The 60,948-nt window shown below is 40.7% G+C and overlaps 1 protein-coding gene across 2 annotated transcripts; it reads right to left on the bottom strand.

Moving 5' to 3' along the window:
- Positions 1 to 311: 311 nt before the first annotated feature.
- On the bottom strand, positions 312 to 14,337 carry LOC117230211 (cuticle protein 7-like). 2 transcript variants are annotated; one of them, XM_033487371.1, is made up of 4 exons: positions 13,592 to 14,337; positions 12,962 to 13,205; positions 11,197 to 11,307; positions 312 to 986 (listed from the first exon to the last, which is right to left on the bottom strand). In XM_033487371.1, the coding sequence occupies exons 1-4, from the start codon at positions 13,601 to 13,603 to the stop codon at positions 925 to 927; spliced, it is 429 nt and encodes a 142-aa protein (XP_033343262.1). In that variant the 5' UTR covers positions 13,604 to 14,337; the 3' UTR covers positions 312 to 924. The 2 variants fall into 2 exon arrangements, with proteins under 2 accessions (XP_033343262.1, XP_033343263.1); XM_033487372.1 differs by lacking the exon at positions 312 to 986 and having other exon boundaries at positions 11,030 to 11,307.
- Between the last annotated feature and the right edge of the window lie 46,611 nt (positions 14,338 to 60,948).

Genomic DNA, 60,948 nt, shown 5'->3' with positions numbered 1-60,948 from the left:
GAGACTGAAAAAGCTTGTGCGTTCTAATACAGACGCTAGGAACACAATATTTCCACACTTCTGGTTTCAAAAACTCTGATTGTATTTACGCTGGTACGTGACTGTTTGTATATACGTGTAATGAAACTAGAAGAATACCGATAAAACGAACACGCCATACACAGGGTAAAACGAACACGATAAGGAAAACGTTTGCTAGTATTCCCTTGCGGATTATACAGACGCGCGAGTAAAAATTAAATTAAAACAATGGTGGGTCGTGCATAAAACGCGTTAATCTCTTCTTTCTCCTCCATTATCCTTAGTTTCTCTCTTTTCTAACTTGGTCGTTCAGTAAAGTATTATCGTACCTTCGATCGAAACCAGCTCCATCTCTTCGAAATATAATTGCTCATTCAATGATCATTCAGGGGTTCGCACGCCGATGATATACAATCGACTGTTCGTTTCATTTGGTTCGCTGGCATATAACGTTAAAACCTTCCCCTTGCCATATTGTAAATTACCTTTCTTTGCCGTGGGATGTTTCCGTTGTATTTAGCCGAATAAAAATAGCGTTTCCCATTTCAAAAGACAAAGGATAACGCGGTTCTTCCTTTCGTTTCTTTCCTTTTTCTCCTCTGCTTCTTACCTTGGTGAACGTATCTTCGCGCGTCGCATTAAGAACGATATCTATATTTTCTCCCTTTCCTATTCCATGCATATTCACTCAGGGACAAACTAGATTTTCTTGGCGCCGCGGAAGTTCCCGCGGCAAAACGGGACAAAACTTTTTTCCCTGATGAAAGAACGCTCATCGCCTTTATTACGCTCTGATGCAAGACCCGTGTACGCAGTCTCTCTCCCGTTGGATTCGAAACTTCCACACCTGCCCCGATCTGCCCCGTCGTCCGACTATTTCATCGGATTTTCTCCTCTTCCTATCTATACCGGTAATGAAGATTTCCTGCGATGTCTCTGGAGATGCAGTGGTTTCCTGAAGGATTCTACGATCACAAGCAAATACGTTGTTTCTCTGACAAGAGAGAAAAAAGAAATATCAGCTACGAAGAAAAAGGAGAGAGAGAGAGAGAGAGAAAGACAGCGATCGTTTCGCTTATCAATTTCATTTAATCCAACGTTTCCTTGCCGTTTGTTGCTTTCGATATATTACAAATTGTTTCACTGATCCCCACGAGAAGCCGCTTGTCCAGCGAACAGAGAAAATACTCGGGTTTTCCATTCCATAAAATTTGATAAAGTAAGACGTCGGTACCGAGACTCGAGGGAATTCGCCGTTACCGTGAATCGAAGGTGATACAAGTTAGTCGATAGCAGACTTGATCATATCGATGATATACCCGCTAGACAACCAAGAGACAGCTTCTAAAAGTCATAGTCACGCGACGAGTTCCACTCGTTTGTCTCGTTAATTTAATCGATGCGTTACAGCGATTATATTCACTGTGTTGTGTTCTGAAAGTTTAACAAAGTATGTGTTTACCTATCACATAGTCGATGTTTCATGACGGATTGCAAACCTCGCTTTCAGCTTTTACCTTCCCACGTCAAACTTTGATTTTTACCAGACGATTCGGTTTCATACCAGACGATACGTAAAGAGAGCAGGAAGGCGTGTATTGAAAAAAGAAGATCGTTTGAATTGACGAAAGTCAGTTTTCGCTTGCAATTCCATCACGAACGGAGCCCAAGTAAACTTGCAACTGGAGATCGTTGTGCATATTGCGAGTCAAACGCCCCTAGAATTCAACTGATGAAGGATCTCTGGTAAGCAGATATACATTAGGTAGTAAGCAGACAAGGTATGTATTCCGTTACCCTCGAATGTAATCGAAACACAGAGTAGTCTGTCGAAATTCAATATTGTGTGTGCTGTTAAACAATTTGTAACACGATTCCAAGAGTAATTGATCTCGCAGTCTCGCACATATTATAAGCCGTTTGAAAATTAATATTATCGTCTTGATAATACTTTTTTCAGATCTCGAGTAGAATTCAATCGACGCTATTCCACACCGGCATGACTGTAAGTTGAATCCATTCGAACTTGCCATTTCACAATTTTCGTCATACACGTCTGAGAAGCGTGAAATATCTTAGAGGTAGATGAAGGTCGGTTTCGTTCAAGAAACGATGGTTCGCAGTTTCATAAATTAACGAGTGCATGCGGATGACACGCTGTATCAAGTATATCAAAACTTTTCTACACTATCCTACTCTATATCTCTTACCAGCACAGGATCTGACTTAACGAAAATTATTACAGCGGTCAACCAAATTTCAAACGAACAAAAAAATCTATGCGGAAGGAAAGATTAAAAATGTAGAGAGAAAATGCTGGGAAAATGTTGAAGCGTTGTTGCAACCACGCGCAAGAGCGCGTAAGTAGCACTCTGAAGGGAAAGTAATTAGAACGAAGATGTATTAAATTTTCTACGTGGCGGAAAAACATTTAATTGCTATTTAAAATGCACGCGGTTTAGACATAATCTTTGATTTATGATTTGCAGTTGGCCGCGATGTACTTTAATATGCACCAAGCTTTTTTAGCCCGGCGAAAGAGAAATAGCGTTCATTCGACCCACATACACGCACGAATGACGGACCAAGTAACAAAAATGTATCGTAAGTGCGAGCGAAACGACGACAGAGTTAATGAAAGTAATGAATTTTTATTCTGAAAAAGGTGTTTGCTTCTTGGTTGAAGAAGATATATATATTTAATCTCGGAGTTCTGAATTTATCGTTCGACTGCAAGCATCGGTACGACTATTTCCGTATATTGTGGCCATAGATCAAACTTTTCGCTATGTTATCGTATTTATTTGCGTGAAATTCATTAGCCAGGATAATTAATGATTAATCGTAGGGTCGGAGCGATACGCGTGTAATTAGTTGAAGCTACTTCTAATCATTGAATCATCGATAGCTCGGTCTGTGCCGGGTATTAATTGCGTATTAGTTACGCTCGACATTTTATTAACGATGGAGAAATGATCCGGCCGATATCGCGAGAACGATCAAGTTGGAAGACAAATAATCGTTTAATAAGATTCGTGGAAGATCGATCGGAACGCAATTGAATAGAACTTTATTCGTTAGAAAGTAGAACGTGTCAGACGTGACGAGAGATACATACGTTTGCAGATTAAGCCGCGACAAGGATTGTCCGTACAAAGATTGATGAATTTCTCTGATCTTGACAGAGTTGAAAACGGAATGGTACGATGTCTGGAGTTTCGACAAGATTCACCTCCGTGACATTTCTCTTTGACCCTATGGATGGCCAGGATCTCGGGGTAGTTAGCTTCGGTTTCCATCGATGGGTATTCTTTTCTTTTCCATTGCAATCTCCGTGAGAAAATGAACGACCGGTATCTCTCGGTTCACCAGTCGAACGAGCAAACTTTTCCATTCCTTGGCGTTGATCCGCGATCATTGAGCTACGGGAGACCTCTCAGACGCAGGATATTAAAAGTAGATTAAGATCTCAAACTTCCGATTCTAGATTCGATTCTCTGCCACGGATGGTGCATTATCCGATCGTTATCGGGGTTGGACACCGTGCAAAAAGTCTTGCTGCAAATAAGTTCGGCACGATTGCCAAACGACCTATCAATATTGTAGGAACGAACTCGTCGATAGTTTCATCGTTTCATCGAATAGAAACGAACACGCGAAGAAGCAATTAAACGTTGTGACTCTATAATAACACGAAGTAACTAAAGGAAGAGACTTGATAACGATGTTTAAAATTCGATGTCCGTGAACGTAAATGACGGTCTGGCATCCGGCGATAAGAGAAAACTAAGGAAATACTTTTAAAGCGTTATAACGCGGAATCTGTTCACTGTGTTCGACTATATCTCTCTGTTTTTGGAACCCGATCGATGTCGTGCATAAAGCTTCTCATTTATACACAGCGACGCGCCGCCGCCAGCGCCGTTATTCCCGGGATAATTATACGCGTGAAATCAAATTAATAAGAGTAAAGATCCAAGTGGCACCATTAAAATTTTACGATTGGTCGGTGGAGTTTATAACGAAGGTTTTCATAATTACGGGATTTTTAAAAAGACGCATTTCGTGAGTCCTCGTTAAGCACTAGCCGGCGAACCCGTTTCGTTTCGGAAACTTTAATTCTCTGTTTACCTGTTCACGGCTTTTGCTCGCCCGCCGGTAAACAGCTTGGAACTTTTAATTGCCTTTCCGGAGGTTTTTGCTGGAAACGCAGCGAAAAAGTGAGAATTAAGCTGTTCTCGCGATCAAGATTTTTGATACTGGCCGTTATTGCGGGACGTGACCGTTTTAGCGTTTAGCGTTTAAATCATACCCTTCGACCATTTCTACGGTAAAGCATATCGAGTAGAAAATTGCGGTTCTCAAAGACGAAATTCGACAATTCACGGATACTCGAAAGAACGCAAGAAGATTATCCGAAAGTTGAAGGAGAATCGAAGATCGACTTTAAAATCTTGCCGGATTTTCTATGACGGAATTAGGGGAAGGATCAACGACTGTGTCGACGAATCGGGGCTCGTTCGCGGCAATTTGTTTCACTTTGCGGGCAGACTTGCACCCTTGGCTTGCTTCCGGCTTCCTTTCGATCCTCGTTTAATCTTCGCGATCGAACTTCGATCCTATCATTCGTTCCGCGTAGTCCCTTCGTACACCCGTTCCTTCGTTTTGCGTTTCTTTTATATCGCTACAGACTTTAGGTGCAACTTTGTCGGTTATCCGTCGGAAGGCGATGAAATTTCTTACATCGGGCTTCTTTCTCAGTACCATCAAGAGCAGAGATCAACTCCATTTCCGACTACGGAGCCGAAATAACGTTTCAAAAATTCTTTACTTTTCTTTTCAGAAGCTTACTTTTCCAGTAGATTTTACGCGTTATTTTCGATTATCGGAAGAATAACTGGTGCTTAAAGACGAGAGCATAGAATATCGGACCCATTCTTTAATCATAAAGAGGTGCCAAAAGTTCTGTCACAGCTTTCGATATATCTGAGAGATACAGCGACTTCGATCTATGCTGCAATGCCAATTTCGGGTAAAAACTATACAAACAGATGGAACATTTCTTATTTTATTCGGCCCTATGACGTGACCGTATAGAGGTGGTTTATGGTCGAACAATTCTTATGATCTACGAGTAATTTTCCAAAGTGGACTCCGTTCTTGGTTCCTTGGCGGCCGGCTCGTGCAAACGTTACCAGAAATATTGCAACGCGGGCAAACTTTCTGGCGAACCGACCGGCCCGAAAATCTTGAGTAAACAGCCACGCACGAACCTCTGCATGTGAACCGTATACCCCGTTCCAACTTGACCCGGTTTAAAATTATGTGAAAGCGTAATTTCGAAAGTAACACATGTATTTCCGTCGACCTGGTTCTCCGATTTAACCAAGAGTATCGAGTTATTCTTTCGGTAAGTGTGTTCCTTGGTTATTCTTGGCGCGCTATCGTCGAAACAAACTGCGACTAGATAACAATCAAGCGTAATTAATCAACTCCGTCTTTTTGGTTTATTCTTCTTGCCTTTTCTTAGTCCCGGGGCACCCCTGTTGAGCGTCAGGCGGACCACCGTGAGGTCTTAGTCCGTGAAGTCCGACACTACCCCGTCGCTTCCCAGAAGAGCGGCGGGATGTCCATGAGGATTTCCCCACGTATAAAAAAGAAAGAAAAAAAAGATAATAATTAAGCAATCCTAATCGAGTGCAATAACATGAAACGTATGCTGTGAAATTCTTTCTCGTTCTATTTGTGGAAACACAGTTGCACGAAGATTATCGCGAGCGGTGAATGTACTCGTGGAGACTAGACTTTCTCGCCGAAACATCAATGGACTGCTGTCAGCAGGGAAAAAACGTGTTTGACCGTGTAGCTGTAACATATTTATGGGGTACTTGGACAGCGGTGCACGCCAAGGCGACGGAAGAAGCATGACGCTGGAAGAAAATTAAACCCGCCAGCGAATCGGATCGATAAGTTGAAAATCGAGGTGCCCTGTGAATACCAGGGGAGCACGACAGAATCACAAGGATGCGGGTGTAGTCGCATTTGCAATCACTACACCGGAATCCAATTCCGTCTATTCGCGACGCTTTCGTTTCTCGTGGCTGTCGAAACGCTACAGAAGAAGCAGCCATCAATCGGCAAACGGCAAGTTACAGGGTTGAAGCCGACGCACGGATTCGGACGATGAGCTTTCGCTCCAGCCGAATCGATTTTCCGTCTGTTCCGCCATAATTTATTTAGAACTGACCCGTTCCTGTACTAAAGAGTAACCGACAATTAGCGGGAACGATATTTCGAGCTTCGCGCGCTGGATCTTGATATACTATATATATAGAATTCCTAGGAAATTCGATCCCACGCGATATCTCTAGTGGCGCTCGTTATCACGGGCCCTGTCCTGTCACGAGCAATTCGATCAATTCAACTTTCCCCGGCGCTCATTAAGCTCGCCACTTATCTTAATGACTTCTTCTTTCATCATTTCTATAATTATGACTGACGTATGAGAATGAAATACGAACGATTCGCAGGTATCGACGTACACACATTGCATACATCGAAACGTTTAATTAGACTTTACACAGCTGTATCGTAATTACAGTATGTCGATTAACTATAAATTCGATTTCATAATTTCATTGGAGATAATGGAATTTTGGCAATTATAATGGTTCTATCGTTTTTATTTTTACGACGTAGAAGTAACAGAAATCATGTAAACGGAGATGAATACGATACAGGAATAATGGAGTTGCCGAATGGTAGGGAATATTTTGCTACCTTGTCCGTACTTTTATCTCGTGTAATGTAATACCTTAGCCAACATTGGTCAACATTGTTAGATCATAAAAGCTTCGGGTCTTTGTGTTTGAATTTTAACTACCAGTGCTGTTGAAACGTCGAATGAAAGAACATCCATAAAACGTGTAAAACGTGTAAAAAACGTAGACGAAACAGAAATGAATATGCAACTATGCCGTCTGTTTCACGCAGGTGATGTTTCAAGCCATTTTTGAAATATGAAAATTTGTTCTGCTCACACGGAACTACGTAGGTTTAGAAGGACGATATTTATGTTCGCAAACGAAGCTTTTGTTTCGTTTCTTCGCACGACGCGAAGTTTTTAATGAAATGCTAAAATTAATCAGTTTCACGTAGCCAAGCACGGATTTAAGGACGATGCCCGACTTGAGCCTGTGATTGTCGGTTAATTAGCTCGGTAAAATCCTATTTTGTTTCCACCTAAAAAATGAAATAGACCGGACGTTTTTTCTTCGAGTTGTTAACTCTTCCATCCTCCTCCCTTTTCTTTCTCTTTCTGTACGTTATCTCTGTTGTTCCATTATTATTTTTATTTCGAGAAGTTTATACTCTTGCCATTTGTGTAGGATACCGTTCACAATAAGACGTTTAGAAATTTCAGATCAAACTTTCGTATGTGGGTTGTTGGTGGCGAAAAGTGAAGAAGATACAATTTAAAAAACTTCACAAAGCGGAAGCTGGAGGGGAAGTCGTACTTCCTTGGATCATTCAAAGCTATGCTGGTATTTGACGAGGGAAACGCGCGTCTAAACTTTACGGCGCGCTGTTTCGCACTGTTGTATGACGTTCCTATATATCTTTTTCTTCCTTATCTCCTTTCGTTGCACTTTATAAAACGCGACGTACATCGAAAATCTAAGATGGAAGAAACGGAATTAGTAAAGAAGTTAGGGTGAGATGAAGGGGAATTATGGACAACGAAGGGGCAGCTTACTTGTGTAAGATTCATAGTACGAACATACCGCGTGAAGCGAGAACAGTAAAGCGTTTCATTCCTTTACAAACAAATCTTCATTCCGCTGTTTCTCGGCCGTGCTCGAAAAACTAAAGAATCGCTAAATCAAGAGGGCTTTAAACTTGGAAGAAACCACGACACAATAACTTGGAATGAAGTTCGAATTTTACGGCGACTCGTATGAAAGAGAAGAACACAATACCTTGCCCTACGAATTATCTCGTAATTTAAATGAGAGAACGGTGTATTTCTGAATAAATTTGCCTAGCTGAATATTTTGATTTTAATTTTTCCTTTTGTTAGACGAAACAACGGGTAAAGCGCTACCGTCATCAGCCAGTTTTCAACGAAGATTCGAATCAGCCGGTGCAAAATATAAATTACGAATGTGTGCAATGAATTCCTAACATCCGTTTCTATGGTAATTTGTATTCCGCTTCTCAAGTGAATGCTCATCCGTATGTAAAAAGCAAGATTTACAGGTTACGCGAAGTATACGAGGGCATGTCGTGAAAGATCCTTGATCGGTTGCATCATTTTCTGATATCGAATGTTTCACTGCCTCTTGGGAAGCTCGAGGCGGCTGGTATCTTGACAAAAGAACAAGTGTTCTTTTCCTCCTTTTTTCCGAGAACATGTTGAGTTCGCTTCGACAAACTAGTGTAACTAAGTTTTAAGATAAAATTAAATTGAGAAAACTGTTTTTACACTACGATATTTGAATTGTACAAGCAAAGTGCTAAAATGTACAATTAAATAAAATTCGAACAAACACTGACGCCCATATCAGCTACGTTTCTGCCGAGGCAAAAGAAATTGATTTCTCTGATAACCAATTACAATGATTCGTAAGAGCGCAACATGCAAGGAATATTTATTCTATTCATTCTCTTCTGTTTTCCATCTCATTGGTTTTCTACTTCGTCCGAGAAAGTACACTGAAAATTGTTCGGTAACTTTGCTTTCCGGAATACCTTAACAAAGAAAATTCCGTGCACGAAGGAGCGATAAAACAAAGAACAGGGGAACAATGATAACTAATTTCAATAGACCGTCAAATACGGATGAACACTATTAATTACCGATAACAATTGTCCATTAATCTTGTCGGACGTTTATTGAAATCATAGGAATATTTCGACGCGATTCCAGCGAACAAATAGAGAAATTTCAATTAAAAATTGCCACAAAAATATTCCCGTCCTTTTAATCATAATTTATATTCTTTGCTTTCATAACGTGGATTCTTTGTGACGAGAAAACGAGACATTTGACGTAATTACAATATAACATCGGATAACGTTTAAGTCAGCATGAATAATTAATTCGACGAATCACTGTTTCACCACAATATCGTCACAACGCTATTATCTCATTGTTACTTTGTCGACGCGATTTATCATTAAATTAATATTATTCGTTTATTAGCTCGAGTGGTTTCATCCACGATTATTATATCCATGTTTCTTAATTTGCTGAATAACACGGATCGTACATTTTTTAGTTTGTTAATTCCTGACTTTCTCCATGCCGGTGTAAGATTATCCGTCCCCTTTAGTATTCTATAGTATAACCACGTTCGCGGGATATAATATCATTGTCTACCGAAAGAGGATGGGAGTTGCATCAACGAAACGCGTATGTTTGCGAGAAATACAGAGTATTCCTCAAACGTTTCGCCAATCCCCTACTAATTGCAACGGTAAGCTTTCTGTTAATTGCGCCAAAGAAATTGTTCAATGGCACAGCAGTTTTGGAGGTATATATCAATTTCTACCATCTTCCCTTTCATTAACGAAGATATAATTTAAGGATTCCGGAAGCCAACGTACACTGCAATTGCAATTGGAATCTTAAAGATTATAACAAAGTTGTTTGTTACTTTGAAACGAAGAACAAGAGTCGGGAACTAAAGTCAGAAGCACAATGAGCGTCGTAGTTGTTCGTAACTTTGTCTCTTCAAAGAACGGACGACATTGAATTTGCATGATCTTTTCTCCTCTTTATAATTAGAAGAAAATGTTTAACTATTTCGGAAACGTCCATTACATTTTTATCATCGTCTCTCATCATTAGAAGATCTAAATAGAGCAAAATACTTGTTAATAACAAGAAAATAATACGTTGATAATATTCTTACACTGCTTAATAGTAACCTTTTAGCGATACCTTTCATGTATCAGGAATATCACAGTGTAGTTACGTCGTAGATTGTTCCTTCGTCGATCGACCATTGCCAATTTATACAGAAACATTTTTATTGCTGTATTCTAGATCATTGTTGTTCCGCCTGATGGATTTACACAAAATGTAATCTAGTTAACGCTGTACGGGAAATGTTAAGTACGAGAACGCACACGACACACAGCAGCCGCGAAAACTATGAAAAACGCATGTTGCAGTCATCATAACCGGTTCTTTTACGAGGATATATAGCCGTCCTCTGTGTCGGAAAACATTGAATACAAAAATTGAGAGAACTCGTTCGATAGTAAGAGCTTCCGGCAATTCTTTTGCCGCGTATTTCATCCTAACGTGATGGACGGCACAATCGTTTTTCACGAACGAAATTAGTGCACCGCCAGTGACATCGTGTACGCAAACATATGCATGTAGTCGAAACACATTGTTGTCGAAAGGCATTGTGTTTAAACGCAATTAAGTGCGTTTCATTCAGCTGCTTGCGAATCGATTTGCTACATTTAACTTCGCGTGTCGCTAATGTGTGGTATTTCAAACTAAGTCAATCCGTTCTACGACTTTAACCGCAATTAGATGTTATTTTAGCTATTTTGTCCTTTCAGAAACACCATTCAGATTTCTACAAAAATATATTTTACACGAAGCTTATATGAAAAAAAAATAACGTTTTCTTTCAATTTTAAATTGGTTAAACGATCGTATATCGTAACGATGTAATGGTGTCTGAAGTCAAGAGACTCATTAATTTCCAAAAGCGTCCGATCGATTTGCACGCGAAACCATCGCAACAGATCGTTGTTTCTGGTAAGCCTAGATACGTAATCACAGGGGAGATCCATATGTCCGTGACGATCGGATTGTCAATCAGTAAACGTCACTTCCGTTAAAAACATCGGTCGCCGTGGAATCACAGTACCGTTCACTGGTTTCCACACACATCGGTTTTCGATTCGGCCTCCGAATTTCTGCGATCGGACCCTCCCGGTGCTAATTGGGGAAGTGATTTGGAACAAATTAAACTAGCAACTGTTTCGATTTACCTTTTTTTCTCTCTCTCTTTTTTAATCAGTGCAACAAAAAAAAAACGAAACAATCAACGTTGCATAACAACAACAATCGCAACGTAACAAGAAATCTTTGGTAATGAATGAAACAACGTTTCGTTTAATGGTGGTGTCCTACGTCATGGTCGTTACCGTTGCTGTTAAGAACGTGAGCGAAAAATCCATCCTTTCCAGCGCGATATTTCACCGTTCTAATATTTCCGCCGGGCTCTTTTATTGTGTATTCGCCGACTACTTCTTTGCCTGTAAAGCACCAGCAAAAAAATATGATTATCGGATGCAAACGAGTAGATATCATGTAGTGAGAGTCGATAAATAATTTTACGCTCAACCGCCGGCGGCCTGTTCTCTCTACTGCCAAAGCGAGTAAATGGAAAATTAGTTTTCGTTTGTTCTCGACTAAAAGTAGCTGAAGAATTAATTCTTTCAAGAAGGTTAATTACAATTTATGTAAACACAAGACACCAGCGAGAAGAAAAATCGATTTTCTCGAGGGAATGTGAATATTTTAATGCTCCTCGAGAACCATGGCAAGAAGTAACACGCTGAGTACGAGAGCATTATCGTTTTACTTAACAGTTATCACAGTTATCGAATATCTTCTGTTGCTGGAAGTACTTCGCCTCGACGCATTCGTTTCGTTGTATTGTCTTTAAATTTGCCTGTGAAACATTAAGGCGCATATCTAGAGTACAAAGATGTCAAACTCGCGCAGAGATACCATTCGTAGTTGAGGTATAGCTAGTTAGCGTATTAATATGGCAAAGTGAAAACGGAATAGGTTCGTTAGCAGTAACATCGTATCGCGGATTATTTTCAACGTAAATTTCCTTCTCTGCAAATAATTAATGAAGCCACGTGTGCTTCACGTCGCGATGAGGTCGGGAGCGTCAAACTCGCGATATTGATATTCTTCTTTGAACGTTCCAGCCGAGTGATCCTGAAAGCTCTCTGAATGAATCCTTACGTGGTACTGCAATCAAGTATGATTAAACTAAGAGACGTTGCCTTGAGAATCAAGATCCGTGATAAGTAATTACTTCTCCCGTATAATGTTACCATCTTGTTAACTCTATTAGAGGGCCGCGTTTACTTAATGACAGATTCGTAAACTATAGGAACTTTAAAGACATGTCGTACCAAGAAGATACGCTGAAAGAGGAAACTTGTCGCTTTCTTATGCGTATCGCGTGCGTATCGTTAAACAAATACTTCGATTTTCTACGTATCAGAATATATGTACGTTGGAAATATTCTCATCAATTTCTCGTTGCACCGAATTTAAAAATCACTCGAAGTCACTCGACGGTGTCTCTGCTCGGTACCTATTAAACTATCTGCTGGAAACAAGCTCCTCGACTTTTTGACATTCGAGGGTCATTAATGTAGGCCACCGTCTGGCTTTAATTAGGCCGATTACGTAGAAACGAAAGTGGAAGAAGTCGTGGATGTTAGAAAACTTGACAAACTCTCGAGTTCAAAAGAGTGTGCAAACGAAGACGACTTTCCAAAGCGTTCTATGAGCTCGGGACGCTTTTCGAATCGCAGTAAACTAATTAAAATACGCGACCTAAGGATTCTAGAATTTTCCATGGACGAACACCGGAGGGAAAACTTCAGCTTGGAAACAAAATGCGATGCTTCGAAACGTCTCTTTCGATATTTCCTTCGCGCGGTCAAAGATCGCGTTACCACTTTTATTTTTGCTTTTCTATTCGTTCTAGCGCTTGTTATACGTTCGTCGACTTGCCTCTCGCCGTTGCATCGCAATTTATCGCTGCGTAACAGGTATAACTTGATTATATTACTATTTTTTGCGTTCACCGTGCGTACAAGTCGCAAGTGTTCTTTCAACAGCGAAAGAGATTAATTTTCTTCCAGATTATGCTTGGCGTACCGTCTCTATGCTCCTTTTGGCCATGATAATCGCCAGTATGATGGTCCTCGACGCCGTATGAGAACTCGTAGTGCGGATGTGCCACGTAATCATGATCGTGGTGACCGTGCTTGTCTTTCCAAGTCACCTCTCGAGCATCGCCTATCACGGGTCCGTGGAAATGTTGAAAAGAGTGCGCGTGACCGCCAGCGTCGGCTTTCTCGTGAAATAAAACCAACAGCAGCAGAATTGCCGTTAAAGAAATCTGTTGGAAAACAATTAATTTTGCATCAGTTATATGCAAAAATATTTGTTTTTTCTCTTATTGAAAATCGAGTGAAGGTACTATACTGTTCATGTTCTATTTCAACAAAGCCTGGAAAAGGAATTATTTTGAAAATGCTCGGAAAGAACGAAACGTTCCCATATTGGAAAGAATTTCCAATTTACAAAGTGATTAACCAATGTCACGAGGAATCGATAGAAGTTTCGGTAGGCTAGGACAGGACAATTCTGTTAGCGTACCAGCGTCCCGACCTATAATTAAATGGTACGAAACGATTGATCGGTCGCGCCACTTCACAATTCTGGGTTTGCCTATCACGATTAGACAAAAAATGAAGAATGGTCAATCACGCGATGCACACTCACTTTAAAAGCCATATCACTGTCGAATGGTCGTGCTATATTTCGGTAAACAGATAGAATAGATCGAACGATCGATACGATTCCTCCGCGATCGTTCGAAAACTGAATAGGTCGGCCCGATGATATTGTTCCTTTTATAGGTCCACTTTAAAAGTTTCCCTCAGCTTAATTCTTCTTTGGATCCATGCCCGGAACTTTGTCGCTGCAGACGTTGCAAAACACAATTATTCAAGCGGGCCGTGGCCGCAAAAAGCGTCGCTCGATGCTCGCTCGAGCGCACATTAGCCAATCCGGTCGTACTAATGGAATTCGTTGGGAAAGAGTACGAAAAAATGAAACTCCGGCAAAAGGCATTTGTTTCTTCAATCAGGCGACACACGCGTATCGATCATGGCATCGCCTTCTCGTCATGCACGATAGATCCTACAGATTGCATTACGAATTTGCCTTACGACTTTCTTCGTGGAAATAGTTCTCTGCCGCGATCGCATGCTCCATTTCGGCTGAAACTCCATCTTACATCGAGATTGTATAGAAATGCGATTATATCGTAACTCAACGTCGCGCTGCGGAAACTGCTTCTCCATCGGTTCCGTGTGCTTTCGTATTATGCATCCTCTTAAATACGCGCACTAGCATGGCTCTGTTCGCGACACGTTTCAACGTAATCGTCAACATAGAACCACAAATCAAGTTCCGTTTACTACAGCAAAGATACAGGTAAATCTCTATTCTTAATGTATACCAGGATAAAGAAGCTTCGAGTTAATCAAGATTCTTCGTATGGCGAACTATCTGCGGAGTAAGTTCCAAGATACAGCTTCTACGAATCTCGAAGACTAACGTCGAAATTCACGAACAAAAAAGTTACCATTCTCACGTTCGACGGGTTATATCGTTATGTAAAAAACTCGCGGTCAATGCATTAGAGTTCGAAGAAATAACGTTCACAGGAAGCAGGGGAATTTTTTTATTTCCGTAAGCGATCCTTACGTTATTAACAAAAACTACAGAATTCTATCTGGTCTGTCGTGGAGTGAGACGATTCTCGTCGACGGAGAAACGGGACAGAGAGATGAGAAGAGGATGGATTTTGGCACACGATGTGCTGGAGCGGCGGAAGTGCTCGAAGAGGCGCTCGGCTTTTGAGTTATGACACTTTTTGAGCCGAAGAGTCGCGATGTGAATAGCGCATCCGAGTCCAGCGTAATATCATAGCTCGATCTCAGGGTTGGGCCAGCGATAAATCTGCCTTAAATAAGATTTGCCGACGACACTCTAGCGAAATAAAATGAACGAATCGACTCAAGAGGCAGCAACGGTTTACTTTGCTTCGATATCGCTTCGTCGACACGGTAATTTTCTTTCCCTTGATTATTATTTTTCAGTTTACAATTTAACAGAACTATCACGTTTAACAAGGTATCATACCCTTTGACCATATTCGACTATTTTCGATAATTGAGGAAATATTAAATTTTGAGGTAACTTTGATGGCAAGTTTCGACTCGAGCTACGCTACATAAGAAGGTTAATCACCCACTTTCGTTTAATTCGCCGGTATGTTGCAACTCGTAGAATTTTTTTTATTGGCGAAACACGATGCTTAGCTGTCAATTTCATTGGTTCGTATCTTATGCTACATATGACGCATACGTGCCTCTGAATTCCTACTACACGCGCAAACACGTGATGCTAGAATCGTATTCATATTTCAATCCCACGAGACGAGCTCTTGGAATACAGCTCCCTGCCTATGTTCTCAAACGAGAAATTGGCACAGCTAACACAATAAATCACAGCGTTCTATGCGCGATAGGTATATTTCCAAATACTCCTTACTTCCACCTTATTTATTTCCAGCTTCAACGATGCTCATGCGTATTGCGCGCAGGTTTTCTTTACTTATTTATCAGGGGAGAATTTTATTAAAGAATTTATCGAGATCAGAAGGCTCGATGACTTTCCCGACCCTCCACTTAAAACTTTTCATATATAGCCGATCTATTTTAATTAAACGAGGTCTATCTAAAGGCTCAATTTTCTTCAAGCGTGTACTCATCGATGGTTCTCGATCCCTATCTTCCACGGGAAAGTCAATATTAATTAATATTCGAAATCGATCGATCGCCAAACAATGTAAAAAGCTCCTGTCGTAAAGCAGTCCGTGATTCTCTGCCTCAACGTGAAGTCACGCGATCAGCACTGTGCTGGAAAGCGCAAGTACCTAACCATCTTCCAGATGCACGAACCCTTTGTCTTGTGAGCGCACCATGCCATGCAGTTGTACGGTAAAATGTGCACATCGTGAAGAAAGAGACGGAAACGAAACGAGGGAGAATCGAAAGTAGAAGCCTAGCAGTGTTGTATGCGAGCGGATGTTCTCTTCTATGTACAAGACCAATGATTATTACCAGGTAATATCGCGATACGAGAACAGATAGTAGTGAAGGAGGCTGAAAGCCGAGGGGTAAATCCCGAGATTAACGTCGTGGCTGTTGTCTACATAACGCGGTGGATACGCTCTTTCATCCCCAGTCGCATACATAAGAGTTGATCGTAACGAACCCTCCACGAGATGATGACTACGTTTCGAGTATCCTCGGAACAAATTCCAAGCAGATAGTTCTAGGTAGAGAAAGACGAATAGTTCTGTTTGCTCGCGAATTTCAAGGTGCACTAACCTCTTCGTCGTTCCTTTTCTTTCTTCGTTCCGTCGACGTTCTTGCCTCTGTTTCTTTTGGTTTCACGGGAAATCAGGAACGCGGCACCCTCACCGCCATCTCGCTTGCCAAGGCGTCGGCAACCTCTATTCGTTTATAGGTCACGATCTATTCCGTACCTTTGAGACGGACGCGGTATCCAGAATTCCTCCTTGACCTCCATCTGCGCTTTGAAATTCCAAAACAACGAAGATACCGTGCATCCCATCCTCCCGCTGCCTGCTACTGCTTCGACGACGTTCGATAAACCGGTCCTGACTTCTGATGCAACGATCATAGAATACTTTGATAGACCGCGTTTGCACGAATGCATCTGATTTCGGATGATTTTAGGGAAATCCGAAGGAACTTGTTTCTCAATATAATATTCATAGTTTCAGAAAATGATAGCAATACATTTTTCTTTTATCAATGTTATTAATTCTTCTGGAAAATCGAAGAACAAATCTCTTTCTGTCGAATAAACGATTAGGAAATTGAACGAAGAGAAACTGGCTGATACGAGAGAGTAAAAAGAATCGTGAAAGATTCCGCTAGTACTTTAGGTGTAATGGAACAAATTGGATGCGTTCCAGCGTTCCGTTCTCACGCGAATCTTTGCCGGTGAGTATGGTTCGGACATTTCGGTTTACACCTCTCACGGCGTCGGTTTCGCTAACGAGCCGAAGCATTTTCCGGGTCCTTGCTAATTTTCCAAGCGTTCCGATTACAGGCTGATAGCTGGCGCTTGGGTCACACTGGTGTCGCCGGGTTAATTGGTTTTCATGGCAACGCTGAAGTTACGAATACCCGGCTCGGATTATCGCGGGTTGTAAACAGTGGTCTCGCCACGATACGCCGCAGAAGGAGCCAGGAGTTCGGTTTTCGTTTTGGAAGAAACACTCGCGCTTGTACTTACTTTCATCGTTACCCTGTTTGCGCGGTTAGTACTTAATTGCTTCGAATTTATCTTTCGTAAGGCGAAGCGTTTTCCTCGAAGAAAACTAGAAAGGAACGCATTGTAATTTTCCGAAATGCTTAGTAGAACAATCTCGTGGCAAGATATCGTATGGATTTTACAATATCGTATCATGTAAAAAGCAATCTCTGGAATACGTTTCTTCTGGCCGATCCGAAAACACGATAAACCGGCGCATCCGGTACACGGTACAACAGGAAGTTGCACGCTAGCGTAATCACTGTCAGGATTCCACGGATATTACGGAACCATGCTCGAATAATGAATGGTAAACTCTTCTCTGCATATTCTGCGGATGTTCGTCTCTCGAGGCGCGCGTGTATCGTCTTTAAAGTGCATCGCCGTGGCTGGTGCAATTCGGAGAGCTGACGAAAGGTACATATGCATGAAGGCGCTTAGCCGTACCTTCTGCTGGTTACGTTATCCGTGCAGTCCTGCCGTTGGAATAAAATTACACAGTACGATAATCGATGAGTCTGCCGTGTGGTATAAGTTTGTAACCGTGGTAGCCTATTAAACTTTTAGAAAACTGTACTGACTTTTCGTGTTTCCTCTTTATCGGAATTTGCGTTTTCCGATAGCACGGCGCGAAAATATATCGAAAAGCTATATTATGTTTCGCTACTAACAAGCCAGCACTCGAAATTGCGTATTTACTACAACGGAGTATTACTCGCCTACTTTAGTGAGCGTTCCAAAACGATGAATACAGCCGTCGCCAAGCAATAAAATTTATCACACATTCCGGTAAACGTTGAAGGCTACATAGAATCGTTAACTCTTACTCCACGCTCTCCACAATCGTATTCTATACAGATTTCAATGGGCGATGGTGTTGACATTTCTCCGTTTAAACACACGTACGCGCGCGTCTGAGTAATAAATCTACCCGCTCTTCCATCTTCCCTGACTCGTTACTCTTTACATTTCCCCTAATTGAATTTCTTGGTAGTTCTAAATCATATGGAATGAGCGGTTTTCTTTTTTCCTCTCCAAAGACAATTTCAGGTGACAAGAAAAACGGTGAGCTTGATTCTAGCTGCGTGAACCAGGTGTAACTCAAAATCATAGACACAACAACGTACCAAAAACGAACGAGAACAACATACAAACGGGAAAGGAAACAATCCGCCAAACAAAGTATCCGTTTGACAACGTTGGGATAATTCGAACTATCCAGTGGGCAACTGTTCACCTCCTAATGGCAGCACACGCTCGTTTTCGTCGCTCCCGGCCACGATGGCTTGCACGAGAAGGCGAGCAGAGAGGTTGACTGGTTGTGCTCTGCGGCTGCTGCGAGTGGTAGTCGAGGTGGCGACCTACGGCTGTCAGGCGCTCCCCCAATTCATATGCAAATGCAAAAGCGACCGACCTCCGGGCATTGTTCGCCCTCCAGGGAGTTCCACTGTCCCTGGGCTTAACTTACTACGCGAATTTCCGGAAAACTTTAACGGGAGGCACCCGTATAATTGATACTCACCCTCGCCGCGAACGCGCTTCAGCCAACGATTTTGTCTCTTCTCCTCTGCCATCCTTTTCTCTTAACGACGACCGCAAAAAGAAAGAAAGGCAGGCGAAGACTGAAAGAGCACCATGTACGATCACCTTTATCGTCTCGCTACGGCCATTGTCGCTCTCTTGCACCATTTAATGATGTTGCAGCTTCTCTTTGAACAAGTTTCCAGCAGTTCTGCAGGGTATAAACGCTAGAAGTCGCTTCGAAGCTCGATGCTTCGTCGATCGATCGCCGTCGAAATTGACGTTTGCTAGTCATCCCATAAGTTTCGTGTTACTACTTCCTTCATATCGAGTTTAATTCTACGCAATCTAATTTCCACGCGTGAACTTCTTACACGTTTACTTTGCAGGTAACCGACTCGTTTATTTCTATGCGTAGGCTGGCCGGCAAAGGATCAAGCTTATGCGAATACGAGGAAAAAGTATACATAATTTAATTTGACTCTACCTCCTGACTTCCTTATAATTAATTTATGCGCATAATATGTACCCGATATGAGCAGAAAGAGATTTTTATTCATTTAAAAAATGCAAATCTTTCTTCCTCGTTCAAAGAAATAAAGGTAAAGCAAATGGAATACTGTTAGAATTAAAGAGAGTTGTAATTCACGTAATACGCGTTGCTTCAAAACTAAAAGCATTAAATTCGCTTACAAGTTTAACTCTCTCATTGCAAATAATGAAACATGTATTTATCCTTTGCAACTAACATGCTTGTACTTCATCGCCATACCCAAACGCTGTTCGTAGGTATAAATTTTAATATCTCATATTTTTGTACTCTGTCAAGTATCACAAAAAGTGTACTGAGAACAGGCAATATTGCAGAATATTCCCAACAATATTCCCGACCATATTAGTGAATATTGCAAAGCAGAGAAGTATTCATTTATTATGCAGGAAAATCCCATATAGTAAATAACGAAATCTTCTCTTTTCTTATTATCTACGTCATTAGAATGTCTGATTAATTGCGATATATCTACTGCAATATAACTAATCTTTAAACTAGGATTAGAGAAGTAATAAATATACAGAAATGTTTATAACAATACGTAACCAGATCCGTGAGAAATTCTGTATTCGTCAGACCAATGAAACCGAACAAACTACCTGCGTTACAAACAGGAAGGCGAAAAGCAGAAAGTTCCTGGACACTATTTCATGATAAAACGTACAGTTACTAAGTTGTCACTGTCGGCCTCGCAACATACCCTGTCATGTATAATGTAACTTTGATCGAAAAAGTTTTTGCTACTTTTTTATGAACCGACGAAAAGAAATATCCGCGAAAGGAAGCAAAGAATACAGGAGCCACAAATTGTATAACACAAGGTACAACGTACAAACTATGATAGCATAATTACAGTTTTCGCGGAGAAAAAGGAAACATATATTTGAATACTTCGGTTTCGTAGAAAGCACAAATAACTAAGCGCCTAACCTTGAAATTTCGACGTCAAGTCGAAAGCTTAAAGTTCATTAAATAAATATTTGATATTAAAAGCTCAAGGTCAAACCGAAAACTCAGTTCCCGTGGGAAGGCTAAATAAACATTTGACTTTCGCATTCGGAACGTTCTCGTCGTTTCGTTCTTGTATCGTTGCAAGTTTCATACGTTTTCTGCTTTCGGCCAGGTATTTTAAATTCTTGATTTATAACCGTTAATTCCGTTGGTTATTTAACAATCTCTTTGTTCGTGGTAAAATAATCGAACCGTATATATAGGACAATTTGTCCGAGTTTGTTTCGGTTCACGAGAAAAGTAGTTTTGAAGGATTTCGTTTGGAAAATGAGGGGCTGACATTTGTGGCGCGATATCCGATATCCTGGCTGCTGTGAGAGTTCTATGTTAAGCTCCGTCACCGATATTTCATATCCGAAACTCAGACAGTTTTAGCTTCCAGGTCGAAAATCTGCTGACACAGGAATGGAGTCTCGTAGCTTCTGAGGTTATCCGCTACCGTCCAAAATAAGGAGCATTATTTACCTAACCTGTGACCTCTGCGGATGCGAGGAATATCGTAAGTTTGTTCGAAGCTTCCAGGGATACTGAAAGGAATCGATTCTTCGATCTTATCAGTTCCGATGTCGAGATTCTCTCCGGATCAAAGAGACTATAAATTCCCAGCAAATATCTATCGCTCCGAACATCCCCCGAGCTTTCACCGAAAAATTAAGCGCCGATTCTTGGATTCGTACGGGAATTGCGCGGCATATTAACAAGCTTTATATTCTGCACCTGTTGTCGATTAATAACCCCGTGAAAGCGGTAGTTTTAAGTCATGCCTAAGAATTTACTGTTGATAGAGCGATATCGTTGAAGAATCATTAATCAAACGACCACGTAAAAACGACCTACATTGTCGCTCATAAATTATTCGAAGATTATAGGTTTTTAACTTCATCGAATTTTGCTCCGTCCTCTCTTTATCGTTGCTTTGCGTAATCCGATTGAAAGTTTTCTAAAATCAATCCTAATGAACGATTCGTTTACACTGGCGGTGCTTGGAGAACGGTTTAAATTTTGTCGAGATTGAAAAATCCGGAAACTTTCGCAAGTGTTAGGAGTCCCGCAGGTTTCGCAACTACCGAACACCTTAAAACTCTTCGAGGGCTTGAAACTGCTAAAAGTCTTTTCTGCGATACTTCTATGTGACCGAACATTTAATTCCTGCCTCCGGCGAACGATTAAGTATCGAACAGGAAATTTTCAGAATCATTTGACCCTAATATTTCTCCTATTAAATTTGATCGAAGATTTGTTACGAATTAATTTAATATATTTTTCGATGTTTTTGTGGCGGACAGAGGTGGATTTTTCTGCGTTTACTATCTACATGCGCGTTCTCTCGGAACAAAGAATTATGTCATCGCACCCAGTAACAAATCGCAACGTGTAAATTCGCCAAACCATAAATATACTCCCAAATCAGGGTAAAAGTGCGTGGAACAGAGAGTTGAATAAAGTCGTCATTCGTCACGAATGTTGATCGTCAGTACCCGCTATTTACAACGTGCGAATAAGTTTGCTGCAATCTTTTTTCTTTTTTTTTTTAGGAATAAAAAACTAATCTTTACTCGATATCGTACCTGTACAAAACCACCTCATTTTCCATTAAAAGTTTCATGATTACTCGAAATAATTTATAAACGGGAACAATCAGTCGATGGATGGTGTAATATATACGTCGTATTTCTGCAGGTGAAGGGAATTGAAAAAACTATGTGATGACACTTGGAGCGTGGGTCTAGAAATCTATTTTCTCTCTTATAAAGTTTCCAACGAAGTCTCGTAATTTTATTTCCTATAGCCGGCGGATAAATCGAGGAAAAGCCAACAATCATCTCTCCTCCTTTTCCTCCTGCTGCTACTAGGTATGTACGTAGCATGGTCTTCGTCTGATTCGGCTGGCCACAAAGAGATCGTTACTCGCCACTTTTCTTCGCTCGATTTTCTTTTTCATCAAGAATCGATATTACACATCGACTCACGTTGCTCTGAAATAAATTGTTACAGGTGCGCATTACCAATATAGTCTATTCGCCCGTCCATTTGTTACAAGGAACCGAAGCTATCGATATCAATCTTCCTTCAATGTCCTTCGAATTTAACATTCGCGATGTTTCGTTTAATGTAAACGCGATTTCCTGCAACGCAATCTTATCATGACGTTCATCGACATTAAGTTATCCGAGAGAGATAAACTTCAGTCGGCATTGTGTCAGCGAAGCTTCAGTCGACAACCTGTCTGGATTCATTTAGTAAGAAGATTGCGAAGTATCGCGAGCGTGCATGCGTGCTCTGACGTCGGACAGGATTTTCTCGAGAAAGTGGAAGGAGCTGAAAGGTGCGGTTAAGGGAGACGTAAACGGAGGAGATGTGAAGGGGTGTGACATAGCAGGTGCATTTGCATAAGGCGAGCTTGAAACGTCGGCATAAGGATGAAGGAAGGAAGGAAATGCCGATCGATCTCTTCCAACGACGTTATTTTCGCGGTCGGTCCTGAATATTCATAAAACAATGATTTGTGCTTTATTGTCACTCCGCTGCTCGCATTTCCCTGTCCGATTCATTTTCTCTTTTACCCAGTTTTTCTACGCCCCCTTTGCAATATTCGTTCGCCGGACGATCGATATTGCTTTTATAACACGCCGCTGCCCGGTTGAATTATTTGTCAGTACTGTAGTACATGCTACCGCCACACTCCCTGCCGTTACTATGTATCACAATTAGGGGCAGCTAGCACTTCCGGCATTTTTCACACGACGTATAATCCGTGTACCGCACGATCTACCAGATATAATTGTACCGACAATTTTTAAAGAACGCCTTCGGCCAGCGTTAACTTTGCTTCCTTCGAATCGGCTATCTTGTTTGAGGCCAGTTAACCTGTCGATTGGCGTTTCCCTGACCCCCTTGATTCGACTGCGTAACAAATTGGGAGAAACAAACTTTTCAGGAACTAGAAACTTTGTCGATACGTACACTCTATTTAATCGTTGGTTTGAGGAGCGTGCCCTAATGGATCTGAACATTGGTCTTCCGAAGCAAGACAACAGTCTTTATATAATATAATTAATTGTCTCTCTCGTAGAAAAATCGTCTTCGTTTATCATCGAGACAACGAACTACGTATACCAATGTTGCAGAAGATGCATTTATTTCGTGATGTTCTAATTCTGGATCTTCATCACCGTTCTTGTCCTAATTCCTTCCGATCAATGAGCAAACTGCATCTATCTTGTTTCTCGCCTCTGTCAAGTATTTGTATATAATATATTTGATGCTTGGAACAGATTGAAGAAATCTGGAATAAGGAAGACTATTAAAAATCTTAGAGTTTCATAAAATACATAAGAAATTATGGATCTTGTTTGCTAGACTACAAATAACATTTGATTTTATTTTTTACGAACACAAATTAGCTGCTGTTAGGAATAAAATCGAAGTATCATCGGTAGCTCTATACCGTATTTACAAATTGTTTCGTTCGATAATCCTTCGAATTCCGTTTGACAAGGTTCGCAGTAGGATAAGCCTGGAGCAAATAAAGAGGAATTCACGGCTGCCTGTTATTTTTAGTTTACCCTAGTTTATTTAAATATAGAAAGAACAAAAGGACACGGTGAATAGAACTTTAAATATTCATTAGGAAAATGCTAGTTTTACCTCGACCGTACATAATTTATTTACATATAGCTAACCTAGACTTTCTTCTTAAATATTCTGAAAAAATAAACGCACAGTCAAGGTAACATTTGAATAATAAAAAAGAAACACAGGAAATTCAGAATATTCAGTGTATGCAAAACAATTGTGTAACATTTCTGTCGTTTCTTCGTGTGAAAAATGAATATTATCGAGCAATCGATGTGCGTAAGCAAACATCTCTTGCAATCATAAACATATTTGTTTCGAATTTTGAAATCATCCACCCATACTATGGTCAGGTAGAGATCGGTTTAGCTTGAAAACTTTCGCTTTTTCGTTTCCTGATTTTTGAATGACTTCAAAACGATCAGTGTCCCGAGCTCGATTGTCGAGGCTCCTTCCGTTTCATTCTCGAGAGATCTTATCTACGGTCGAGTCGTTTACTGATTCAAGAGCCAAGGCGGTGTTTCGCTTGGATGTATTCTACCTGCATTTAAATCTTATCCTTAAGACTTCTCATCTCGCTATACTACATAATATTGCACAATTCTTCGAAGAAATATCGGTAATAGAGATTACCACAAGATCTCTACGGCAACCTATTCAAATTGCTTCGATTCCCATTACACGATTCAAATGCATTAAAAATCGGAGGCAGTCAAGTGTATTCGAGATTGTAACGAGAATGAACGGCGATTTCCGCTCCAATCAGACGTACCGTGGATATGAGCAAGTGCGCAGAGACGTTATGCTGCACCAGTTGCTCGTGATTTATACATATTTTGTATGTAGTAGAATGGATGTTAGCAGCGAGTGCAAAGTTGCCGTGAGATGTCGCTAAACAACAGTTAATTATCGCCTGTAGTCGGTGAATTTGCGACATGACTTTATCTTCTCACACGTTGTTTATGGAGCAAACCGCGTTACTCGGTCACGTTATTCAATCAAATGCACTTATAACCTATCCAGCAAGATTCATCGTTATATCTTCGACCAACACTAGAGCCAACAATGTAACAACTACTGTAACTTAGACTCGGGGTTGTTCTCGTTGTTGCAATTTGCATATGAGTGCGTAATTTTTAGATTAAAGCAACCTTTCATTTCGACGCTTATCGTTCAACGACCCTATCTTCGTTATGGATATACGTATACATGGATTTTCATGGGAATCCTTGAGAAAGGGAAGAAATTTCTACGATGCACGATACAAATCTGTTTTTGAGCTTTTGCTTCCAATCGGCTCAGTGTCTTCGAGATGATTTCAGTAAGCTACCACCTAACAGATGGTGCAGAGGAAAGATTTAGCAGATCCGTTCGAAACGAGACACCGTCGATGCCGACCGTTTCCTTTGGATATCATCTCGACAATGCTCAGAAGCATAGGCAAGGAAAGTGAGTGGAAGTGGAACTGAAACGCCGAAGGCTGTGGCGGGAGGGCCACTCGAAATTGAGTTTCCGCTACCGGCACTGGCAAACACCGAGGTCAAGATATCTACTCGTCCGGGATTTGAGCTTGCGCCGGCAAAATACCTTCCGCCGTTTGCCGAATTTGCGTCCATCGTAGGAAACTGCTGCTCCAGTCTTTATCCGTGGGAGGAAACTCATCCTTTTCGCGAAAGGATGCAGCGATAGAGCGGATATTTCTATCAGGTTGTATCAAGTTGAGAGGAAATCCGTTGACGATCGACGAAATAGCTACAACAGCGATACAACTTTCTCATCTAAGACTACTTTCCTAATTCCATTTCTGTAAATATGGAAAAAGAAGAGATAGAGATTTCGTTGTTTCCTAGTTCTGAAAGATATTTCAATTTTCATCAAGTAGCTGCAGAGGATATTAAAAGGAGCGAAGTACGCTTTGAGAACTAACAATCTCAATCGTATTAATGGAAAAAAAGTGAAATAGATGCAGGGAAATATGTTTGAAGGATTAAAAATTTGTTGTTAAATGCGAAACGAGCAGACAGTTCGCGCGTTAAATCTCGTCTGAAAAATACATGACAACGGAATGGAATCGCGCGTGGTTAACGCGGAATACATCGAAAGGATTTTAAATTTATTAGCGAATGGAAAGTGGGTGAGGAGCTCACTAGCTCACTTAATCTCATCAAAAATATGTTAAATATAATGAAACCTCGGACGTTTTAAATGAAATGCGAAACGTGTATTTGAATTACTTCGATTTACATTATTCTACACTTCAACGTCCAATATAGGATTATTTTTCCAACATCAGTAATTAATTATTTATGGGATTTCATGACACGTTTGTGAAATTTATCAACAAGTGTACAGTTGGAAATATAAGGTTAGCGAATGATAGAATTCAATTCCTCGACGTTCGTATATTTAGATAAATGTTCTAGAATCGGAAACATATTTTTCTGCGAAAATATTCTTCGAATCGCATAAATATTCACAACTACCCGATATATTAAAGTGCAATCCGATTTCTAATCAAAGAGATGCGCCCTCGAATTTCACTCTTGCTGGGAACCACGACGGATCAACTTTCGGTTGATCCTAGCTGAACGGCCGCATCAAAACATCATATCGGTTTATGCGGTTATAGATTGGTTTCTATTTCCAACACTGATAGTCATACCGACTGATTCTCTCCCGTATCAATCCTCTTTTGCATACAACGAAAAAGAAACACAAAGATATATCGTATCGTCATACATATTTCAACGTTATTTAATGCGTTTCTCCTTTGTTGCTTGAATGTATCTCGCGTATATACGGCTAAAGTAGACTTGTGTATGTCACTAAATTAAATTATTCCGTCAAACGAGTTTGTTTTTGTTAACGTAGCTCTGTAACCGTAAATAAATTTTGTTTATTTCATTTACACAGCTCGCTCGATGAAACTTTCATTGATATATGATGCAAATCGCAAAACTTGTCACGTTATTTCTACAAAATTTTTGCGAATAAATATCGCGGACCAGTAGAAATTTAACTGGCAATTTGTCACTGAGCGAAGTACAAATATTCCAGTGACGATACGCGATCAATTAATGTCGTACACGCAGCCTCGTCAAAGAGATTGGTATAAATGCATGATAAATATTTGTAAGTATTTGATTAAAAGAGAATATACCTCTGTGATTTTCACGTCCTACAGCAGCGAACTGTGAGTAACCTGAATTTACGAAATACGTGGCAATGTTTCGTAAACTTTCCAATTCCAATCGGTTGCAATTCTTTCCATTAAAGCGCGGTTCCCCTTGAAACTGTGAAAGACCTACTGAAAGATTCAGTATTGCAGGGAATTCAATCGAATTCTTACTTCGGTTCACTTTTTTCTCTGTAAATTCGATCGATCACCATCAATTTTCGACTCCATCGAACTAGTCTCGCAATCAGTTATTTAACGAGGAGAAGCTTAATTACACAGTGACGTTTGATTTCTGTTTCTATTCTAAAGAGGAGTAAAAGCATCCAGCTGTCAGAGATTCAACAAAATAAAGTTTCCTCGATAAAAGATTCTTACTGAATTAAAAACGTGAAAGCTCTCCTTCGACAAACAAGATTAACACGAGATTTTTCAACGTTTTATTCGACACCTCGACAATTCTTTAACAAATAGCGAGACTAAAGGAGATCAAATAGCTAGGAATCATTAAATTGACGTCAATGCATACGCAAAAGTTAACGTTTACAGTATCTATATTTAACTTTCGTGTTTACCTTCATTCCAACGCCGCACCGTGCCGTTCAAATTAACTCTTGTTTGCCATTAGTAGCTGAAATCGGGCCGTAGACACGAAGCCTAATTATTATTCACGATAATTGCTCCCTGTTATTTCCCATTTCGCACTACCGCCTCTTTCCCTTGTTTCTGTTAATTTCGCACAGGCATACGATTCATCTATTCGACGCAAGAAAAATAAATTTCTCATCGCTATCGCGTACAAGCATTTATTGGCTGCCTACCATTTAAGTTGGAGTAGGTGCTCGTCACGAAGCGCTTTCTGCCCCGTGAAGAAAAAGATCGTTATTCTTGGCAGATACGTGAGAGCCCTCGAAGGATGATTCTCGAACGAGGGATGCTGTTCTTTTTAGCGCCCTCGAAACGTTCTCGTACGCGTTCCATGCAATCCAAGTGGCCGTACTTAAGCATTTGTCTCACGTATCTTGCCAGTCGCTGATAGTCATTGGACACGGAAGCCGGACGCGACGATTGTTCACCGAACAATACCTTTATTCGCGAACAAAGACGAAAAATGAGCGGGTTGACTCGCATGGGGTTAGGGGAAACGACTCGGTTGAAGAGCGAAGTTGCAAGATCGAGAAAAAACGAGCAAGTGTCGGAGGTGCGGGTGGGAATCAAGAGGATTTGATTTTCTCTCGATAGGCATGGGAATTCCCAAACTTGCGAATCCCTCTTTCTGCAACTGTGACTGTAGAAGTTATACAGGTCACAGATTAGAAATCCTCGCATAACAGTTATTGGTAAATTTACACGACGGTCAGTATATATGAATTTTTGTAAAATACCACTCTAATCGTAGTGAAATTTATGATTCTGTTTATTAGAGATATAAAAAGCACATAGAATAAAGGGAAATGGAAGACATAAAGAAAAAAATTCAACGTCTATCGTAAGAAAAGATAGAGAAAAGAAGAAAGAAAGGATGAAGGGAGACGGTCGGTTAAGTCACGTTGGCAAGACGCCAACCAATTATGAATGTAAAGTTATGGTAATATTGATATCGAGCGGGGATGGAAAAAATGGTGGTAATAAAGCGGATATTCCACTCTGCCTCCGGTCTCTTTGTCATTTTCTCTCATTTCTCCGGGTTTTCTCTAGTCTAAGCATTACATTGTTCGGAACGTTTCTCATGTATGATCGGAGCCACCTACCTCTCGTCGCATCGGGTAATTGAAATCCAATATGCCTACCTCACCTGACAGCTTGCGGTAAGTTCTGCCGTTTTCCCACTCGACAGGAAGTCAAATGCGGGAAATAAACTTCTTTCTGATCGGTTGCCTGGCCGTAGATTACGTCCTAGTAAACCGAAATTAGTCCATTCGTACGATGATCTGTTAACTTTATTGCTCGATACAGGCAATTAAATTGCATAGAGCGCGCGTACAAAGCGAATTATCGTTTCTCGATAATTGCTGATGAAAACGTATTTCGAGAAAATAGAAACATTATTTTCTTTCAGATTGTGATCGATTGGCACCGCAATCGAAAACTGCAGAGAATCGTAGAAAGATTAACGAGAAGTCAAATTGTTCGTTGCAGTTTTCGAGCAGACAATAAAGTTTCACGGGGAAATTGAATGAAACGGGCTAGCAGCCACTTTCGCGCACCGCAATGTGAAACAATTAATATACGCGGCCGCGTCGGAGATGACGCTCGTTCTCTGCGTACGTAACGCGCCAGGCACGAAACGCCGCATTATAATTCATTAACAATTAACGAACTACTAATGAAATGGAACGACCATGTTGCCGTCGACCACACCAACCAACAGGAGCACCCGAAATGGTCCGATCGTTATGATTTCCATCCGAGAACGGAAACATTCGACTACCGGATGCGGCCAGCCCTTCCCTCGACCAATCCGGAACTAAGAATAATTTTCGATCATCTACCGCTGTTGAAACTCGTTTGCTTTCATGTCAGTTTATTAATACCTTGTGACGTAAATAATCGGTAATTATTTCCCCGCATTCGATAGATCCTATTTCGAATGTACGATAAGAATTCTCATTTCGATTTCACGAGCTGATAAAATGAAACACGAATTGTATCCGTCGTTATTTTGGCAAATGCGTAGATGGGGGAGTAAACGAAAGTTGCGAGGGAGAAAGAAGTTTTTCCGAATTACGCAAGCGATTTCGCAAAGTTTGTTAGAATGGCTAAGCGATGCGTTAGGCAATGGGTAGAAAAGTTACATGGTTGATTTGCAAACTGTATTTAAGTCAAACGTCAATTCTGGTAAACTTGGTCGAGTAGGTTTGCCTGTCTGTATGCTGTACACTCGAGTACGTTCGGTGTTCCTTCTTCTTCCAATACTCTCGTTTACCTCGTCACGAGGCTGTTGCCATGGTGGAAATATTTTCTAACTCGGCGGAAGCTCACATCGGAATAATATTCCCTCATTTTAACTGCGTGGCGCGACGACAAACGAGTTATCGAGTCAGTTTACTCGTCAGCATCGAAGTTACACAGAAGTTGAAGTTGCCAAGGCCGTTCTACGACTTCTTCGCTGCTCCTGTCTAATTGGATGAAATGTTCGGAATGGCTGTACACAGAGAGCATTTAATTAAATTTAATGCAACGTCAACGATGACGCGATATTCAGTGTAAAAGTCACTGGATTAACGTGAAACGAGAAAGTTTGGTGACCGCGGTTCTATTTCTGTTAACACCTCGAGAAACACGAATTTCATTTCGACTGGTTAATGTGCACAACGATCGATTTCGTGTCACTGTAACGTCCCCGATATTTCACGCGGCCTAAATTCGATCGAAACGATTAAACATTTTGGCAGCTGCCACCGCTTGTACACCGGACGGTTGTGAAGGAGTGTCTATTGAGAAGAATTTAATGGCACTGGCGCTCGACCGACTGACAGACCGTGGAATAGGTGTGAAAAATAGAAAAACGGCAGCTTGACGTATCTTCAATCAAACGGGCTTTTTATCGATCTTAACGATGCCCATGTCGAGGGGAAAAGATTCCAGTTGTCGCGTCGTTTCTAATACCGAGGGTCTTTTTAATCTTTCTTCATCTTATTCGCCTTCCTCATCCTGATATCTACTCCATAGACTTTGCTAGCACGTAAGATCATGAAGGCCAATTATTTATTCTAATTATTGACGAGTAATACGAATGTTTTTAAATCAAAAGATCTCAATGTTATTAAGAGAGATCACGCGAATACAACTTTGATACACGTTCGACGATTCAACTGTCTGCAAATCCGCGGACCTTTTTCGCCAACGAAGTTCATGCTGTTACGAAAGGGGAAGTTCGTAATAGCAGACGTAGTAGGCGCCGGAGTAAATAAAAAGCTACGGGACATTAGATGCGCGCAACGTGTAGTTTATAAAAGCAAAAAAATCCCTTCAGAAGAGCTGTTAGAAAGCTACTTTTGTCGCATTGCTCTTCCGGAAAAGTGTAGTAAAACCTAACCGTAAAATCACGATGCTCTTTCCTTTACTGGTGATTCGACGATACTCCATAGAAGTGGCACATACGGAACGTAAATCGTTTTCGCAACGGACGCGGTAACGACGATTGAACTTACTGCCACGAGAAAGTCACTCTGACCTGCTTCGAACCGCTTCGTAAACTAAAAACGACGCCACTCGTGACTCCTGGCCCAAGGGAAATCCTTATAGAATCAATGACAAGAAGACCGATTTTTTTCGTTCTCCATCAGCTATCGAACGCTCGTAGGCGTTTGTTTTCTCATTCCCAAAAATAACTGGATCCTAGATGATGAGATACCGTGAGGCTTCGATAAGAAATGCGGCCCTCGAGTGACTTAAAAGAAGAAGAATCCTCGTGGCATAAATTTCAATATAACCCGCGCTGAAGATCGTGAATACTCGAAATATGTGAATACCGACCGCTGGTTTGAAGAAAACGAGTACGCTGAGATTGAAGCGCTTCTTGAACCGGGAGAAGCTTCGATGGACCGCATCCATTTACGTTCGTAAACAAAAGTAAAAAGTTCAACCACGAGCCATTTTTACCAAAGGTCTTCACCTTTATTCTACGTCTTTGTTCGACGACTATTGGTTTTCCTCGTTGTTAACTTCATTTACTCGTGTTACTATCAGCAACATCTTCGTGTTTCGGAAAGGTCGCGAGACCACTCTTCCGGAATATCCTTCTTTCTTGTAACGACACCTTTATTGACGATCAGGTCTTGCTGGAACTACCACTTATATCGAAAAGGATTCGATGTTTGTTCTCGACTCTTCGAATCGCCGGGTAGAGACGAAATTTATCGCTGCTGAAATTTATCAGCTGTTAGAAAGGAATATTTCCCTTGAACGCGTCCGTTTTATTGCATTCTTCCCACAAGCCTATTTCGCTACTGCTTTGAAATACTTCTAACGATGAACATGTTTCTCGCTACAATTCTTCTACGTCGAATATTGTCGAGAGGACCTTCTTTCACGAGATTCTCCATTGACAAACACTGCGCTAACAACAACTCGAATATTATAATTGTCAAGCATCGTAGAGACTTGCCATTACGGTGAAAATAGATGTAAATGACGTACTTGTCGTGTCGCTTGAAATTTCCTTAAACATCTTTGTTAAAGCAAGGATGATCCTTTGATTCTTCAACCTCTCGAACTTCAAGGCTATTCATAATGAATCGTTCTCCCCTTCGTGATGCTTTTTATCGAAGGTCGAAGGGCTTACTGTCTCGAGCGAATCTTTATTACACCATCGAAAATTTTGCGTATGTAGGCGTCTTTTACGTCCAAGTAACCGCGAATGCACAAAGTAGCAATTAAAATTTCATCGTAAGCTTGATCGTGAATCGGCTTGCTCTCGGAAGCGCGGGGATGCAAATTTGCCTCGTCTTTACGATGCTTTTACGTTAAAATTGATTTCGTTATTACTTAATTGCTCGAATAAACTCTCGTTCATCTCGTTACTCACAGGCAAATCGTTTCACGAAGCCCTTGACGTAATTTTCGTTACATCTATGATCAAGAAATTAATTGCTAACTTTGATTTTCTTACTCTTACAAAAAAATATCGTTTCACAGAGCCATAGTATTGGGAACAAAGGTAAAACGCACCTGCAATCCTTTAATTGCGAGCAAGCAAGCAAGCAACGCATTAGTCGCTTTATGCGACTAAACGAAGCATTAGTAAATGCTATCCAGCATGTTTAATGAGTATAAATGGGCGGCAACGTTCGCACGTGAAACATATTATGTCAATTGGTCCCGAAACCGTGCAAGGCATGAAGTAATTATAGAATAATAATTATTAATTAGTCGTCCACCAGGGATCATCTAGCTTTAATGCGCTCCATGGCCATGAACAATGTTACGTCCACAGAGCACGTGCGCTAGCTCGTCGCTTCCGTTCTTTGATGAATTTTCTACGGTAAAAGCGAACGGTGAATGCAGGAAGAGGCAAAATGGAGGGCGGTCGAGATGAAAAGGACGACACCAATTACACCGGGAATAGATTGAATTTTACAACACGAACCGCGTTTGTTTTACTCTGTTCGATATAAAGGGAAGAAAACAATTGCGGGTGGAAAACAATGAACTCTTCGCAGGATAAAATGGAAGAACTACGAAAGAAATGTAAGAAACCGAGGGCGATGATATTAATTCAGGCGTAAGCGCTTTCAACGTGGCAAGCTTAGCGACAATTTCATTTAACGATTATTACCACTACTCAGCCGCATATGTTCAGATACACCCACGTCACGCCGTAACATGCAACATGCTATTATACTCGTTGCAACATTTTCACCGTAATTTACCGGGTTCAGAAACATGCACACCGTCAGCTGAGGGTACATACGAGTTACAACTGTTTCGAGAATTGTCTCCTCGCTGCATTGTTATTTCAATTATCTTACGTTCCAAACGAGCACATACCTAGTAATACCTCTTAACGCGTTTTTCCCGAAATAATTTAAAAGCACGTTCCAAGGTAACTATTTAATCGGAGTTTGTAATTGATATTAAAAACAAGTAAATATTAAACATTTTCTTCGAATCCCTATCGTTTCGAGATAAATTCGATCGTCGCACAAACGGCTCTCCGAATACCTATTGTTCGTATTACGAAGTGCGTATTACGCTTCTGCCTCCGTTGGGAATTTAATTATACTAACATTCAATTACAACACGCACGATGCGCTCGTATGTTGACGTGAGCCATTTATTAAAATAATAGTTACCCACAATGCCCGAGTTTAGAGTTTCGTTATTAATCAGTTGATAAATCCTACAAACGTATCTTCCATTTGCAACACGTTTGAATTGATAGGAAACATTGTCTTTCGCAAAAGCAGTTTTTCGTAACAGTGGTTTTAGTCGTCTATCAAGGACATAAACCATTGGAATATTCGGACGTGATCGACTGGAGTGGCGATCGGTATAGAACGGATGTACTAGGATTTCAAAGCCAGCCCGATATTTATTGTCCTTCTATTTGCTAGGGTTGACCATGAATCAGTTCGGTGCGACGTTGTTGATCGTCGAGACGCTGTTTATTCAGACTGTCAACAGGCTAGGTAGGTACTGGTCTAATATCCGACATAGAGTCTGTGTGCCGTACGCGAACGTGAATCGGCTTACTTCCGCGTATATATTCCGCCTATTCAGGAATTCATTACGGTCGATTCTACGCTCACGGAGATTTACCGGATACGGAACCGCCTCGGAGGGCGAGCGAATATCAGGCATTTCGATTCGGGTTCCAGCTCGTCGAAAACGACCTGAATTCGCCTTCGACTCGCAGTCTGGACTGGCTGTGACTCCTCTCGGATAACGAGAAGCAAAATAAAGCTCCCTTTCATCGTTCCCGGCCCTCGATCAACGCTAGAAAAATCGCGACGCGCGAATTTCCCCGCCGTAATGGCTCCATTCGGTCTTATTTATTTTCATCTCGTCTGCCGCGCGAAATAGGATCGCGACACGCGATGAAATTTCATTCACGACGCAGCTCTAAACGTAGAGCTGGCTTACGCTGCGAATGGAACGTAATCATCGACTGTGCTTGCGAATAACTGAATAACAATCCGTTCTTGAAAAACAGGATCCGCGAATAAACGAGCGAAATCCTAAACTGCAAAAACTACCGGAAACAAATGGACACTATTTCTCGTCAAGGAGGCTCTTGAAGCAAATGAAAGGTCAAAGTTCCTCGTATCTCTGTCTCCAGTTCGACGAGGGAACGTTAAATCATTGGATTCGCTCTGATTCGGTAAACGACGCGATGTCCGTAAGTAGATTACGGAATCTACGAATAATGGCGCAAAAATGCTGACAGCATTGGATCGAGAGAAAGAGACGAAAGCGTAGACCAAAGCGGCGCGTCCTCGTAATTTGCGTAATCTTCATAATGCATGAGCGAAGCACAGGTACATACGATGAAATCGATTGCTCCTCGCGAACACAGATGCGTCATAGCTTTTGTCTGAACACCAGGAATACTGATAATTTGATGTTTGAAAGTATGTAAGTAACATACACAAAATATAAGAGAAAGAGAGAGAGAGAGAGAAAGTGAGAGTCATTACAATCAAAGCTAACCGCGCGATTTAAAAGTTCGTCATATTTCGGCACGATTCAAAAGGATTTCTCCAGCTTCCCTATATCACAAGGAAATATTATTTCCGCGTATAAATATCGTGTGGATATTAAGTTCGCTTGCAATGGTGTAATCTCCGATATTAACACATAGCTCCAAGCGGCAATATATTTGATTCTGTTTAACGCGTCGGTCCAAACGTGTATTACGATTAAGTAGGAGAAATTTACACGACCTCGCTTCAAGGCTCGCAATATCATAGCTAAATGCAAGATAACGAACTATACAATGCTGGCTGACTACGAACTAGTACGATAAATTCGCCAAGTTCTGACCCGTCCAGGACGTAGCGTAACAAGGATTTACCGCAAGCTTAATTTCTTAAAACGTTGCTAATGAGACCGCTTGCAAGAGCTATGCCGTTTAAATATTAAAATATCCTACCGCAAGCAAAGGAAAGATTCGCCCGACTCATTGGATTCTGAAAGCAACGTACGGTATTTTTAACGTGATTTACAGTAGCTCGTGATTTTCATCCAAGGCTGTAAGATTGTAAAGGATGTTTCAGCTTTCGATTGCAAAAATATCTTTAGTTCCACCGATTAAACCATTCGCCGAAGCAGTTCGTATTTTCGCAATTATTTTCTAAAGTACAGACGCTGTTCCAGATTTCTAGAACAAGAAGTGTCAGGACAACCTTGTTGATAGGGGATTGAAACATTGCGCCAAACGTTAGCTAACAAATACGTAAATCCTATTTGCGTAACACCTCGTAAATCTGGCGTTAATTTGTCTGTGAAAATTGGCCGGTCGCCAGGATTGCAAAAAGTTCCGCCGTCCTCGGAATAAAGTCGTTTCCAAGCGAGGGACTGTCAAACACGGGAGCGATAGAATCACCCGCGACACGTCGGTTTCTTGATTTGCGATTCTTTCTTACGAATAACACCGTTCCTCATTCTCACGAATCTCAACTCGTTTCGAAGAAGTATCCGTACCTGGTATCCCGAGATCGCGATACACGGCGCACAAGACCCGCATTCCACGCGTTCTCTCGTCCATTTTAGCCCTGAAAATGCACATCATTACAGAGTTTTACCAGGGCAAATACCGGAATTCCTTTCGTCCTCGTATTCCGTTGGACGCTCGTTAAATTGCTTGAACGTTGCATCCTACAAAACTATTTGTATTTACCTTCAGTTATGTAATGACTAGATGTGAAGGAGGGAGAACTTTTTCTGCATCATGAAGAAATCACGTTATGAAAGACAATACATAGTCAAGATTTATTCTTATAATCCAAGTTTTGGAATAATTTCGATATCGTTCATAATATAATACATTATGGCAAACTACAAGATGCACAGGTCTGATGCTGCAATCTTGAAAATGTTGTTTCGCCATTTATTCTAAATTTATTGAATATATTTTCAGGAAGACATATCCGTATCGCCTTGTAGTAATTTTGTTTGTGTCCTTTGAAACAGTGTTTTCCAAGATACCTGATCATTGCTCACGATCTAAGGAAGATTGGCGTAAACGTCGGAAAGACAGATCTAAACTGAAGAGGAGAGGGAGGAACAAGCTGGGTTCGTGAAAGAAAAATGTGCCAGCTGGAGACGGATAAAACAAGTTTACTTTAATCGCTGAACTTCGAGTAGAAAGATAAATCTTTTCCCAGCGTTGGTTTACGTCCTTGTTACATCGTTCAATAAAACCACGAACAGGGAATACACGATACAAAACGGAACACCTATTCTCCACAATGCGCTATAACACTTCGATGAGTTTTAAGAAGCTGCCGTATTTGACTTCTGATAACCCGGTTTCTGTGTGAATCATCAAACTTTTAACTACACGGAGACCACTATAAAAAAAAGCTTCTCTGGATTTTCGTAAAAAGATTTTCGGAAGGAAATAAAAATTGATAGCCGTGCGAGTAGTAAACCTAAATTTCTTGATCGGAGCCTGCTCCAGTTCTGGCCGAAGTCCCTGGATAGGTAACGGAAACATAAATTAATTTCATGTACTTGAGATACATTCGGTATCGAGAGAATTGTTCGTTTTTAAAAATGGAATTAGAGCTATGGGAATTTTGCCGACAAGAGTAGACACGACGATTTGTTTTATTTCCGGTGCGAAATAAAGTCCTCGTAATTTTAATTATCGATCAGTTCCGAAGAAAGTGCTAAGATTTCCGAATAGATAAAGAAAACGTTGAACAAATTAGAATGGCAGGAATGCCAGTTTTTCCGATACGAAGCTCCCTCCACGGTCGTCCCTTCGAAGCGTAAGACCACTAATGAAAAGCTGGACAAGTAAGAAAATCTTAGATGACTGTCGGCAACAAAGGACGCTAAAGTAGGTCTCTCCAGGGAGATACCCAATTCGTTCTTTCACTGGGGATTCATGCCCTTGCCAACTTCTGCGTATACCTACGACCTACGTAGTCGTGGAAGGATTCGAGGACAAAGTTCCGCGGAAGTTTCATGGAAGATGGCCGAATGCTACCAGACAGAAAGGGGCAGGAAAACCGAAAGTTATTATCTGTTAGAAGCAGCAGGCCTTTCGATCAGTCCTTTCGGTTTCTCTTCTCAGCTAACGCGTTATTCATTCTATGAGACTTAGAACGAAACGTGTACATCAGGCAGAAGTTAGATTTAATTGCCAACAGAACCGTGCAAAATTCGTATCTACTGATAAATAAATTTATAATGGGGACGGCAGTTTCAACGGGCAGTTTCAGATTTCCCATGTGACGTTTCACGTGCCGCGGTCCTAAATACGGTTACAATAATTATTATTGCAACAGCTGGAATATATTTCGGTCTACGTGTTGAGCTTCGCGGACGGCCAAAGTGGAAAATTAATTAACCGCACGCGCGGATAATGAGGTCGACGTTATTTCAGATGTTTCGTCGAGTATGATGGCACTGGGAAACGGGAAAAATTCTGACGAGCCAAGCTCGACGCTGAGGCGACGCCGACGCCGACGATTCCTAACGGGCCGTTGACTCGCCTGTCACGAGTGTTCTACTCGTATATTTTTACGAAGATACTACCACTTGATATTCCTCTAGAGCAAAGATTCTTTCGTTGCGTTTATTAGCACGCGAGGAGATTAATACGAACGCAACTACGATAAATTGTACATTGTTTTCGGGTATTAATCGAGGATGATTAAAGCAGAATGAACCAGCATTCAGTCAACGATAACTCACAATGTGACACTTCGCGTAATATCGTTCCCTCGACGCAACGTTATTAGTGTCATAGCAACTAACGACGTCCATCAAATGGAAGAAACAACGGTACTCGCTAAAGGAGACAGACGAACGTCTTTCAACGTACAAAGCAGTAAATTGTTCTCGGGGTAAAAGCCGACGTCGCGAAAACCAGAACAATGAAATACCGCTCGTAGCATTGTTTCTCGACGTTCCTAGGTCATTATCGTTCGCTCTTAACGGGCAAAATCTACCGTGAAAAATATCGAACAAACGAGAAACAATTTCCATGCAATGTCTCTGATTCATCTAAATTACTTAACGCATCTCTCCTCGAGTTACAGTGCTTGCTTGAAATCTGCACAGTCGACACAACAATTGCGTCCACTTGCCCGCTTTCTTTTCAATTCGCCTTCCCTTACAGGCCATTTAACTCGGCTTCCACTTAATGCCGGATACATCGTTGCTCGCGTCAATATCTCACAATCCAAGAAACTGTTTTATCGTTTAATGGATTTCTGTTGCTTTTTAAGAATCGATCGCTCGTCCTCGATAAATGTACCAGGATAGAAGAGTTGAATATTTTTTTGGAGAATCGGTGTATAGATTTCGCGCGTTACCCAGAAACCAAGTACCATTATTGGATTTTCTCGCTGGGCATAATGGTTTTGACTGCTCTTGAAAGTGCTACGTTAGAACGAACAGTTATGTCGTGATTTATTGGCTGACAATGTTAAGATATTCTTTCGTCTTTCACTGTGTTACAATTTCTCAAAAGGACGCGCGGAATTTAATTCGTTTCAAAGTAAACTAGGTGACCGAGAAAACAGATGGTATTGTACACGGTCTTATCTTATATTCTTCAAAGTATGCATACGTATAAAAGTAAACAAACGAGCAACATAGTGCTCTAAGCGCAACGTCAGGTCTAACCTAGAAGGAAAGTATTCCCTTCGGGAATAATCTAACAGAGATAACAATGCGGCAGAGACAGTAAATTACAATGTTTAGATATCATACAGAAAATATTTCCCTCTCTCTTTCTTCTGAGTTTTTTGACGTAACAACTATGCTTATATGGATATTCAAAGCAATCGTCCACGAGTGAATCTTGATGATATAAAAGTTAATTAAATTTTCCATGATGAAACCAACTTCAAGAATCCCGTTTCGTAAGAGATAAAACTGCTGCAATACAGATTATACAGGATCCTGTAAAATGTTATTTCACGTTGGAAGATAGCGGTACGAAGAAAAAGATCGATGAAAAGTACAGCAAGCATGCGAATTTACGTATAATGTAATTATTCTCTCGTGCTAAGTTTCTCAAATATTTTTACGTTAATGATAATATTTTCTAGGATCAAGAACCGAAACTTTAAGCTATTCGTCTCTGGATTAATCAAGAAAAATTTATCGAATGAAAAATTCTCATTGTTAAAAAGTAAGTTAGTTACGCTCTAAAATCAGCACTTACAATTTTTTAGAACGTTGTTGATTCATTGTCAACGAAAGTATTTTAAACATCAGGCTCGTACACGCGCAAACTTTCGTTTAAATCAGTAATCATCCGATAAATATGGCGCATCAAATACTGTTCTGATTAATATTCCGTCAACCGTATTGAGCATTCATGTATTCATAACACCGCTATAGGTATATCGCATTTCCAATTACATCGGCAGATTTTCTCTTGCTTCATTTCGATTTGCATCTCATTGACTGGAGGTTCATTGTTAAGCTTAAAATAAAAGCAACTTGCACGTGAAACGTGTACGTAGGAAAGGAAGGGTGGCTCGAATTAAGAAACATTCGTGGAGCGATATTCAAAGTATTCAGCGTTATTTCTTTTCAGCGTCATTTCATCCGACACAATTTTTATCAATATGTTGCAATCCAATTTCTCTCGATCCACGTTGTCTTGCGTAAATTCCGAACACGGCGAACACACCGACGCATTATTTCCATTGCTTAAGTAAACTTTACACTTCAAATACGTATTTTGTCCCCGAATCGAGAATCCTCGTTGCCTTGTTGTCGTCACAAGGAATTGCTTCCTCCCGTAGAAATTTTTCTTCTTGTTAAACTAGATTCCGTACACATGTACGTCCAATGCGATTTCTTTTCCACGACAGGAAATTCATTGCACTCGATATTCTCGGTATCTCTCCCATCGACTGCTATCACGTTTCCTCGACAACGTATGAATTTATTCCCGCTACTTTTATTGCTCGTAAAAGGTGTCCCACATACATATTACGAAATAACCTGTATACACATGTACTTATGTCTTCAGTGAGACGCTTTCACACATAACGTGTACGATTGTGATACGCGTTGACGTATGATGCAGACAAATGGGAAACATCGTGCGTTGTTGTTATGTCCGAGCTCGCCACTGTTAACAGTCTATGTGTGTTTGCAGAAGATCACGTTATCCGCCTTCTGATAACAGACCGTCGTTTCTTCTTTATTTAAATTTACACAACAGAAATTCAGCGGAGATGACGCGCGACGCGACTTGTCGACATTTTGAAATAGGAACAGGCAAGAAACGATTCACACGTCAAGACCTGTGAATCGAACATACGACTCGCATTCTGTATCGTTATCTAAATCTGCTAGGTTTTTTTAACGCGACGTCATAAACCAGGAGAAGTTGCCGAAATGCTTGTAGACTAGCAACGATAGCGTGTAATCCCGTAGATCTCACTCTCGCAGAGCGATGGTCGCTTCCCAAGCGAGTAAAATCACTAGAACGTAGGCACGAGAGAAAACAACCGGTAAACCAACAAGTACATAGATGGATAAGCAAAGATCGATGAGGATATGTATCCTGATCGAATAACATTATTCGGGACTGGTTGGTCGTACGAGTGGGAGCAGAAAGGAAAGGGGCAACTCGCCACGTTTTTAAACTTTTCCAAGCCGATGTTGATCCTCTTTGTTACGATCTACGCTTATTCATTTACAGCGTCTGCTCCATGAGAGGATTAATACAATTAGCGTCAAGCTTCGCATGAACCGTGGTTGCCGGCAAATTCACGAACGCACAGCGTCCCTTGAATAATTAAAAAGAGAAACCACTTCCACCGTTTAAAATTATTCTGCAAAGACAACGTTCGTGTAATTGTTTTCGTAATTTCGTTGTCATATACTTTCATACGTTAAAATGCCGGTAACCTCTCTGGTAGTTTCATCGATTATTCAAAGGAGAAATAATCGTATAGTCGGTTTTACAGGCGTAGCGATAAAATAGAAAAGGAAAACGCACATTGTGCTCCATTTCTCGCGCATCAATCACTGGACGCCAATATTCCAAGTTGTTCCACTTTTCAAGAAATCCATTTAGAGATCATTACGTCTTAATAGCTGCACGCCAGCATCGTCGCCACTTAACGAGATTGCAACCAAGGAATCTCCTTCGTTGGTACTGTAACAATGTTGTTTATCTTCTGCTGGATAAAATAAATGTCCATCTGTAGAACTTCTTGCACAGAATTCGTGGTCTCATATGTAGAGAAACGCGGGTCTTTCATTTCGGCTATCTCCGGCTACCACCTTACTCCCTATCGTCCAAGAAACGAACCACTCGCTTTGCTGTCTTCACTTTTCAGACGTTTTCTCTGGCCTGTCGTAACGATATCAAAGTGGAACAATGAGAAGACTATGCGTGGAAGTCGGCCTGCTGACGTGCATTCCCGGGTTTACCGAATATCGAAATGTGTCCTGGCATCGATATTCGAAGAGTTGGCAGCTGCCGCTGCGACGCAAGTGACGGCGAGACGGGACGACAGGGGAAGAAAGAAGGGAGGAACGAAGAAAAAAGAACCAAGTGTCAATCGATATCATTCCACCCGCTCCACGCTTAAATCACGTCGATAAGGTCACCTACGAATCGTTCTTGCACTGTGGCTGTTCACCGTCCTCACCCTCACGCTTTGCTGACATAGCACTCGACGGCTGCTATTGGTAGGTTTGTGCCTGGCTATTGCAATCTATTCGCTTCTCTCGTTTGTTTCCAGAGCTGGAAATTCTACCGTGAGTCTCGATTAATGCAACCGTTCGTTAACGAAGATCGTACACGGCTGTCGCTCGAAAGGATGATCGCAAGAATGACTGTCTAGATGACGGAGAATGGAAAAAATCTTTCAACAAAACGCTGTTTTTGTTCTAAATCGGATGATACTGGTTGACTATGTCTAAAAACTTCACGAGACAATCGGCCATATAATAAAAGTGCGGCCGCGTTGTCGGACAATTGTTTCTTCCTTTCTAAAAAAATTTTCTTTCACGTTGACGAACGAGGTCATAGGAATCCCCCGAGAGAATTTGACAACAATGACTCGTTTGCGTTGCATAATGGAAGGCAGTATCAGCAGGAGCTCGTTCATACTCAGTTCCTCAATGCTGTGCGTAAAATGTTTCCAGTCTTTGTTAGTCATATATAAACGAGTTGCGACGCTGCATAGATTATCTCGGGCATACGACAGATCGGCTAGCGTTATCCGCAGCCGAAACGTCTTTGCAGCAGCAAGAACTTTCATGCACCGATTCAAATGGATTAAGCTCCACTAGAGCATGGAGTAAAGTTCACGTGTAAATTTCATATGCTTTTAAACCATGCACGTTCGTGACAGGTAATCTATCGAGAACTTCGCGAACAATACGGTTCTACAGAAGTGCAAGATGAACGTGGATGGGACTAAAGTCCTGCAATTAGGATTAAAGTAAACCTTAGAGCATCCTACTCACAGTAACCTTGAAAGCCTTGACAACTTCGGAAACGGTCCTCTGTTTCTCGTTAAACGAAGCGCGTGGGCAAACTCAAGTTTTGATGTAGCTTGTAACAAGAACGCTCGACGCCATCGCTTCCACAATTTGATTCATTTCTAGCCTGGTTTATCGTCGGAGCCAACACAGCCTCGGGGATGAACAGGACCTATTATCAAATTACTTCATTCAACTTGTATGCACAATCAAATGGAATTTCAATTTGTATATCTGAAAGAGCAACACGATTAACGCGGTTCGTACAAAAATCCTTCGAGCAGGCAAGGTATTTGGTTTCGAACGTGCCGGCAAAAGTACATAAAGTGTTTCTTTTAGGCTGTGCATAAATCGTTGAGAAGGTTTAGCCGTAGGGTACAGGTACGATCTGCAAGCCGGAGGCTATTGATAAAAGCGGTTGGTTTGTGCTCTGGTATTCAAATATCTTCTATCATGGCATTTGGTACTTGTTCTACGTAGCCGAAGGCTCATCTGCCGATCACGTTGTATCTCACTGACTTTTCCTCCGATTTCCCATGTAAACGCACAAGAATATCGCCATACTATACAGTATACACACACACACATATATATATATATATATATATACGTTTCTCTTCGTGTTTATCGCTGCAACTGTATCATCGCTATAACGTATCGTCGACGATAGAGGTTTCGCCTTTGCTTGCTTTTTCTCAGGAAAGATGGGAAAGAGTATTTCAATTTAAATTGAAATTAATGGCGATACGAGAAGGAAAGGGATTGGCTATTTCTTTTCTGTCTGGTAATATTGGTTTGTCGAGGTCGGTTTCCTATTTCACCTGATATAAACCAAGCCATTCGTTGCTACACGGCTAAGACAAAAGACGCGATGTAACATATTGCGTTGTAGTACCACATTTAAGTGACGCAAATCGTTTCTCCGTTACGCAAAGAACCACTGGCTAACAAAGATTCCACATCGTGCAATAATGCTTCTACAATGTAGAGCATAAATCTTCTTCACGCTCGCGTTATTTATCGCGACCTGTTAAGCAACGTTCGTCAAAAGCCTTGTGCGATTTTTTGGTAAAATCAACGTTGTCATTGTATCGCGACGCGCGCATAAGACCAAGGAATTACAAGAGAATGGAGTCGGTCGTTTCGAGGGATACCGTGTAATCATATGTCTAAGGAGGGTCGATACGGAGAAATCGTACCAAATACGGCGCGTATCGGTTGGTACATACGGTCTCCAGGGAAAGCCAAGAGGAAGGAGAACTGGATAAGCATATAAGCATGGCCGTTAAGGTAATTAATAGTCAGGTTTGGCGAAGTTATCGCCCGGCGTTATATCCTGCGACCGAGTGAAGAGTAGGTTAGACCATCGCGAATATACCATATTTATTAAACAAGATATGGTTTGCCCGAGCAAATATTGCGTCGTTTTGGTCGCATCGGGACCACGATTCTGGCAATTTTACACTGGTGGTGCCAATTTTTTTTACGACCTGTATCGTTGCCGATCCACCGAGGGCGATTCGATTACGAAACTGTGAGAAACACACGAACGAAAGTAGTCACAATTGTCCTCGATAGACGTTTTATTGATTAATGCGTTTGCGCAATCACTTCGTATTGGCCTGTGTTACTTGTTGTCCCGTTTCATCGGTTTGGAACTCTGACGAGTTTCCCCCATTCATAATCATTACAAGTTACAAAAAGCAGCGAAAGAACAATGGGGAAAAAGAGGAGTGTTTTACACTCGAATTTTTTACCCGTATTATTCTTAAAAGTGTATAGGATTTTCCAATAATATCGTTCTTGTTAACATTGGTTTTTCGCAATGATGAATAATATTTGAACGGCATTTACGCTCTAATAATCGTACAGAGAAACCAATAAAAATCAACGATTCGGTCAATGATGAACGAACGTAAAAACCGGTTATACAAAAAAATTCTAATCTCTCGATCAGCATTTTTGTGCCAATTCCACAAATGAATAATCCTCTCTGCTAGTTGCATTATATTTAACATCTATAAAACGTTATGTTTTTTGTTTGATGAACATTGTTACGAGAAATTTATAACAAAAATTACTCCGGCTATAAGCCATATAAATAAAAAGTAGAATTCTGATGAATATTTTAGTCTAGCGTGATAAACGCATTAAATAGCACGGATTCACATATTAAACTGGTTATTTAAATATCGTTTTACGGTCGTTAAACGTAGCAAAGCAAAGTGCGACGAATTTTTAATAACATTCCGTACGGTTGGTTTCCATGAATTTTATAAAAATATCGAGTACAAAAGGATCGAAAGATATTCACATTTGCAAAGATAATTCTACTACGAAGAATAGGAAATCTGAATTGAGATCTGGATTTCTGAAGAAATCCAAGCAACGAAAGAATACCGAAAGGGTATTATAAAGAAAGGTATAAATTATCTCGCGATAAAAAGCAGCGCAATGATTTTAATAAGAAATTCACAAAATAGAAATACGCGTCAAAGAAATTAAAATAAGGAGTTAGAATAAAGTCGCCAAGGCAGAATCCTAGCGATAAGGGAAGCGACGCAGGAATTCTGGAGTATATCTTTGTTATAAATAAAATACAAATAAAATGTTACAAGAAGTAGCAAAAGTAACATCAGAACGCAAGAAAGTGTAACGTTTCCATAAGAAAATATGCCACAGACAGATGTGACACGATATACGTGAATTATACACGATCGGTGATGTAGTATGTATCACGGTTAAAAAATATCCCAAGTTACTCGCGAGACATATCGAGTTGGGATGGGTTCATTTTCTACCAACGGGATCGTTATCGTTCTCCACTGCTTGTTTCCTCCCTATTGCAGCGCGCTAACTTTCAATGACAGTTGGCCGAAGTTGGAACGATCGCGCGGTGTCTGGTCGCGAAAGCGGGACTTTGCGATCCAAAGACGCTTGATAACGTTTGCATGGACAATGAAAGAGAGTCGGGAAGAAAACGTCAGCCAGAGATCAAAAGATTATCCTTCAAAAGCAGGCGAACAAATAAGTGGTACAAAGAAGCAAGAGGGAGAGGAGTGAGAGGAACGAGAGATAAACTTCATTCGTAAACAGCTTCAATTTAATTTCGTGGCGCCCGTCTTGAATGCGAAACTAGGGACGATAGGTAGGCAAGTATCTCTCTTATTTTTCTATTCAAAAGGCTTTACACGTCGGTATATACGATATATAATACCGTAGACGTATCCCGCGACACGGTACGTTTACCATTCAGCTAGCATCAATCAAAATCATTCTGTCGAGAAGAAAAAAAACGTGACAAATAAACAAAATGTTCGTTGCTATTGGGCTAGATCATTTAGCCGTCTCGACAAAATTTATGTTTGGATTTTCGTTTTGTTACCTTCTATAGTATCGAAAGTCTACGAAAGTCTCCAAGTGCTTTCGATCTTTTCTGATCTCAGCTTCTTAACATAACTTACCAATATTTTTAGTACGGTAAGCTTGATATATTTATATCAGGTTGGTGGCGGATTTCACTTAGCTCAATGTTTGATGGTTTGTTAGGACTTTCCGTGAAATTGATTCACATTCCTTGTTCTTCGTTCCCCGAAACGTTAAATTCCACTTCATTTCGTCTATCCAGGCCGCCCCATCTGCTTAGTGGCAAGTCCAAAACCTTGGTTTTACTGCCGAACAAATATAGTCGAGCGACCTCGCAGCAATTTAATAAACGACGCTCCACTTTTTCCCTGTATCGATATCACGATAGCCAAGCAACCGTGAATTTCATGCATTACTTCCATCAAAATGTTATTTCATAGAAAACCTATAAAACATAACGACAGTTAATCTACGTACTGAAAATTTATAACCAAGCAACGCGTTCGAATTTCCAATTCTCCGAGCTAATCTTCGAATAGAAGCTCGTACGAGAACGTAAAATTAGTTAGAAAATTTCCATCACGTATAAAGATATGTAAAAAGAAGAGAAAAATTTAATCGCGTCAGTACGTTGATGCTTTTAGCCTGTTTTTCAAAATTCTCTCCTTTTGTGCATACGAATATATTATAATTCAGCAGCAAGTAAGCGTAATGCTTTCTCCAAAACGAATTCTTCATTTCCATATATCAATACGTTTTACTGACCCATCTTCGATAGCTGTAGCGACGAAATGGAAAATTTTTCATTTAGATTACCCGGACACTACCCTGTTCTCACCTTTTTCACCCATCTGTATCTAACCCCACTTTCGGATATTACTTCTGCGATTGACACGCTTTAGCTTTATCAAGAACGCATCGTAACGTCAGGACGTTGTAAAAAATGAATCGAGAAATTCTCTGCCTCGTGAAATCCAGTTCCACCCCTCTCTCGACGTATCTCCATCTTTTCTCTGCCCTTCCAGATCTCATACGAACGTGAATCCCAAGTGACTCGAGACCAGCTACAGGTTTAATATTTTTCCACCTTTCTCCTTCGCCCCGCGAAAAAACGTAACGAATCAGTTCTATCGTCCACGATTATAATCTATGCTGTTCAACGTTTCTTACGATAAGCATATTTCAGAGTGTCCGCTAGATCTGTAGTTATATCTCGCAGCGTGAAGTTATACAGAGAGGATATGGAAACTCGTCTTTCCATATTTTCTGGAAATACGCTAGGCACGAGTACGTGGTCGTAATATTAGATAAAAGCTCGCAAAATTGCATTTTCGGTCGCCCTTGTTCTGGGCTACCTGCCACAGTAAATCGGATTTTCGGATTTGCTAGATACAAGCACTCAAAGGGTTCAGTCAAATCATACTCAGACTGGAAAAAGCTGGTCATGCCAGTTACTGAATTTTCAATGCAAATTTTTTCGCAAGTTTGTATGTCTACATAAATAGTGTATAATTAATAAATTTACAGTAGGACTTACAATGTAATAAGTTTTTTTTAGCAATTCTATCGACATTAAAGACCAAAAAGACAAAAAATTATCGTGTTTATTTCAGTGATAACATACATGTAGAATTAATTTCAAATTTTAACAAATCAGGGATTCGCCTTCAACCTCAAAAATTCTCTGTTTCTTAAAAAGTTGCGCGATTCTCTTGCTTGTTTTTGGCGTGAATACATAAATGTAATTTAACGAATTCATAAGGTTTTTTTCAGAACTTTTCATGTTATAAAGTTACCTCTTTTTATCGTTTCGTCAAAAGTAAAAATTTCGCTGTATAAAATAATTTAACCAGTTCCGGAAAAATACGCAGCAATCTCGTAAAGCGTAATCTTTCATCGTCAGAAATTCCGGAAACTTTTTCACCGACGTATAAAATTTTTATACGTCCTATGCCGCTGGTATTTCCTATTAATATTTTGCGGCTACATAATTTGCGATCTGCCACGGATAATTCCTTACGTTGAAAGGAACTGGCATTTTCTCATTGACTTTTTACTTTTCTGCGTAACCACCAGTCACGATTGTTGACATTCTGCTGGGTTCAAATTTAAATTTTTTCCGCGGAATATAAATTCGACGGGAATATTTTAGATCGAACGTCACGAGATACGATCCAGTTCCAGTAAAAAATTACGTATACTATCTTTTTATTGACAAAATGTAGTATATAGACACAAGCTTCGTGTTGACTTGTCCTTTAAGTAATTCGATATTTCCTTCTTTCTTTTTCTCTTATTTTACTTCTCAATAAAACCGAAGCACAATTATAAACAAAATTTGTATAACTTAATACTGCAGATATCATTGGAATTTTTCTTTCGTTTTATTAAAATAAACTCATATTCAGAGGCATTTATTTCGATGAACGTTGTACATATCATAATATTCACGAATGATTCGCACTTTTGTGTGTTATACAATAACGATTGCTTTGTTCCCTCGAGAAGGCACCTTTTACAGCGAGTTACCAAAACACGTAAAATTGCGTCACAAACTATCTTCAAGAAGAGAAGTTCATTCGAAATTTTAGAGCTACGTTAAAATTATGTGTTCAAAGTAACGAGAACGTCCCATAAGGCTTGAAGCAATTACCTTGTTAGGATTATTTATGAAACGGTAGTCAGAGGAAGTAGAAGAGAGACACGTTTGCAGGAAATAATTCGTTAAGAAGCAAAGGCGGTCGTACGCGAGGCATGGAAATACTACGGCAGTCCGTTTATTCGTGGTATTTCAATCCGTGAGGTGCAGAAGCGTACAACGCTGTGCAACCACTGAGTGATCAGCAAAACGAGATGAAGGCGGTCGATTCATAATGCAGTCGGTTCCTATGAAAATAGTATGCGCGTATTTCCTAGTTTTACAGAGTACGAAAGTGCTTCTGTGTCCATTTCATTGCAAGGCTGAAAAGCAGATAGGAAGCTGCACTCTCGAGTTCATTTCCGTTCCACTCTTGGCCTCGTACTGTCGCATCAAAAAACATCATAAAGTTGGTATACCCGTTTCAGCTGGCAACCCCCTCCATCGACTCCAGGTCGACCTTTCTAACACCACCGGCTACCCTCCTCGTTACCATCTCTTTCGGTAAACCTTCATTTCTATCTCTTTACCTACTCTATAACTGCAACCGCAATATTTTAACGTGTATGCCTAAACAGCTGTTGATGAGATGGCAGAGGATGCTTGCAAGCTAGAAACCAGCTTTCAATGCGACCGTATATTATAATTTAATTCTATTTCCTTTAATTTTACGCGCCAATTATTCGAAAAGTTTTACATTTTTATCGAAGCAGTGAAACAAGATCCCGTTCGACCTTCTCTTTCGTATTGTATCGAATATTTTATTATACCGAAAGCTCGACTACAAAAAATATCCTTCTCTCGCGTGACAGTTAATTCAGGCGTCCCGTATGTTCGCTTCTTTTAGCGTTACCTTTCGAATGACGTCACCATTCGTGGAATACGATATCGTTCGTGGAATTTTCGTGAAATTCCATGGCCGCTGTTCTCGTTGAATGGTTGTTGGGGATATTTCGACTCTCTTCGGCAGAGGCCGAGCTTCCCTTTCATTAAACTTATTTGAAACCTCCCGAGGCGAACGTATGTATGCACGTACTTTCAGAGGATACGAGCTACGACCGCGATGCGATACACAGAATTTGAATTCAATTTTGCAGCATACCTCTACTTAACAAAGTCAACGAATTACACCACGAAACGAAAGCTCTTCCTCATACGAATTGCAACTTAGTCAGAATTTTTCAATATTCATCCACTAACCATCAATATTTCCAATTTAATTTAATTAATAAAATAATACATATTTATGATACCCGAAGGGATTTATCTTTTGGAATGGTCGACGTCGAAATTCTACTTAAGCTTATCCCATCCTTTCTCTTTATTTTTTTCAGTGAGACAACACTTTGATATTAAATTCTATTCTTTAAAAAATGCATGCATATAATGTGGTTGTCCACGTATTCAGCAATGCTACGACTCTTTGCGTAGAACGCAACCCCTTTCTGGCTTTCATATAACTCCAATCATCGTCCTTTGATGCCCATATCTCCGCGCCATTCAAAAGCATGCGGATCACGGCGAGAACATGCACGAATTTCAAATTCAATAGAGTGACCTCGATTCCATTAAATTCACTGATCGCGGGACATTGGCACCTTGTGACCTGTTTCCGTTTTTCCATTTTGGCTCATGTATCACGTTATTAATGACAGACAGGTGTTATTGTGTTTGGTGTTGACTTTTCTGTTTCAGCTAACATCCTTTCGTGTCAGATAAAAAAATGTTCTCCTGTTAAAAGAAAACATCACATAATAGTAACACTTTGTATGCAAAGTGCTGAGTTAGAAATTCACAAGTTTAAAGAAATAATTTATTTTGCCTGAGAAATGTATACGTAATACTCCGAGTAAGTAAATAAATTGATCTTGACAAGCGAGGTTAATATCGGCTAACAAACGATGCAAAATCTGATTTATTTCTATCTCACTTCCTATCTTCTTTGTTTCTTTAGAATACTGTCAACAAAGCGTTGAGAATATTCTATCTGGAAGCGAAGGTAATTTAAAATAGAATGTTTCCAATATTCCTGATTATCGATGCAGACTTTCGAACCGCGAATGTAAAGAATCGAACACGATGCCACAATGTACCGAGCCGGCTCCGAGAGGTTTCCTTGCGTTCGCGTTTTGAAAATTCAGTAATAACTTTGTAAGGTACTATGTAATTGCGATACCTGGTCGCGCGGGTCGTAAAATGTAAATGCGATGCAAATCCCGTGCGATATGGTAATTCGGGAAACATTTAAAAATAGCGGGAATACTTATTATAAACTCGATTCTTTTTCAGTCGATACGTTCGTTTTTCTTCCTTTAGAGAGTCTGAGACTCAGAGACTGAATATGATATTTCACAATTTTGCGCAAATTATTCGCCGACGTAAATCGTTACAACGAATATGAAAATTCATTCGAAACGAAATAAATGTATTGCGACAATGAACAAAAATATTGGCGAAATAATATCAATAAATCTTCATAGCTATACGGCAAAATCGAGCAAGCGAGCGAATTTGTGAAATTTTCGAAGAATTTTCAGATCATTTGACGAAGTTTTGATGACGCGGATTGTAGAAAGGTATAAAAGGCAGACGTTTTATGCTCATTTTCAATATAACACAATCCATTTCAGCGCATTCTGCGTTTATGAAAGTAATAGAACAGACGAGGCAGTAAAAACATCGAAATATCAAACTTAAACCACAGTTTTGCTTTCAAACAGTGATGAAAAATCGATCAGATGATATTCAAACTTCGGAACGTAAATTAAATTCCGATAAAATACTTAACAATCACGCTAACGACTACTTTCCAGATTTTCTCCTTTCCGAGGAGAGTAGCCGAGAGATAGCTAACAATTGAATTTCCTTCGCATTGAGTGGGTTTCAGAGGACGTCGAACGACCGAAAGCAAAATTTCGTAGGTTTTCTCTACCATCTTTTTCGGGTTCGCTGATATTTTGAGCACGTAGCCAGCACTGAGGCTAGTTACGTGGATCAGCGATTTTTGCAAAATCGCATTACCCCTGGTTGTCAGTTCATCGCGCATTCATTCAAGATGATTCACGACTTCGAAATAGAGCTTGGCTCGACAATAAAATGCACTCATTTAAAACTGCATCACATTATTGCAAACAGTTAACATGCAAATTACTGTAGGTTCTAGATAAGCATCGGTGAATCATATTATCTTTCATTTACGAAATGGAACGTCATGTCGTGACTACGTTTGCTGGAAACCAGACCCAATGCGTTGAAAGTTGAAAGTGGCGTAGTACATATAGTCTTCTCTACTCGTTAATGTTTGCTAAATATTATCATAAATAGTTCAGAGACGTAATTCTAAGATACTACGATTTACTTTCATTTTGTCTAATACCTTGTTTCTCCTTATCTCTTCTTTATCTTCTCCTGGAACAAATTCAAGAAAATAACTTGCTTAATTTCGCGGCCAACGAATCTGGCGACTATCAAGGAACTAGAATAAATGTTCATAGGATAAATGTCTTTACGTGCTAAAAGAACGTAACAACGAGCAGGATATTCGGAACGTTGAATAGCAAAATTCATAGGCTTCACGGTACGCTTTAATAGCCATTATATACACAGTGGTTGGTCAAGACTCGTAAGAGCAGTCATTCTTTGAGATATAACTTAATTTTACCGCAACAGTTTATTCGCATTTTATTATTTCTTAAGATGCAGTTTTATTTTGTGGTATTCGCGCCAGTCCGTAGTTCCTACTATGTCCCTTCACGGTATATATTCCTTTTACGAGAGACGTAATTTCATTATTAACGGTGGCCCTTTTAGATCCTCCTTTCAAAGGCTTCTTCTCCATTATGTTGTACCAAGCTACCAGTTCTTCTGAACTTCACGTCACCAGCGCCATTTTTTCTGGACGAATACGCCGAATGAATTTCTTAGATGTGCTTTTCTCCGTCTTTTTGAAATTAATTACAGTAAAACCCGTTAGTGTTATATACCGTTCTTGAATATTGAATATACTATCGCTGTTTTCTACTAACTTAAAAGACTACCTAAAACGATTAACCTGGGACTGTAAATAAATGACGAGCGCTGGTGCTAAATATTTGTTCATCGCTATTTTATTAAATTCTATCCGATGAGTCTTCTATATTCTCTGTTACTGTTTTGAAATTCCTCTATTGCTACTTAGATATTTTGTTATGTCATTTAAAAACTCTCTTATGTTAATCTGTGCGATTATATTGGAATTCTGCTAAATCCTATTCTATGAAGAACTTGTCAATACAATTTTGAATATCGCCTTGAGACCTTATTCGAAAATTCTATGCTAAGGATTTTTAAGACTTCTTGCCTCTCGGCCCCGTTTCTAATTCCATTCTGGGTGACTCTGGAACGGGAATAGTGGTACTCTGTTACAAGAGTGGACGACAGTTCGGTGAAACCTGCGAAAAGTTTCAGGAACAGTTAGGCGATCGGTCATCGTGGCGTGACTTCCAGAAACTGTGACGTTTAAGACAGTGTATTTGTTACTGAAGGATGGAGAAGGTGAAAATACTATGATATATCTACGCTCTCCCAAATTCAGCGAATAATTATTATATCACGCAATAAAGGCAACGATAACAAACCTGTACGATAGAAAACGAAGTCATCCAGTATATATTCGCGTTTCTTTTCTTAACTTTATCGAACTATTGTTGAATCGGAGAATTATAAAATTTAATCAACTAGTGCATTCAATGATTGGACGAAACGTTCGAACTTCTAATGGACTCAATAAATTTGGAACTGGCGATTTGAAACGCGACCAAATTCCATTACGGATCGAGGGTCGCGTTGGTGTGGTTACACACATGGAAACGCAGTTAGTTGCATATAAGCAATTCAGGATGGTGGATGTTAGACATCTCCCGAGGTCTCCATTAGCATACATCCGTGACACCGGTGCTCACCCCTGACTTCCCACACCTCCCTACGACCCTAAGGGGGTTAAATTAACCCTCTCTCAACTAGCGTCTAGCGGAGTTACGCTTGTCCTTGTTCAACCGAGACTGCACGCCGTAGCTACTTGCTTTGGAAATTCTGGTTCGTCACGATCACGGAACTACACATCAACCCTGTCAAACCGATTCAAAATGACTGAAAACTGATCCGTGGGTTTGATGTATAGACTAAGGCGTTGTTGTACATTCGTACGCTGTGTAGAAACTTGATTCTCTATTCCACCAAGGTTAACCGTACTGCGATGAATACCATGAAATATTTAGACGTAATCGATCTACTTGCTTAGCGTGCCAGTTATAATTAACTGGAAATCGGAAACCCAAATTTTCCCACGTTAAATTTCAGAAGATCGTTTAAGTATTGCGCTTTCTATGATCAAGGGAGATCGCTATATGATATTTTGATATTCATTCTATATCAAAAAAGCTGCTGTAAACCGACCCGCTATCATCAGCCATCATTCACGTAACGTTATATCGAAAGGTATAAAACGTTTCAAACTGTTTGAAACACAAAGTAAATTATTATCGCGTCCAGCATATAACGATTGATAGCCTGGATAATAGATTTGCTTAAATGGGCTGTCGCTCGCGAAACGTCGAGCTAACTTCAACCTACTGAATTACGGCTCGTTATTTGACCGTGTTCGACGTCCGTCTTTCGTACATTATTAATTGGTAGGAAGCGATTGGTAGGAAGTAGATAGTGATCTAATTCGTAAAAAGGTAACGCGAAGTGACAAGTATGTTGACCATCATAAAAAACTGGATCACGTATTTCTTTACACCGGGGGATAGACATCATGGTCAAAGTAATGCGATGAAACCGCTCGGCGTTCATCTCCGCCCACCTTGTCCAGAGATACTCTGGACATCGGATAACCGATACTCCGGACATTGGATAACCGATACTCTGGACATCGTAATCACCGTTGAAAGAAACAGGGGTTTCATAGCCGGCAGCATAATCGATATAATGACTAATGTATGGCATCGTCCAGTGAAAACCGAAATGTACGGCAAAGTGGGTGAAGAGGCTGAAGAGCGAATCAAGATCGGTACTGGGGAACGAACCCAAGCTCGCAGAGCGTGAAGTAAATGAGAGAAGAAGTACAGGAGAATGAGATACAGGAGGAAACGAGGGGAAGAGAGGCGAACGCCACTGGAAAGGGAAAGAGAAACGATCCAAAGCGAGAGAGCGCGAGAATCGGAACGAGAATCTCGGCGTCGTCACCGTTTTCGCCCTTTACCTATACGCTGGCAGCCGGTAATGGAATTGCAAATCCAACGACATTACATGCCTCTTGGCAACTTGTGATTTCGCGCCCAGTTCTACGCCAGCACACGCCCCGTTACGTCTCCTCTCCACCTACCCTTTACCTTCTATCCCTTTCTCTCTCTCTCTCTCTCAATCTTCCTCTTTCTCGCTTTCTGTCGCCGAAACTGCTTTACTCTAGCCTCTCGTCGCGACGCTCTTGTTTTATACCTCCACACAAATCACAAGGACTCGAATTAACTACTTCGGGAACGTTCGCGTGAATGTGACGCGATGACGAAGGTTGGTGAAAGAGCGTTCGAAACGTTTGCCACTCTGGCTCTTTCGACCGGCAGAGAAGCGACGTTCCTACTAGCCGAGTGGTCTTCAGTCATGGACTTTTGGTAGCCAAGCACTCCGAGAATCTCAGGAATTGGCTAGGGTTACGTGAGCGCCGGCTAAACCGCCACCTAGGTGTCAACAAAGTTTCAGCGTTGCGCATTTGCTAGTTCTTGGTCGGTTTAGCGGGTTACCGTGAGATCGTTTCCTGTTGCTCCTTCGCTAATTCGAACGGCTGTTGTCGGAACTTCCTATCGATCTTGACACGCTGTTCACAGCACGCGTTCTCCTCTTAGCTCCAAAGCTATTTCAAGCGCTCCTTCGTTTTCCAAGCAACTCGTCTACATTCGTGTTCCATCTCACATTTCTTAAATAATTTAAACGATTCAAGTAATACGGAGGGTGATGTAAAAAAAAAAATTGCAAATGGACCGTGTGACAGGCTGAAAATCAAGAAGAAAGTGTCGAGTCTTAATACGGCTTTAGGGTAAATTGAAATATCTCACGAGTACGAATTCCTCTGGGTGGAAGGCGAGCCCGAGCGTTACGTGCCGCTTCCTGCTGTTGTCCCCGTTATCCTGGTCGTGAGTTGTGACGCGCTCTTCGTTCTTGCTGACACGAAATTAATTTTCCAAGGACAATCTCGCGAGACAATGCGTAGAAACTATTTGCGCGAGTAACGCTGACCCATGTTTCGCGAAAATTCACCATCAATTTTCAATCGTTGTAAATTGTTGTCGAAATTATTGCCATCCCAACATCACGAAGGTACAATATGAGACATATATCAATCTCACAGATACAATGTTACGATAGAACGATATATACGACGCGATTTTGGATGAAATTTAAATCATGTAAAGGAAGGAGGATGTAGATCTTGCTGTACATGGTCGACAGTTGAAACAAGATATATAGTAACCCTATTAATCTATATGCTACATATTATACATGTGCTATATGCTTGTATACTACACTATATATTCATTGCTCCCTGATATTGCTAGACTCTTTTGCAGAGATACTCGTAAGTAATTTATTTTTTTAGAAACGAAAAAAGTAATGAAGGGAGACGAAGGAAGACGTACTTTTTCTTTTTAATTTCAAGTTCGATGTCTTCCGGATCGCGATGTTACTCGTCGATTGATATTCGTCTGTTCATACGTTCAAGTAGCGTTAAACGTTATCGCAACTGAATCAAAAGATACAGTTTCAATGTACCGACAAATGAGTATGCCATTCGTCATAAAAACTCTCAAGATTCCATTGAACATGATGGAAGCTTAAGTTCTGAAACCGCAGCTTTAACTCATGACCGTGGAGACGAATTCGATGACCCCTAGGAAGCTTCAGGGGTTGACCCCTCTTTTGAACTTTGAAAAGGTGAAAAGGGTCGTCAAGCGAGAGACTGTAATCCCAGAATCGACAGTGTCACGAGACGAGCTCTTTTTATTCTCTTTCCCGTTTCTCTTCTGCCACTTGAAATGTACTCACATTTAACTACCCTACCTTTTCATTTTCTTTTCACTTTGAAAGGCCCACCGTGCATTACAATATTTTACTTCTGTAACTTTTTCTCTTATACCTTCGCCGGATTGAAAGAGGAAGAGGTAACTAGAATGAAGGATCCTTATGCGACTTTAAAACGTCTTTGAAATCCATTTCTGGAATGACAGCATCGATTTTGCATACACTTTCTACCGCTTGTGTCTGCGCGGGCTCGATGTTTCGCTTGTCGCAGCATTTTGTTGCGCTTCAAGCATGGGTACTTCAAGTGCACGACGAACATTCAACTTAGCCGAATATTGGTGGAATAATTAAGAATTATTATGTGTAAGAAGACACGCGTGTATACCGCGATATGATGAAATACAAAATCGTTAGAAGCTATCCCTGTTGTATCTTAATTTCAACTTTCTGCAAAATTTAACGCGATATCGAGAGATACTTGATCAAGGTAATCTTCTAGATAATATTAAGCATATCTTGAAACAATTGACGAAGCCTAAGCCAGCAATGATTTGGTTCACAGGAATGGGAATAGAAAATTGCTAATGGGTAGATGAATGAAACGATTTCTTCGTCCTTTTGCTGTGTCCGATTCTAGCTGTTTAAGGGAGAAAGCGTTATACACCCGCACCCAACTAGCAGTCGACTCGACCGCGATCGATTTCCTTAATTAAATCGTTTTGCACTCGAATTACGCGATCACTTCGCAGCGAAATAGATTCCGATAGAAGAAGACGATTAAAGGCTTTTACGATCGCTATTAAACACAGCGTCTGCCAACTCGCGGTACGTCTCTTCGTTTCCGATTTGCTTCTTCTTATTCTGCTCCCTGACTCGACGCCTTTTGCGAGCCATTGCTCATCAGGAGCGAAAATTGTGAACGCGATTTGTTAGTTCCAACGTCGGTCGCTCGTTTACAACGTGCGCTATTCCATTCCAAAAATTTGATATCATTTTTCAGTACGCCATTCTTTAAATACGGGAATGTGCGATGTCATACGTTTCGCTATAGACGCCGAGGAGACGATATTAAATGAATCCGACGCGACGACACATATCGTAGCAATTTGCAAACCCACAATGTCAGAATATGTTCATTCAAGCGCGTTTATCTTGTTCTGTGTTCATCCTCTTATCAAATTTTGGATATCAATTTATTAATCCAATAATTCCGACGAAACAAAATGTCGATGTCTATCGCTGTATCGCTATTTTTCGCGATTTAACGCGCACGGTGTTTGTTTCCATGACTTTCTCGTTACGCTACCGATGTATGTTTTATGTCTGCCATTTCAGTCGCTGATATTTTTGAAATTTTCGTATCGTACTTTATAGCATTGTGCAAATGCATGCATGAGATTGTTTATTTTTACAACCGATGTTACGAGACAATAGCCTTTTCACACAGCTACCGATAGAGTCAACTCTAATTCATACGCCAGGTATTGCGATAACTCCGTTCGGTTCCTTCGATCGGACACAAATAAGACCAACGCCAAGTTCTCTAATATTCAATACGACCAATCAACTAGAAAGATATTAAATAAATATCGGTTAAGCTGTAAAATACGACCATTGCATGATACGCGAAGCCGTGTAGTCAAATTTCACGCGTTTCTATTGTTTTGTTTTGCCGCGATCGATGATTAATGAGGAAAATTCATGCTGCGGTAACGAACGTGCAAAGTGAGATTAAGGAGAACGCGCGAGCGTTTGTCGAAAATTGGGGTTATATATGTACGTAGTTAGCGGACAAATCATTTGAAACATATTTATAGCGACAGATATAGATAGGGAGCGTAACGAGTGCTTCGAGCTTACAACGCTAGTCCCCTCACGGCTATTGACGTCTACGCCCTATTTCGGATATGAATCTCTCCGCGATGGATATCAATGCTTTCGCGCTTCCTTTTACGTATACCAACGATATCGTCCATGTCGACGATATTCTCTTTCTTGTCTTGTCACCCTCTTGGGCTGAGAAAATTTTATATATTCCACCGTTTCCACTCCACGAAGCAATAGGATCGATATGGACTCTCTTTCTCTGTTTCTCTGTTTAGTCGCGTTGGATGGAGTTTTACTACTCGAGAGAGCATCCTCCCTCTGCCCTCTTTTCCACCGTGCACCGGTATTCTCTCTTTCCCTTCTGCATTCTCCCTTTTCCTCTCTGGTCGTTTCTCTCGACCTCCAGGCTCGGGCTCGTCACACGAGTCCACTCGAAACGAAATTACCCGATGCAACGAAGGCCGATGTACGTGTGCGGGTTGCTGGCACGAGAGGGCCAATTGGATGCGCGGCTATCGAAACATCAAACAAAACTTTTCTCCGTGCAAAGGCAATCTGCCGGCAGGCCATCGCGCCATTTACTACGTCGCACTTACCAATCGAGACGGCGAGCCTCGATTTCGAATCCGTGGATCGCTAATCGCTTACCGCTTCGTAATTTAAACCGTGCTCCAGTTTTCTGGTTGCCTTTCGCAAATATACGATGCCGGATCGACACCTGCACCGCCTCTTCCACCCTTCACGACCTCTCTGCACAACCTGCCGCTCGCGTTTCCTCGGCATTGCTCGGTTGCTGCGAACCAATCGGCATCGATTATCGATGAGAAAAAAAGCCTGATGACGATTATCGACGCTGCGAATGGTCATATTCTGCCATGGGAATAAGCGCCGGCCATTGTCTGTCAATCAATCATTGAAGGATACTTTCGCTGCTGATAGTGACACGTTTCAGTATCTCTGTTTTCAGTAGATCATTTGCTTTGCCAGCGTTACTCGTATAATTAGTCATTGTATCTACATAATGCTCGACGTTCCTGCGAGTCTCGTATCAGCCAGTTACGCGATATTTTTCGAGAAATCCTTGTATCCATATTGTGACGCCCCAGTTGGCACTTGGCCTGTGTTTTTCTCTCGAGAATTAATGTTATTTATCGATTTATTTGGATAACGCAATGAAACATCGACATCGAAGTTCTATTTGGAATAGACGGATAAATGATTTTTCAACTATCTTTTATCCGATTAAACCGTAAATCCCACGTCCTAGGAGTCTCACTCGAACATAATGCTATTTATTATTCGCGATCCGATAAAATTCGTCCTTATATTTTTTTTCGATCTTCGTTTTAATTACCCGTGTTCGAATTACACTTTTTACGGTACTGCGATCAACTGGGGTTCAATAGCAACCCTCATAAACATACAGCGTTTAAAACTGTATCGTATCCATGGCTTTACTATCGATCGGGATACGTATCCTCTCTTATAGGCGATTATCGATCAAATTCCGTCGTAAACGATGCTTCTCTCGCATCAACGTGAATCGTTGAAAAAATGCTAACTTAGCGAAGACTGAATTAGTGAGTAAATTAGTGAAAGATGTATCGCGGATAGAAACATTTTTTGAGCAAGTGTCAATATCGTAGACTAGGGATCTCTATCTGTTCAATTAGCCTGCGTATTCGATTTCTTCCAATGCATTCTCTGTATTGGTAGTATTTTTTAATCAACTGATTATTTAATTACCTACAGTTGAGCGAATCCGTCGGTTAACCTGCCAACGCAGAAAATGCATATTTGTTTGAAAACGTTTTAATACAATATTCATCGTGTTAATTTCGTACTTTATCGCATCA

This window comes from Bombus vosnesenskii, unplaced genomic scaffold, assembly GCF_011952255.1.
Source record: "Bombus vosnesenskii isolate JDL3184/JDL3185 unplaced genomic scaffold, Bvos_JDL3184-5_v1.1 scf7180000013266, whole genome shotgun sequence".
Taxonomy (NCBI): Eukaryota; Metazoa; Arthropoda; class Insecta; order Hymenoptera; family Apidae; genus Bombus; species Bombus vosnesenskii.
This window is presented reverse-complemented; position numbering and strand designations above follow the sequence as displayed.

Coding starts and splice junctions, on each gene's coding strand:
- LOC117230211 (XM_033487371.1), bottom strand. Junction 11,308..12,961: donor CCAAAAGGAGCATAGAGACG/GTACGCCAAGCA, acceptor GGTGCTTTACAG/GCAAAGAAGTAGTCGGCGAA. Junction 987..11,196: donor TCACGTTCTTAACAGCAACG/GTAACGACCATG, acceptor TTGTGATCGTAG/AATCCTTCAGGAAACCACTG.